The following is a 72089-nucleotide window of genomic DNA, read 5'->3' as shown; positions in this document are numbered from 1 at the left end:
CAGTCTCTCGTAAGTATCAGAAAAGTAAATTTACAAATATCATAAGAGTTAAATGTACTTGAACATGTGCTACCTAGATAAATGTATTACTTTGACTATATTTAATTTAGATATCACAAATGGGCTCAGATTCCATACATAGGAGTGTGTGTGAACTGTCTATAATAGTATCATTAAATGCGGATGAAGTTTATGTAAACGGACACACAGCCCTTTGTCCTCCAGGTCTCCTGGAATAATCATTCTCTATAATCCATTTCTCAAATATCTATATATTTTTTTCTGTCTGTTTGTCTATCTGTTGGTCAGGTGATCAGTGGGTCTGATGGTTTGTCTGTCAGAAAGTGGCTGGCATCTTATGGCTGGGGTCAAGTATAAATTAATCGGTTTTCTTTTAAATATAGGATTTATTAACCCCTAATGCTGTAGGGCATACTATGCCGCTACAACTTTAATGTTAATAGAGCGGCATAGTATGCCCTAACGATTGTGCCCTGCAAGAAGACTAGATAGTTTCCTTTTGAGATGATCCCAATCAGGAGGGACAGCCTAACAACCCAGGTAGACCTCCTCCGGCAAATCCGGCCTATCCAGACTATGTGATCTCGATGACATTGCGATTACATGACCTGATCGTCAATTTAAATTATCATGCAGATCCCCCAAAATATAAATAAAGAAAAAATAAATCATTATAACAAAACAATTATGCAATTATATTATACAATTTAAGTGTATTTTGATATATGTGTTAAGGCTTTTGCCTGGAATTGTGGGAGGGGCTTAGTTGCCTTTTTAAAGGGACTCCATACCTTTCCCTATGCCATTCCTCGGCTAGCGATTTGCATGTGGCTACTTCCGGTCACATGCAAGTCGCCATCTTGCAAACTTAGATACTGATGTAACCGGTTGCATTCCCATGGTGTCATCACGGTTTAGGTCTATCTCACTGCTTAAACCCTTTCGCACACATCCTTTCGTATGTTATTTCGTTATAATGTTTAATACATTGTAGGACCCCTGGCTAAGCCTAGTCCCTATGGTAAGAAGTACCTTCTCACCGTTGTGGACTACGCTACGCGCTATCCAGAGGCGGTGGTGTTGACGAACACCCAGGCTGATACGGTTGTGGATACTCTGGCAAGAGTCTTCTCTAGAGTGCGGTTTCCCCGGGAGATAATCTCAGACCAGGGTACCCAGTTCACGGCGGAAGTCACGCACCAACTATGGAAGCTATGCGGGATAAAGCTCCCCGTACCACCCACAGACCAATGGTCTCTGTGAGCAGTTTAATGAAACGCTGAAGCAAATGTTTTGGACTTTTGCTACTGCTTTCCGAGACTGGGAGAGGTTCCTGCCACACCTCCTCTTTGCATATAGAGAGGTGCCACAGGAATTCACGATGTTTTCTCCCTTGGAGCTCTTGTATGAGAGAAGGGTGCGAGGCCCCTGGATCTCATTCAAGAGCAATGGGAGGGGGAGATCCATATGTGCTGGAACTAAGGAATTGGATGGAACAGATGACCCAGATGGTTCACGAGAACCTGTTGGCAGCTCAAAGGAAACAGCGCGTTTGGTATAAAAAAGTTGCCGAACTCTTAGGTTGCATGTCGGCCAGAAGGTGATGGTCCTCAAACCTGTCATTATTCAAACTGGTTCATGCCCTTTCTCCTGATTGGCCGGTGCAAGATAAAGGGTTCTGCCACAAACCCTTCCCTGAGCGCTGATTGGTCACTGTGTGGTTTAGGCGCGAAATTAGAATCCATCAGCCGAAACCAAATGATTCTGTGGAGCTTTTTTTTCGAGTATGTACAGAGCCTCAAGCCCAGACTTTGTATAACGATTTTTCAGGCTCTGTACATCCGATAGCTCCGCTATTTACAGGGATCATAGCTGGGACCAGGAGCTATTTGGGGATGTGTTATTGTATTGTGTGTATTATTGTGGTTTTGGTGTATTCGGTTCCTGTGTCCGAGAGCTACCATTATCTCCCAGACAGCGATGCCTGGGCGGGCTTATGTTTCATGTTACTTTGAATGGAGACCCCCTGCTGGTGTCTGTGCATAAATACCGTGTATCTTGCCTGAAATAAACAGCTCTATTTCACTCTTCACTAAGTCTCAACTAGTGTTTGGGTGATACCACGACTGCAAGTGACTATAATCACCGGCTAGCAGCTGTAATCACTCTAGGGCTGGGCACAACTAGGAAGGGGCGACTACAGGCGGTAGTAACACATCCTCGAGAGGGTATACTGCCACATCTTCCAATACACTTGTTAGCTTGATTGCAATTCTACTGAACTTGTCTGTCCACTTTTATGGTCTATGGCAATACTGTCTATGTTGATACTGATTCGAATTACTTAAAGGACCACTATAGTGCCAGGAAAACAAACTCATTTTCCTGGCACTATAGTATTAATAGGTCCCCCCCACCCTCATGACCCCCCTCCCGCTGGGCTGAAATGGGAGGAAGGAGTTAATCTTACCTTTCTCCAGCGCCGGACTCCCTCGGCGCTGGGGATTCTCCTCCTCCTTCCGACGTCATTGGCTGAATGCGCATGCGTGGCAAGAGCCGCGCGCGCATTCAGTCAGTCCATAGGAAAGCATTTCTCAATGCTTCCCTATGGACGCTGGCGCTTTCTCAATGTGAAAATCAATGAGACAGCCACTAGAGGCTGGATTAACCCATATGTAAACATATGAAACTGCTATGTTTACAGCAGGCAGGGTTAACCCTAGATGCTTATAGTGGTCCTTTAAACAATTTTGGTTTTCTCCAACATTGCTACTTTTCCGGTTCTCCACCTATTCTACTCATAGATAAGTTGGTTATCAACTTGACCCTCGCTGTGTTCACCACTTATCTATGTTCATCACTTATCTGTCTCTTTGCTATCCCATTAATTTTCAGGCAACATCGGCTTATGTATCCGTCAATCACCTACCAACAAGGGTGTTTATGTGACAGGTCTTCAAGTCACATACTTTCAAGAGGTTCATCATTATTAGAATTTTAATATATGTCTCAATGCTAATAGTGTAAGTTCCACGTTATATGCCGTTAATCATATTCATGCAACTTGGTTTAGTCTAATTGCTTATACTAATCTTTTTGTTCTACAGTGTTACCCCAGTCAGCTACTGGATTAACCCCTCAATTGTTTGCAATGTACAGGGAGTGCAGAATTATTAGGCAAGTTGTATTTTTGAGGATTCATTTTATTATTGAACAACAACCATGTTCTCAATGAACCCAAAAAAACTCATTAATATCAAAGCTGAATATTTTTGGAAGTAGTTTTTAGTTTGTTTTTAGTTTTAGCTATTTTAGGGGGATATCTGTGTGTGCAGGTGACTATTACTGTGCATAATTATTAGGCAACTTAACAAAAAACAAATATATACCCATTTCAATTATTTATTTTTACCAGTGAAACCAATATAACATCTCAACATTCACAAATATACAATTCTGACATTCAAAAACAAAACAAAAACAAATCAGTGACCAATATAGCCACCTTTCTTTGCAAGGACACTCAAAAGCCTGCCATCCATGGATTCTGTCAGTGTTTTGATCTGTTCACCCTCAACATTGCGTGCAGAAGCAACCACAGCCTCCCAGACACTGTTCAGAGAGGTGTACTGTTTTCCCTCCTTGTAAATCTCACATTTGATGATGGACCACAGGTTCTCAATGGGGTTCAGATCAGGTGAACAAGGAGGCCATGTCATTAGAGTATAGTGCTGCCCTTTAGTAGAGAGCAAGAGCCAGGTATTTGAGGTAAAGGTTAGTCTGGGAGGGTATAAAGAGAAAATAGAAGGAGACCAAGGAAAGAGCTTTGGCGGACTCCAACCGAGACAGGACGAGGGGGGACGTATCATTAGAAAAGGAGACACTGAATGAGCATTGGGAGAGATAAGAGAAAAACTATGAGAGGACAGAGTCACAGAGACCGAGTGATTGAAGAGTTTGAAGAAGGAGAGCATGATCAACGGTTTCAGCAGAGAGGTCAAGAAGAATTAGTATAGAGTTGTGGCCTTTGGATTTAGCTGCAATTAGGTAATTAGTAATTTTGATAAGAGCAGTCTCAGTAGAGTGGAGAAAGCGGAAGCCAGATTGTCGAGGGTCAAGGAGAGAGTTGGAATTGTGGAAGTGAGACACAAGGGCAAAGACAAGTCTTTCCAGAAGCTTTGAAGACAAAGGGAGAAGGGATATGGGACGATAGTTAGAGGGGGAGGACGGGTCAAGAGAGGTTTTTTTCAGGATAGGTTCTACAGTGGCATGTTTAAGGTCAGTAGGGATAATGCTAGAAGAGAGAGAGAGAGCAGTTGAAGATGTGTGTTAAGGAAGGCACAAGACAAGGGGAGAGAGATCTGATAAGGTGAGATGGGACAGTGGGCAATTGGTGGGGAGAGAGGAAAGGAGAAGCACAGGCACCTCTTGTTTAGTAGGAAAGGTATGATCTACATCATGTGGTTGAGAAAAATGCCATATATAATTTAATTTTAAGTGTATTTTGATATTAATATATATATATTATATCAAAATACACTTAAAATTTAATTATATATGGCATCTGGCACTTATAGTATCGCCGTCTTTTAGTGCCCCTGGTGCATAACACTGAGCCAGAATATAATAACTTGGGTTCTTGAAATGCAAATCTTCAATCTTTATTTTTCAAATGCTTAACTCTGTCAACGTTTCAGTTCGATGCTGGACTTTGTTTAAGACCGGCAAACAAGTCAGCCCTGGATACTGCACCCATTTGGGAAATATTCCAATAGGTCATTCCAGGCCTGTAAAACATTGATATTGCAAGCCACCACCCAAACACTGCTGAGTTAGTATATTTCCTGCAAGAGTCTACTACACCACTACTGTAATACTCTTCCAACGCACTTCCCACTATGTTGACTTGGGGAACAATTGCCCCCTACGCCCCTTGCCAGCTCTCCTGTGCTGTTTATCTTTGTGTTTGTCTGTCTATTTACCTGTCTGTCTAGCCAATGATCTGCTCAAAATTTCTAGAAGTTGTTTTTTTTGTATGGCAAACGAAAAACATTTTATGTTGTCTGACAAACACACTTAATCATCAAAATGCATTAGTTTATAATCCAAGTTAATAGCTGAGCTCTGTTTATGTGTTTGCCAAGTAATTACAGTGCAATCATTAGTCAAATATAAACATCAGAGCTAATGTTCTAAATCCAGTGTCATTGGCAATAACTACTAAATCTTTCCTAAGCTAAAAGTAATTCATTGGTTAATTAAGGGTATATGTTTAACCCATATTAATACCATACTCATATGTCTTCCAAAGTGGCACTCAAATTTGAAAAAATATATTTTTTTGTTTGAAAAATGTGTTACTGGTTCTTATAATTGGGGGATAACATATCTAGTCTTCAGTTTGTGTGCCTGAAGTTTTCCTAACATTATTTTTCTAATTTATTGGGAGGACTCTGCTCTTGTGTGCGGAATATGTAAGTGTCTGACACAGAATTCCTTATCTACTATCTTTCAGTGTTATGTGAAAGCTCCAACTAACAGAACAAAGATATGATGACATATACCTGGTGCAGCTTGTCAATAATCCTTCATTTAGAACCACAAAGGACATGAAGGAAGAGGCTATTTTGTTATAAACCAGCACAGATATTGTCTCTCCTGGCTGAACAAAATGGGAACATCGTCCATGATACTTAAAGTGCCAAAGGGTAGCTTTTGCAATTCATATGCTAGTAATCTGCATTTGATATGTACCCTGAATAAGACCATGTGGCTCAAAATGACCTGACCCATTGCACACAGACCCCTGAGCCTCTTATGATGGATTCACTGTTCTCCATAGCCCACAGGATAGGTAGGAACCTGTTGTACTCATTTCTCTTCCAGCATATTTCTCTGTGGCCTAGCCTACTTGTAAAGATGGATTTTATATACTTGAAATGTCTATCTTTATAAATGCACATTGGAATGGTTGCGTATGTGTATGTGTATGTGTATGTGTATATGTATGTGTATGTGTATGTGTATCTTCTAAAGGCATGATATCAGAAATTTGGAATACATAATTAGATCCACCATAATTTGCATCTCCAGGTCCTTAATCCAGCACTTATAAGGCACTGCTATTTTTATTGGCACATACTTCTCACTACATTAATTTTGCCCTAAATAGTTAAAATAAAATATCAAATTAAATTCAGAGAGACTAAAATGATTTATTAAAAACATAGTAACATATTTTCTATGTTTACAGAGGTAGAGATATGTTTTATCTTTTTTTTTTTTTTTTTATTCTTTATTTTTATTCGTGCATGAGGTTAACATGTGAGTTAGCACTGCCACAATAGCTGGTGCACTCTAGTTCGTAAACACGCTTAGTTACATGACATTAATGACATTGCACTTTTTTAATAATTATACAAACAGGATAGTTTCTCACGCTTATAAAGACAAGTTAAAATAATAGTTTGATTCACAGATATGTGTCGCTTTTTGGTCACATTAAGATTAAGGGTCAAGCTGGGACATTGCATCACAGTGCAATAGTTGTACACTTTTAGCTTTGCGTTGGATTGTACTGTGTTATGCCCTTGGTACGATCTGTGCCGTGATTTGTGATCATGCCCCGTTATTCAAAAGAAATTTCAAGTACAAAGAGCTGTCTCATACGGTCAGTAGCATTAGGTTGGGTAAGGCCTATTGAGGGCTAAAGGGCTTAGATTTAGCCAAGGAAACTAGCTGGGTGCTTGACACCTGAAGACAAGCAGGCAAGATGGTCCGAGGTCTATACCCCCGAGGTCTATACCAGCCTTGTAATTTAGATGCTGTGCTAAGTATAGAAGTGGGCCAGCTGGGGTAGACTATACTCAGCCTGACCGGCGCTAACATAAGTCCTCCCAGCATTTATGGTAGGGTCACTTAATGTCATGGTTAATGAATGGCTGGGGGTTGAAAGCCTTCCGGGCTTAAGTTTGTAAAGTAAAGTTTTAACTACACCACATATGGAACTCAGGATAGTATCTGATTTTAAAGAAACTAAAGCAGCATAATATGTGACATTGCTTTTCCTGCTATATAGGATGAATAATGTATTTTAGACAAAAAAGTAAACCATTAGTATAATGCCTTGTATGAGCTGGTACGAGTTGCTATCTCAAGTTATGCTGGTCTCACATAAAATAAATGCAAAGGCAGAAACTCTGTAGGAATCATTGTGAAAGGAAATAATAACATGTTAAAGACTATTACTGTACACATTGCTAGCCTGTAAAATGTAGGTCCTATGTTATGAGGTATGGTGAGGGAGTCCAATTGTGGCGAGGTGTGCGCCTGGCAGGCTCCGGTCGTGTGCAGCTGCTCAGCCGGTCCCCTCCGAGTGCCTAGTACAGTCCCTGGGGATATTGGTAAGAGAGGGCCCAAAGCAAGGGTTACCATTCAGCCTGGTTTTGAGTGTTGCAGCGTGGCGATGGCAGACTTCTCAGGCGTCCCTGGAACCTACAGCAAATGTCCTCTTTTAGCTTAGTTACATTGCCCATGGGTTTCAGCTGCGGCATGAAGAGTGTATAGGTGCTGGTGCCCCTCATGGCTGGGCCGTCATCAGACGCTGCAGCCCTGTTGTAACGGTGTATCGGGCAGAAATATCTTATTAGAGTGTCACCTCTTGCCGGGTCGGCCCGCAGGTAAGTTCTTTTGAAGGAGGAGCGGTGTGGGCTGTTTCTGCGCCTCGTTGCCTGTTTTGGTGAGAGGCCTGTGGTGGATCCGGTATTGGCGCCATCACTTTTAACATCCGCCATCTTGACTGCCGCTTCCTGGTGTCGGAGCAGGGCGGCCCTGCTGCTGCGCCCTGGGTGTCAGGGGCAGGTGGGGGTATGGACCGGGATCACCCCCCCGGTCCAGAGGGGGGGGAACGGGTCCATTTCCCGACGGGTCTGGCCTTGGCTGAGTACCGATTGGCAGGATAGTGGGGCAGCGGCCGTCTGCCCCACTCACCGCCTGAGTAGGCCTCGTTTGCGCCAGTGAGGATTCTTCCTCCAGGGGACTGAAACCTGGCAGGCCAGCCTCACCCTGGGTCCGGTACTCTTCACCCGATGTGGTCCACCTCAGCTGGTCGGCTTTTTGTGCCAAAAGTCCAGTTTTCATGCTTATTTCTTTGGAAGTGTCAGGAGCTGTTCTGACATGTGACCATCTTGCCTGGCGGCCTGGCCCCGCCCCCATGTTTTATCTATTTTTAAGAAAAAATGTGAAGACCTTTAGAATATACAGAGCATATCACTAACTCTTTCATTACAAAGTACTTTTTTTTTTAAACCTAGGATTTATTGAAAACTGGCTGCTACATAACATATAGAATAAAAAAATGTTGTTCATCGATTACTGCAGTGATACAAAATAATAAAAATTATGTACAAGTAAGATAATCTGGCTACTTTACAGTCCAATGACCAACCCTTTTAATTTTTACATGATTACATGATTGGTTTGGTGTCATGGTCTGAGCATGCTCCTGTACCCTTGCTTTTAAAGAACCAGTACGATTACAGAAGCTACAGTCTGTGGAGGTTGAATGAGTCACTCTTGAGTGACCTGGAATTTATGTCCACACTTGAAAAAGAATTGGCTCATTACATTGAGCTTAATAAGGAATCTGGGTTGTCATCACAAACTCAATGGTTGGCATACAAACCTTTTATTCTGGGTTTATTAATCCAAAGAACAGGCATTCTCAAAAGAAGATTTCAAGAACAGTCACTGGAATTACATAAACAGTTGTATGACCTAAGCAGACGTAATCAATAATACCCATCTCTAAAATTGAAGGAGCAAAGTCCCCAATGGAAGATTAATGATGCCAACTTACATAAAGTAGGTTTTCAACTTACATAATTATAGGTTCAAAATTATGTTCTGGGAAACAGGTTGAAAGATAAGCAAGCCCATCTCCTTTCTCCCACAGGGCACAAAGTTACAACTCCATCGGACATTAGAAATACTTTTGCCCAATACTATATCCAATTATACAAACTGAACTTGGACCCATTCACATCGCAGCTGACTGAGGATATTAGATCATATAGAGTCTCTATCTGCACCTATCTGAAGTGATGAGATTCTTTGGGTCATTCAAGCCTTCCCATTGAGCAAACCTCAGGGAACCTTTGAAACATTTTGCAAATATTCAATTCCTGTGGGAGGTCTAGGACTACCACACATCCAAGTCTACTGTAGAGGGGCGATATTGGGGACTGTGATCACCAGGCATTCTAACATTTATGGGCCACAATAGGTGTACATTAGATAACAATCGGTCATTGCCAAAGGGGATCCAGTATCTATTTTGAGTGACTTGGAATGAGACCAGTCTTCCCAAACATGCTCCCATCTATGAAGCTACTCTTGCAACATTGGGATTTTACTCAGTTAAAGTTATTTTAATTACCCCCATGGCCCCTGGCAACTCCACTATACCCAGTGCATGTCAGCCTCTCTCATTCACATTAAATTATGTCCTTCCCTTTCCTGAATGCAGGGTCTGAAATATTGGCATATAAGCAGAAATACCATTTTGTCAAATGTGGTACACAAGAATAGATATGTAAAATGGTAAAATATCTTGCTCATGAGTGTTTGTTAGAAATCTGATTAGGTATGTTGCCCATCTGCACTGTTACAGTTGCACTAAACTCTACAGGGGTTTGCAAGATGCTGTAACGTCTTTCTTCTCCCTGATTGTTAAACTGCAAAGAAAATACTATAGTGTCAGGAATACAGACATTTCACTCTCCCCCTCCCCCCCCCCCCCCCCCCATGCAGCACTGGACTAGGAAGTATGACTGACTGCCACTAGAGGTGTTACCACCAACTTGAAGGGAGAGCGAAAGAGGAGGATCAGTATTAGGAGGAGGAAAGACAAGGAGCTCAGTTTTAGAGAGATTGAGTTTCAGAAAGCGGGAGGACATCCAGTCAGAGATAGGAGGAGAGATATATCAGGGTGTCATCAGCGTACAGGTGGTAGTGGAATCCAAGAGAGGTAATAAGTTTGCCAAGAGAGGCCGAATAAAGACAAAATAGAAGGGGACCAAGTACAGAGCCTTGGGGGACTCCAACTGAGACAGGACGAGGGGATGAGGTGTCATTAGAAAAGAAGACACTGAATGAGCGTTGGCAGAGATAAGAGGAAAACCACGAGAGGACAGATTCACAGAGAACGAGTGATTGAAGAGTTTGAAGAAGGAGAGCATGATCAACGGTGTCAAAGGCAGCAGAGAGGTCAAGAAGAATTAGTATGGAGTAGTGGCCTTTGGATTTAGCTGCAATTAGGTCTTTAGTAACTTTGATAAGAGCAGTGTCAGAAGAGTGGAGAGGGGGGAAGCCAGATTGAAGAGGGTCAAGGATAGAGTTGGAATTGAGGAAATGAGACACATGGGTAAAGACAAGTCTTTCCAGAAGCTTTGAGAAAAAAGGGAGCAGGGATATAGGACGATAGTTAGAGTGGGAGGATGGGTCAAGAGATGTTTTTTTCAGGATAGGTACTACAGTGGCATGTTTAAGATCAGCAGGGACAATGCCAGAAGAGAGAGAGCAGTTGAAGATGTGCGTTAAGGAAGGCACGAGACAAGTGGAGAGAGATCTGATAAGGTGAGATGGGACAGGATCGAGCGGGCAATTGGTGGGGCGAGAGGAAAATAGAAGCACAGTCACCTCTTGGTCAGTAGCTGGGGAGAACATCTCAAGGGTAGGAAAGGCATGATCTACGTGTGGTTGAGAAAGAGAACCGCAAAGTGGGGTGAATTCTTTCCTTAGCTGTTCAATCTTGTTGGTAAAGTAGCATGCAAAGCTATCGGCAGTAAGGTTAGTTTGGGGGGCGGCCACAGCAGGGCGAAGAAGAGAATTAAAGGTGTCAAAGAGACACCTGGGATTGCGGGAGCATGAACTAATGAGAGAGGAAAAGTAGGACTGTTTGGCGAGGGCAAGGGCTGTGCTGTATGAACACAATATGAATCTATAATGGAGGAAGTCTGACTGGGTGCAAGACTTCCTACAGGAGCGTTCAGCACAACGGGAGCATCTTTGCAGGTAGCGTGTTGATTTAGTATGCCACGGGGGCGTGTCCTCCTTGAGGTGCTTGTTTGGAGCGGTGCTGCAGCGTTCAAGGCAGAGGTGAGGGTAGTGTTATATGCAGAGATGGCCAGTGAAAGACAGGAGAGGGAAGGGATGGATAGCAGTTGTGAATCAATATCAGCTGACAGCTGCTGGAGATCAATAGAATTAAGGTTCCTCCTGAGTTGAGGGGGGTTAGGCTGAGGTTGTTGGGTGAGGAGGTACACGAGAGCAAACGATAAGAGGTGGTGATCAGAGAGAGGAATGGAGTGTTGCAGATATTAGATACTGAACATGCATAAGAGAAAATTAAGTCATGGGTATTGCCAGCTACATGGGTGGGAGAATTATCCCACAGTGATAGCCCGAGGGAGGAAGTGATTGCAAGTAGATGATACCTCTGCTTAGAAGATTCTGCAGGACTTGGTTGCTTGTGAGTGCTGGGTGTTAATGCTGTTTTAAGGGGCCCAGTCTCAGTATACAAACAGACTGATGACTACACTCTGAACTTAAATTCCAGACCTAATACAAATTTAAGTAAGGCTTCATGGGCTAAATTTTGATTTGCATTATTTGTAATAAACAATGAAGGTAGGAAAGTGTATACATGATTTTGGTAGTAAAATGGGTAACAAATAAAGATAAAGTACAACACTGAAATGTGGGTGCCTAAAGCCCAAACCAGACATATAAGAGAGATTTTAGTTTTTAGTTAAAGGACCACTCTAGTGCCAGGAAAGCATACTCGTTTTCCTGGCACTAGAGTGCCCTGAGGGTGCCCCCACCCTCAGGGACCCCCTCCCGCCCGGCTCTGGAAAGGGGAAAGGGGTAAAAACGTACCTTTTTCCAGCGCTGGGCGGAGAGCTCTCCTCCTCCGATCCTCCTCTTCTCCTCCCCGTCGGCTGAATGCGCACGCGCGGCAAGAGCTGCGCGCGCATTCAGCCGGTCACATAGGAAAGCATTCACAATGCTTTCCTATGGACGCTGGCGTGCTCTCACTGTGAAAATCACAGTGAGAAGCACGCAAGCGCCTCTAGCGGCTGTCAATGAGACAGCCACTAGAGGACATAGGGGGAAGGCTTAACCCATTCATAAACATAGCAGTTTCTCTGAAACTGCTATGTTTATGAAAAAATGGGTTAACCCTAGAAGGACCTGGCACCCAGACCACTTCATTAAGCTGAAGTGGTCTGGGTGCCTAGAGTGGTCCTTTAAGTTTACATCCAAGAACACACAATGATCTCATAGTAGAAAAGATGTCAAATCTCTGGTAATTTGAACTAACAGAAACTAGGGATATGTTCGTTTTATTTGGAACATTTTTCTATCCATACAATAATTTATTTACAATTTTCATGTGCTGTTGGTGATTCGTGTGCTTAAAATATTCTAAAATAAATATAGGTTGTCTCTTCTCAGCAGCTGTAATGCATCTGCAGCAGTCCTGAGGGCCTTCTACATCCCAATGGATGTTTGCCATGACTGCTTGGTGTCGTACAAGCCATTTAAGTAATCTGTTTTGGAGCAATGGATGGTGAGGGAAAATTAACTGAAAAATATAGTGCTAATGGCAGTGAAATGGAAGATAACTATATATATATATGTATAACTATATTGCATGTATTGCCTGAAGAATATGATTATGTTTTAAAGTCACATATTCTGTTTTATTCTTTATTCTTCATAATATTATATTCTCTCTATGAAGAAAAATAAATGTGAAATTTGATTTTTTATTTTTTATTTATTGAGTGTGCACTGCAATATTTATACAAAAGATGGTACATATTACAGGGGCGTACCTAGAGCATTTAGCACCAGGGGCGGGTCCTATTGAGACTCTGACAAACATTTTCTCTGAAACACCCATTTTGGCCTTCAGACAACCACCAAACCTCCAACAAAAATTAATCAACAGGAAGCTGCCCACTGATGGTAAGAATGAAGAAAACGGGACCAGTCAATGCAAAAAACCTTGACTCAAACTGTGTCAGCAGTGCACATATGCACAGACAAAACAGCCACACACAACAATAAAACCTACAGCATTAAAGGTTCAATCTCCTGCACATCCAGCAATGTGGTATACATGATTCAATGCACCAAATGCCACCTAGGATGCTACATTGGGGAAACCAACCAGCAATGAAATGGCAGAATGAATATGCACAGACACTCCATTAAACACCACAAAGAAGGATCGTACTGCACTCCTGTGGGACACCAATTCTCTGAGAAATTACATCTGTCCTCCTCTGAAGCTTGCCCCCCACCTCTCCCCCCCATGAGATTCTATACTGTGCACAGTGCACAGTGCCAAATACTGAATTCTTAAAATAATATTTTTGTAATGAACTATTAAAGTTTTTAAATTGGTAGTTTATCTGATTTTGTTGAATTGACGTTAACTTTGTGCCAGTCAGTCTATGTGTGAAGATGCTGTTTAACTAACATCTAATTTGTGACTGGCCCAAAGCAATCTAAAAACATTCTTCAAGGCATGGCCAAGCGTGTGTGCACAGAATATGAACACTTCTGTCTGTGGCTTGTCTGCAATATCTTGCTGAACCACAAGGGACTGTCTGCTCTCCTTCTACACGTTGCAAATGTATTAAGATTATATGAAACCTTAAGCCAATTAAGATGATCCTCATCCTTAATTAGCAACTTACTAATAAGCTGTAAGTCCAAATCATAAAATAACAGCTTTGAAGGTATATCCATGCCTGCCAGTGTCAGTTCAACTTCAATAGAAATTCATTTCTAATGGTACATGTGATCTGTTACTGAAAAGTACGCATTGACACTGGGACACATTGATATTGAGATAATGATAGTAAGAGAACAAGGACTAAAGGCAAGAAAATACAAAAAGGAAAGTGGTTAAACACCATAAATAAAGTGACCTTGTGTGATTACTAAACTGACATCCATGCTCATAAATGTGAGAAACAGTATTTATGAGAAAATAGAAAATTTGAGCAACACTATCGACACTATACCTAGGCATATGATCCTCAACTGGATTCTACTTTTACAGACTCTAGTCAGGGAGCTTCAGATCTGTACCTCCAGAGAGTTAATACCATATGTATTACTCTTGCAATCGTTGACATGGGTTACCATGGCAACACTCCAACAAACAGCGCACTACAAGTGGTCTGCACTTGCCAAAGGTGCAGACCAGAAGATGAACCCACTGGACCACCAGAGATCAGTATGCATCCCTCACCATTGGCGGATCCAGGGGGGGGGGGGCAACGGGGCAATTGCCCCCCCCCCCGAGAAAATATTGCTGCCCGAGGCTCTCCCCTGCCGGCCCATGCAGGGCTGGTGCTATCCAAGCATCAGCCCTGCTGATTGCCATCACGGACCGGAGGGGAGATCAGTGATCTTCCTCCCCGGCCCACAGGCAGATTGCTGGGCGGCCGGCAGGAGAGGGCGAGGTAGAGAGAACCCGGGGGAGCTCTTCTCTGCAGCTCCGCCGGGTTCTCCTCTCGCGAGCACGGAGCGTTACCATGGCAACGCTCCGTTCTCGCGAGAGTGAACTCTAACCTGAGCTGCAGGTTAGAGTTCACTCTCTCCACTAGAACCACCAGGGACTGGAAGAGAGCAATGTCTCCCCCTCCCTCAGCAAAGGTAAGAAGGGAGGGGGGACATTAGCTATAATTTGTTAGTTATTATTTAATAATAAAAAAAATAATATATTTAATCTGCCCCCCTATCACCTCACACAATGCACCACACACAGCCCCCCTCACATACACAGTCCCCCCTTACATACACAGCCCCCCCTTACATACACAGCCCCCCCTCACATACACAGTCCCCCCTTGCATACACAGTCCCCCCTTACATACACAGCCCCCACTTACATACACAGCCCCCCCTTACATACACAGCCCCCCTCACATACACAGCCCCCCCTCACATACACAGCCCCCCTCACATACACAGCCCCCTCACATACACAGCCCCCTCACATACGCAGCCCCCCTCACATACGCAGCCCCCCTTACATACACAGCTCCCCCTTACATACACAGCCCCCCCCTTACATACACAGCCCCCCTCACATACACAGCCCCCCCTCACATACACAGCCCCCCCTCACATACACAGCCCCCCCTTACACACACAGCCCCCCCTTACACACACAGCCCCCCCTTACACACACAGTCCCCCCTTACATACATAGCCCCCCCTTACATACATAGCCCCCCCTTTACATACATAGCCCCCCCCCCCTTACATACACAGCCCCCCCTTACATACACAGCCCCCCCTCACATACACAGTCCCCCCTTACATACACAGTCCCCCCTCATATACACAGCCCTCCTTACATACACAGTCCCCCTTACATACACAGTCCCCCTTACATACACAGTCCCCCTTACATACACAGCCCCCCCTTACATACACAGCCCCCCCTTACACACACAGCCCCCCTTACACACACAGCCCCCCTTACACACAGACCCCCCTTACATACACAGCCCCCCCTTACACACAGCCCCCCCTTACACACACAGCCCCCCTTACACACACAGCCCCCCTTACATACACAGCCCCCCCTTACATACACAGCCCCCCCTTACATACACAGCCCTCCTTACACACACAGCCCCCCTTACACACACAGCCCCCCCTTACACACACAGCCTCCCCTTACACACACTGCCCCAATACACACACTGCCCCCTTATACACACTGCCCCAATACAAACACAGACCCCCATACATACACACACACACACACAGCACCACTCACACACAAACACACTGCTCCCAATATACAAATTGCTACCCCATACATACACTGCACCCCTCTCACACACGCACTACCCCTCCATACACATACTGCGACCCTCACATACACTGCACCACTCACACACACACACACACACACACACACACACTACAGCCACTATCCCAGCAGACCCTGGGTAAGTTATCAAACGTTTTTTTTTAAACGGTTTGACTACTTACTCTGGGAGGGCACCACAGCAAATCCTGGCACCAAAACCACTACAGAGAGCTGTAGTGGTTATTGTGCCTGGATTGTTTCTTAAAATGATCTGCCAGTGCCCCTCCCGAGATTAGCTTCTGGATCCGCCACTGTCCCTCACTGGCCCATTGTAAGCAAGAGGGAAGCATGAATGCTCAATCTATTTATATAAGTTTACGGGAAAATTGTCCAAATATAAATGTGTCAGTGGTTCAAAATATAAACCATGTCTTCAAATCCACCATATACACTGACAGAAAGGGTCATTCATGTTCATTACTGAAGTTTCACGGTAATTTAACTTCCCCAAATCTCCTCTTGATGTACCTTATCTATTGTGCAGGCAGTGTACTGTGAATAGAAACATAAATTCAATACAATAATTACAATAATCACTATTATCAGTAAGTGCGGAGTACTTAGGGACAAATTATGGACAGATTTTAGTTGCCAGACTGGGGATTTGGAGGAAACGATAGCCACCGTGTGTTTAGGGACCCTTGGGATATGTTGTCTCTAGAACGCTTATTTTATTTAACTCTCCACGCTGTAGCCCATGGGGTGAGGAGCGAGGAGAGGCTATTCGCCTCTCCAGGTATTTTGGAGATCTCTCGAAATCACGTTTTATTTTTTACTTATTTAATGGAGAGAACTGATTGGGTCTTTTGTGTGTCTTGTAGACCTTAGTTTATATTAGTTTTCTTTTATTGTTTTAGTTTTGATAGCTTTAAACAGCAACAAAGTTTTGATGTTTGTAGATAAAATCCACAGGCTTATGCCTTTTTTTTCCCCCTAGTGCCATGTTTTTGTTGCACTTACACTATCACCAGGGCCAGATTAAGAGCCCAGTGGGCCTGGTGCTGACAATTATGACGGGCCTAATTACAGAATCATATCGACCAAAAACAGTAAAACAGTTATACCTCCCAAGAGTCATGTATCTGATGGAGATGGTGGTGGAGAGAAAGAAAAAAGCAGCTATAAGAAAACACATACCCTATGCTAATCTCTCACTAATTGATGTTTTCATCTTTCAAGTAAATCCATAACCCCTAACAGCAGTGCCCAGTCAAGCAGGAAGTCAATGGGCACAGTAAAAGGGTGTGCCACTGACACAAATCACGTAACCTGCCAAAAGGGGCGAACATGCCCAAAAAGAGGACATGTATGCCCAAAGAATTAGAAGGCCAGCCTGGCATGAATGCATGTCAGACTGCCTGCCAATCCTGCAGCTGGCCAACTAAGGGCATACTATGCAGGCAGCACCCTGAGCTTGGCATAAATGCATCTAATGATGTGCTCGCTCAACGCTTTCTAAGGACTGTCCTCTAGCACTCGCTGGTCCACTTGTCTCCTTACCTTCTTACTAGCAGGCAGAAGTTCCTGGTATTTAGTCTGGGACAGAGAAAAGCTGTATGTAGTGAGTGTAGAAGAAAGGGAACATTCCATAGTGTTAGAGAGACTGATGTAGAATTATTAAAAATCTTTATTGTACTTGTATTGAATTATTGTACTAACTCCATTTTAACTTCATACTGTGACAAATCCTCCATTTTGTCCTCCTAACCTGACTTCTTCATTCCTCCATTTTGTCCTCATAACCTAACTTCTTCATTTTAAAACTACATTACATGACAGAATTTCCCAGCCCATCTAACAATGGACAAAGACTGTATTTTCTATAAAGACATGACTAACTCAGGAACTGCTGACTTTCCCCTAACTCGCAACATAGTATAATTTGAAGGCCATGAGAACACAGTAGTAATGAAATGTTCTATTCATAAGAGACCTTGCACCTGGCCACGAGATCTGAGATCACTGACCGTGTAAAATGACGCTCCAGACCCCCTTGTCCCCACCCGTGTCCAAGAGAATACCACCACTTAGTTTTGAGCCAATTAATTATATTGATAGGTGGACACTAATTCAGACACTTAACAATTAACCCAATTAATGATGTTTATTCACTAAAATATTGATAATTAATGATGACGTAAAATGCCTCTTAAAAGGGCCTGCGCGCCCGCTTTGCTTCACTTGCCAATAAATTTTCTTTTAACCTGAACTCCGTGTGTCAGACTTAATTACTTCAGCGTATATACGCAATTCAATTTTCTTAATTTGGACAGGAACAGATAGACATTTAAACATTTTGGTTTACTGCTAAAAAGTACCATAACAAGACCAAAGTCAGCATTACCTTAAAGGATCACTATAGGGTCAGGAACACAAACATGAATTCATGACCCTATAGTGTAAACACCAACATCTAGCCCCACTGGGCCCCTGTCATGCCTTAACTATGGTATCCTCTTACTTCCTGGTTCCACGGAGCCTAGCCACACCCCTTTATGACACGGTCTCCTTATTTAATCCGACCGCACCAGCTGATCGACGCTGGATTATTGAACTATGTTCCGTACTCACGAACCGGCTACAACATCGTTGTGAAAGCCCTCTGTTACCGGACCGGACTAGAAGACTTCAAGTTCCCTTCACCTCTCCTCATCCACGACTAAAAGCTGAACTCTCTCCATTCAGGATAACCGCCTCTGAGGAGATCTCGGGAACCAGTGTTCTATGTGCCGGAAGCTAAGTAAAACCTCTGTGATAAGCGTTGCATCTCAAAGCTGTTAATTCCTGTCTCTAAAGTCCTTCGATAAAACAAACCCGTTACTTTCAACTCATACTTTATATCAGTTAGCTGCATCTGTCTTGCTTCAGTTAAGGCCTATGGAACAGCTATTGTAACTTCTTATCACCTAATTCATTAACACTACTAAGAGACTCTTTCTGATTCAGTGTCTGCTAATTACTACCGTTTACTACTTAAAGCTACAGTGCCTGTAATTGTGGACTTCAGTTATCGTTTACTACTTAAAGCTACAGTGCCTGTAATTGTGGACTTCATTTATCGTTTACTACTTAAAGCTACAGTGCCTATAATTGTGGACTTCAGTTATCGTTTACTACTTAAAGCTACAGTGCCTATAATTGTGGACTTCAGTTATCGTTTACTACTTAAAGCTACAGTGCCTATAATTGTGGACTTCAGTTATCGTTTACTAATTAAAGCTACAGTACCTGTAAATTGGAATTAAAGTCAATACCTTTTACTTTTTATAATAAATATTCAAACTATAAGAAATCTGCAGTTGTGTTCCTTCATAACAAATGTTTAGACGTGACAGCCCCTCATGTCTCCATAAATATAGCAAAATCTTACTATATTCAAGCCTGAAGCTGTAACTCTGCATGCTGTTAGACTCAGAAAAAAAGCAGTCTGCTGACATCATTAGAAGTGGTGGCCTGATCCAATCACAGTGCTTCCCCATAGGATTGGCTGAGACTGACAAAGAGGCAGGTCAGAGCCAGCATGATTCAAACACAGCCCTGGCCAATCAGCATTTCCTTAGAGAGTTGAATTGAATTAATGAATCTCTATGAGGAAAGTTCAGTGTCTGCATGCAGAGGGAGGAGACACTAAATGTTTGGATGCATTTTAGGCAGCCATGACCCAGGAAGGACCCCAACAGCCATCCGAGGAGTGGCCAGTGAAGTTATCACTAGGCTGTAATGTAAACACTGCATTTTCTCTGAAAAGACAGCGTTTACAGCAAAAAGCCTGAAGGTAATGATTCTACTCACCAGAACAAATTCAATAAGCTGCAGTTGTTCTGGTGACTATAGTGTCCCTTTAACTATATTCATTGTCAGCCAGTCTACACAAGTTTTGTTCCCATACATCCCTCTTAAGTTTCCATACTTAAGTAAGAGTATGTGAAAAGTAGTTAGGGTTGCCACCTTTCTTGGAAAAACATACTGGCCTTACTAATTTGCTTAATAAAATATGTATGGGTGACATCACATGATGTAAATCACAAGGAGTGACATAAGAGAAAATGCTGTAAAATCACCAAAAAACTACTTAGTTTGATTCTGCTGTATAGATGGATTCCTCCCAGTGCCCCCCCCCCCCATGTCTCCTATTGCCCTCATGACTCAGTGCCCCCATGTGTCGATTACTCCAGGTCTCAGCGTTCCTATGTATCAGTGTCTCAGTGCCCCATGTCTCCCAGTGTCTGCCAGTGTCCCCTAGTGTCGTGTCCCCAGGTCTCCCAGTGATTCTATGTATCACAGTGTCTCAATGCCCCATGTCTCCCTGTGTCCCCATGTATCCCAGGGTCCCCATGTCACTAGGACACTAGGGAGACCTGGGGACACGGGGAGACCTAGGGACATGGAGACACCAGTGACACTGGGAGACTAGGGGACTCTGGCTGGGACACATGGGGACACTGGTAAAATAGGGGACACTTGAAGACATGGGGACACAGACACTAGAGACACTGGCTGGGGGACATGGGGACATTGAGACATGGGGCACTGGGAGACATGGGGACACTGAGACACCAGGGCCACAGACACTAGGGACACTAGCTTGGAGACATGGGGACATTGTGACACTTGAGGCACTGAGAGACATGGAGGCACTAGGAGACATGGGGACAGTGAGACACTGGCAGACTGGGGGCACTGAGACACCAGGGACACTAGCTTGGAGACATTGAGACACTTGAGGCACTGGGAGACATGGAGGCACAAGGAGACATGGGGACAGTGAGACACTGGCAGACTGGGGTCACTGGGAGACTGGGGTCACTGGGAGACTGGGGTCACTGGGAGACTAGGGGTCACTGGGAGACTAGGGACACTGTGTCCCCATGTGTCTGTGTCATAATGTCTCCCAATGTCCCTTAGTGTCTCAGTGTCTGCCATAATGTCTCCCAGTGTCCCTTAGTGCCTCAGTGTATGTCTCCTTGCAGCCTTTCCCCCATCCCTTACTTCCCTGAGCTGTAGGCTGTCTCTGCAGGGTGGGAGTTGCTGTCTGGACTCTCTGTAGCTGCACCCCTGCAGATCAGTGATTAGAGAGAGGCAGGGAGGGATATGCTGGAACTTCCTATCGCTTCCTGTCTCCACATACAGCGACCCCTACTGGCCAGTGCTGGTATTGCAGAGTAATCTCTTGTTTATACTGAGAAAAATACCAGCATTTGTATTGCCAGTATCACGGCGATATTGGCACCAGCCAGGCAGCCTCAAATAATGGCTGTGCCAATAAAATAAAAGAAAGGTGGAATCCCTAAGAGTAGTGTGTGTGTGAAAAAAAAAATGTAAAAAAAAAAATTTTTTTTTTTTTTTTTTTTTTAAATCAATGGGCCTATTCCATGGGCCTGGGCCTGGAGCTGCAGCTCCATCAGCCCCTATGTTAATCCGGCCCTGACTATCACTGTTGTGATTAGTTATGTTGGGAATCCAGCCTCCCACAACAATACATATCACGGGGAATTTTAACTGACTTACAACATACCCTTTACACAATGTAGTAAACCGACCTACATATATGATATCCATGTGGATTTAATAAATAAATCCACTGTACAGTTTCCTAAATAAGAGAGACATTGAATTTGCACCCACAATTTGTAGGGATATACAATTTAACATATTTTATGTCTTTTTAATCCTTCCATATCATTAGGATATTCCACGTGATCGTAATAATAGTGGGCTTTAACACCGTGGGGATGGCATGGAACATCCCTTCATTTTAGTGTGAGCCGGGTTAAATGTTTTAGCTGGGGTCATATAGTTGCCCCTGACTGACGGGCTGTATGTTACACCCAAAATGAGCACTGAATATAACCCATTAAATCTATTGAAATCATCACTACTGAATTGGCATTATGAGCCTGACCCCAATCTGAGAGAGACCTCCTAGGTCTGAAATGACCGTGATAGTTTCTCCCTGCGTCCCTCTTTTCCCAGGACACCAGGACATTTCTCGGTGGGTCGGTCTTGTCCTGGGCCGGTAGTTCCTTTTACTGCGCTAGGTGAGTGACTCCTCTGACTCTCCCTAGTGCAGCACTGTGTTGTATGCATATATGTGCCTAAATGTTTGTCCGATATTTTGTGTGTTTGACAGAGTGTGTGCACCTGTGTATGTGTGTTTATGCATGTCTGACTGTGTGTCTGTTTAACAGTTTGTGTGTCTGCAACAGACTGTGTTTGTCTAACTGTGTCTGTTTCTGACTGTGCATCTGACAATGAGTGTGTGCATATGTCCACGTATACCTGACAGTGAAAATCTATGTATATACGTCAGAGAGTTGTGTGTTTAATATTGTGTATCTGTGTATGTGTGTGTGACCATATGTTTGTGTGCCTGACATTGTGGGTATTGTGCATTTGTATCTGGCAGTGTGTATATTTGTGAGGGAGGGATAATTTATTTTAAGTGGCTTCAATAATTCTGATGGTGGCTCTGGTCAAAAGAGCAATATATTCATCATTATAAATAAGGATAACTGGCTCTACGGCTATGTACCAATATACCCATGATCATTCATCAAACTTTACTTTGTGAGCAAAACAGCATTGGCATGTAAATGACATGCAGTATATCTATGCAGATAATTGTCTCAGTTTTTGTGGTGCATCAGTGAGAGTTTTTGATAGTTATCTGACATACTAGTTGATTAAAGTACATGAAAACACAGCTGTCTGAGTTGGATGGGGAACAGTGCTATGTGAGCAAATGCTTCTCAAACAACTGCTACCTTCAATCTGACGTTTACAGTGTGAGAAGACAATGAGCCCCCATGCAATTAAACTACATGGATGACAAATAAGAGGGTTTGGTATAAAGAGTAACGGCTCCTACAGATCCTGTATATGTGTTCTTGAAGCTGTCTGAAAATGCTTTGAAGTTCCTTTGACTGTTTGTAATTGAACAGTTATTCTTATTGTCTTTTTTCTATATTTGTTTGGATGGAGTATAGTCTTAGTCTATTTATAAAATTATCAGATGAGATAATACAACTTTAATATCGCTGATAGTGTTCTTTTAAGCAATATCATTTGCATGCTCTCAAAGCTTGCACTGTAGCCTTCATTGATTTTCTATTTTTCCTTTCTCATTCAGAGTCAAGGACGGAACGCTTCTGTTTATTTATTTTTAACAAATGCTTTACTGTCCCCTGGTGGTAAACTCGGAAAATAGAATTTGCTTTAATTTGTTAAGTAAAGGTGAAATAATTAACAAAGTTATTTGCTAAAGTAATTTCAATTTTAAAGTGAATTTTACACTTCAGGTCCTAAGTTCCAAGTGGTACTTCTCAATGTCTAGAAGTATCAGGCATAGGAAATACACAGAGACAAAATAGTCCCTACTTTGTCTCAGTATATCTCTTGACTGAATTGGAATTTCGTTGAAATTTCATCATGGTCAAAATGAGTATTTCTTAAAGAGTCTATCTGTATTTCAGGGGGTGGGGGTGGGTGACAGTGCTGCTTAAAGATATGCCGGTGATGCATAGCAGTAATTTTTCTAAACTTCAAGGAACACTGTAGCATTAAGAATACATATTTGTATTCCTAATGCTACAGTCCCGTTGCCCCTTATCAATTTGCCCTCCCATTTATATATATATATATATATATATATATAAAAAAAAAATAATAATAATAAAAAATTAACAATTGACTTGTCATTGTCCAGCGCCGAGTCTCCCTCAGTAGTGCCGTGACCATCTCCTTGGGTTGCGTCATCCTAGAGACGTGTCTTCAAGATGATGGGCCTATCCAATGCTCCTCATGGAGGAACATTGGGGAATGAAAGTGCATGTGCGGTACCTGGCACAATACACCTACAATTCCTTTTAAGGGAATCTTTTTACTCAATGATTGGCCGACCATAACAGCACTTTGCATGCTAGTCTGACGTCACCGCATGTTACGGTATGAAGTAATCTTCCCGGCTCTCATACCCAGAGGGTTTGGAGGCATGCCTTTGAGCACTCTCCTGATGAAAGGTTTGCTGTTAAAACTGAAATGTTGACTAGTTTATTTGAGCATTTAAAATTTAAGTTTAAATTGCTTTTGCTGGTAAAGGCCTGAGAGTTTTATCCATATACTCTTCTCAGTATATCTTTGTATATCATTTATATATAATTACGGTAAGTGATTTGATTAAATATATGTTGGGGGATACTATTCCTACAATCTAATTTAGCTAATTTCAATCAATATGAATGGTTTGTGCCAGATGACATGACATAGATGGAAGCCATTCCTTCTTGCCTTTGAACACATAATAAGTGTACTTGTTTGATAGGGAAAGCAATTTATCCTATATAATATCAATAGACAAAAGTTCCATACGGCTAAATGTACTTAAAAGTATAATTTCTATTTCAGATCCAATCTGATCGGGGGAACTGCCTGACAACCCAGGCAGTGTAATAGGGACCATGGGATCGGATTGGTTTTGATTGGCTATATGGGAACTGCCTAGGTTTTCAGGTAGTCTCCCCGATAGGATCTGACGAGGAGGGTAAGTACCCTGGCTGTATGATCGTTTGGATGTGCCATGCCGCCCTAAAGCTCTCCTTTTGTAGGACGAGATAGAATGGCCTAGTTTCGGGAAAGGGTTAAAGGAAGGGAACTGATCTATTACTGGACAAAATCATTATTTATGTGAACATATGATCCCTTATTTTAGAGCATTGACAGTGAAATGTCCATTTAATCTCTGTTTATATTAGTTTAAAGGGGAACTGTCATTTTCCATTATTTTTTATTCTATGTTTACTTATGCCTATATCTTACCTCCTACTCCTACTCCTCCTACTTACCCCCTCCTGCTAGGGCCAACCTGTGTGTAATTCAAGTTCAATTAACAGAGCAGGAGAAAAAAACAACTGATCAAGTAAACACATTGAGCTGCTGCATCCGATTGAAACCATTTTTTTTTTATGCAGGCTGTATGAGTTGCCACCAGGGGAGAAGTGGTTAGGGCTGCATAAACGAAAACAAAAGAGATTTAACTCATAAATGATAAAGAATTGAGCATTGATACTACATGGGCATGATCTATATACCAAAAGTGCTTCATTAACGGTTTACTCCAACTACCATAACCACTTCTGCTTTTAGTGCATTAGCTTATCTTGTGGTTTCTCCTATTGAGGAGAATAGCCTTTGGTTAAAGGGATGTTTGCAATATAACCAATCATGTAAATGTTTATGGGTTAAGAGGATCTCCTTGCTTAACCCCTTAAGGACCAAACATCTGGAATAAAAGGGAATCATGACATGTCACACATGTCATGTGTCCTTAAGGGGTTAATAAGCAATGCTAAGATCACGGGTTTATCTAATGTTTAGTGTGTACCAAAATTTAGTTCACCCTTTACAATTTTTTCTGATAATGCATTATGTCTATGTACTCAGATGCACAAAAAGAAATATACATTTGCTTCCTTGATGTTTTCATTGATGAGTTGCCTCATTGCTGCTATAAGCAGCTGTCTTCTGGGAAACAGGAACTACTTTGTAGCATAACACGGGGAAAAGGCATACATTATTATTTTGTTTTGTGCTTCCCTTTAACTCCATGGGAGTAACAGTGTGGCCAAGTTGAACTCAGCAGAGTTAGTAAAAAGTACTAAGTATATGGAGAGAATACTGTGAGAACACAGAGAGCTAAGGTAATCTCCCTGCATGCTCTTGCCCAGATTTACTCTCCTCGCTGACCCGAAACCAGTGTCAAAAAGGTGGAAAATCAAGCCCTGTGTACGCTTTTAGATATCTCAGCCACTGTTAGTGCTCAATTATTAAAAAAGATCACTGTGCCTATTCCATAACCCTCAATTGAAGAAAAATCGAATTTAATGGATGGCACTACTACAATCACATAATAATATATAATTAATTCTGAGAATAACCTACTGTGAAATGCTGAATAAATGGGTGGCATTTTACCTTCAGGGTACGATGGGGAAGCCTCCCTCATACTGTAATGGTCAGCTATTACTCTCAGCTGATCACTGGGAAGTGGGAGTTATAGTTACGGCTCTTCTAGGCTAAGTATTGCAGTTTGTGTGTTAATATCACTACAATACAGGTGTGACATAAACAGAAATGTAAGCAAACACTCTGTGCACCATGACAACTTCATCATAATGAGGTTGTTATGGCGCCAGGAGGTCCCTGGTGCTGGCTTACCTTTAGGGGTTGAGCCATTCATGAATTATTTAACCCCGAATTCTGTGCTCCAGTGCCAGATCGTTTTGCTCCCTTGTCTTTCCACTTTTTGAAATTCTTCAGAACGGAAGGCTCATGCAGCATTGGGCAGGAGCTTCACCAATTGGCTTAGAAAGACCCTTTCAAGATTTAGTTTTTATTTCAAAACAGCAGATAGAGGGAGGGTCGGGGAAGGCTCTGTGTTCCTCCCGTGAGCAGGCTGGTCAGAGCGTTGCTGCCTGTTATCATGGCAACGCTCCGATACAGTGCTGTGCTCGCAGGAGGACAGGAGAGTCAACATACAGCCGTAGAAGCTGCAGGCTAAAGTGAACATGCCACCACTGGACCACCAGAGCTTGCAGCATTATGTCCCCTCTCTCTGGTAAAAGGTAAGAAGAAGGGAGGGGGAGACATTAAGATAGATTTTCACATCTCACCCACCTCCACACACAGCATAGACCCAATGCACCCTTCACACACACACACACACTACACCACACTACACCCCTCACACACACACACACTACACTCCTCACACACTACACCCGGGGCCGGATTTAGATGAAAAGAGGCCCTAGGCTATTCCACTTATGAGGCCCTTTCACCTCCCATTTTTAAGTTTGTAAATTACATGAGAGACAATAAAATACATCATTACTGTGATATATATCAATATGTTAAATTAAACATGTTGTGATTGGTACTAACCTTTATAAATAATGTGGCACGGATAATACATTAAAAAAAAGTCGAGATGAGGAGAGGGGGCGGTAATTGTGAGAAGGAGGGGGTGATGAGGAGAGGGGGGTGATTGTGAGAGGGGGTTATTGTGAGAGGGAGGGGGTGATGAGGCGAGGGGGGTGATTGTGAGAGGGAGGGGGGTGATTGTGAGAGGGGGGTGATTGTGGAGGGGGGTGATTATGAGAGGGAGGGGGGTGATGAGGAGAGGGGGGGTGATTGTGAGAGGAAAAGGGGTGATGTGGAGAGGGGGGGTGACTAAAAAAATTACCTTAAATCCCTGGTGGTCCAGTGGGGGCTGCCTGGTGGTCCGGTGGGGTCCCTGGGGGTCCCTGGTGGTCCGGTCATTTCCGGTCTGCAGCTCCGCAGAGCTGCAGACCATGGATCTCGCGAGACCCAATCAACGCTCTGATTGGGCAGTGCACGCGAGATCCATGGTCTGCAGCTCTGCACATTGCGGATCGCGGCAGGAGGGACATTGCAGTCTGCCCCGGGCACCCCCCTAGTAAGTGGCACTCGGGGCAGACCGCCCCCCCCACCCCCCCTTAGTACGCCTCTGGTCATATCATATGCGTAGAATTTCTCCTTATTTTCGGTTCAGTGTTTTAGTGTTCACTGTTTTAGAATAGTGTAATTTTAATTTTGCTAACACTTTGAATGTAGGCCCCTCTTGATCTTGAGGCCCTAGGCTGAAGCCTAGTTAGCCTATAGGAAAATCCAGCCCTGACTACACCCCTCACACAAACACACACTACACCCCTCACACACACACACACACTACACCACTCACACACACACACACACTACACCCTTCTCTCACACACACACAGCACCTGTATAACACACAGCACCTCACAGACACACATAAAAAAAATAGAATAGAAAATAGAAAGTACATATTTACATAAGTACATATTTAAAAATATTTTTTTAAAAAACTACATAACTACATAAGTACATATTTAAAAAAAAACTACATTCTGAAAAAAAAGAAAAAATTGCACTTGCGCTATAAAATTAGTTACTGCGGCACTGGTAGGCGGTAAGGAAATGTTACCATAAACAAAGATACAAAATTGGACGGTAGGTATTAAAAGGTTGACTACCTCTGATCTATACTGTGCTTACTAAATTGTAGGTCAACATGTATGCTACATTTTTACAAATTAAGCAGCACATAGATAATGAGTAATTGCATATGAGGCTGCAAATTAATGTCATGAAAAGTGAAAACAGCACTTTTTGAAATATTATAAGTCTTCTGATCTAAGTAACCATCTGCAAATTTTTGCAAGAGCTATAGAACTAATTGTCTGAGAGTGACAATCAGTTTGTGGCGTTGCTGTGCAGAGGAACTGCTTTTATATAAACCACAGGTTCTCAATTCCTGTCTTCAAATTACCTTTAGTTGCGTAGTTTTATTTCAGGATAGCTCAAGAAAGGCACAAACAGATCAATGAATTAGTCATTATGGCCAATCCAAGAAAGGAGAGCTTAAAAATAAATATAATTAGGGGTGCTTGAAGTCAAGAACTGGAAACTGGTTATATAAATAACATCTAAAAATATATATATATATCCGTATTTTATTGCAGCATCTATTTTCTCCATGTCTCTTGACTCTATGTGACATTTTTTATGAATTTATGTTATTTTGCAATGGCCCCGCTCAGCAAGTCTCTAATCGCATTACTCATCATCCAGCCAAGATATAGCTGCTGACGTGTCTTCAGCAAAATAAGAACTTTTAGAACTTTTCAGATGAATTTGGAAATGTAAAGAAAATAAATTGGTTAAAAATAGACAAAGATCAAAAGAAAGTGAAGTCAAAAGAAATACTGCAAATAAAATACTGTCTCATTACAGTAAATAATGGGGAAAAAACATGACTTTCCAAAGATAATAATTCTTCAGAAACTATACTGGTTGTAGAGCACAGATGGAAAAAGATTGTTGTATTTGCTTTAAATATAAGCAAAAAGTAAGTTAGATAAATCAAATCGTTTGTGGGTGATTTTCTTTAGCGACACAAGTTGTGTACACATTATTATAGTTAAAAAAACTTTTTAAAAAGTGCTTATTTTACAGTGATTCATAGGTGTGTGCAGTGCATTTCTTGAGGGTGACCCTTTCCCTCTGCACCTTAATGATGACCTATGCTGACAACTCAGGAAACAGACATACAACCTACATATGCTGATCTTTGATCTCCTTACCAGCCCGAGAGGGCTTACGGTAAGGCTGGCTCTGCATGGGCCGGCAGGGGAGATGAAAGGATCTCCCCTGCCGGCTTTGGTTCACACATTTTAGGACATTGAATCACTTCATTGGCAATATGTTTCAGAATCCCTCGACAAACGTTTGTTGCCTTTTTTTCGTTGTACTGCTTTGTAAACATTTCCCAAACTTGGTTTAAGTATGTGAATCGCGTATTTGGTGGAAACTGGAAATGTGACCACAGACTATCGGAGTGTCATATGGTAGTTTTCCAGCTAGTCCGTAACTGGAACTAGCTACCAAACCACTTCTGACAAAAATAGCACAATTGTATGGCAGACAACACTTGCTCATCAACTTTCACTTCCTGACCTGACTGTTCTAACTTTCACTTCCTCAATCTCAGTCAATACATGCACAACATATATTAACAAAAATCAAGACACCAAAGTGGCATAAAAATCTCTCTGCAAAAAAACAACAACATAAAGATCATCAGCTCAAAAGTAAATTAGACTCCTGAAAAAGCAGGAATAATAGTCACACAAGATTGATTTCTTAATGGGAACTCATTAGCACACATATTTTGAAAATCAATTTATTAGAGTGAAAATACACACATGAGGTTATCCTCTAAAGTGCGAAGTGTCAGGAATTCAATTTGAATTTCTTATTTTGAGATAAAATTGCCTAATGGGAAAATGTTTCAAGTCGGCTATATTTTAAATCTATTTTGTCATAAAATGTGAATTCTACTTTAAAATCCTGAGCTTTCACTCATTGGTGTACAAACCTGACAAAGTTAACAGATGTTTTCACTGATAATGGTCACTGTGATAAAGGTACTTTTAGCACCGGACTCTGAGACTCTGGTCTCCTGAGGGAATGAGATTCTGGTGTTGAGTGGTTGTATTTAGAGTTGGTGGATAAGCATCTTAGTTGTCAAGAACATTATTTGTAGTGAAAGACAATTCTTTTAGACAACAGTAACCTCACAAACATAAAACTTTAACAAGCAGAAGACCATTCTACAGTATCATATTCAGGAAGGAGGAAGTATTTACAGACTGTCTGAGATCTTCATTGGTTAGCTGGAACCGACGTGGAACAGCAGGTATGAGATGAAGAACTTGGAATAGACAGTTTATACTTGGAGTATGAATACTCTGTAGGTTACGATCAGGTCCACTGCTGTCTACATACCTACTCCTAGCCTCTAAGTTCCAGGCTTGAGTCCATAAAATCCAAACAACACTTTAATAAATCTCTCAACAATGTTTAACCATGAAGGAGACACTGGTATTTTCTCTCATTTATTAATATATCCAGGAGTATAGATGTTATGCTTATAAAACTTAATGTAACTTTCACCAACCTCTATTGAATGAAGGCTGCAATGACCTTGCAAGGAATAGAAATCGCAAACTTTAGGTTGGTAGGAAGCTTTATAATGTACATAAAACATGTAATTTACATAACTCTTTGAGAAGAATCATAAATCCATGCTCCTCAAACATTCAGCTGAATTTTATTAGTTTTGCTAAGATTCAGATTTACATAGTAAATGTACATATATAGAAACATGTATATGCTCTAGTCTGGTTTTAAGGTTGTATATGGTGCAAAAAATTCATTCCACGTGCCCTGTAATATGCCTGAGATATTCTCCTTTGGTTGCAGAGCCAGCTGGAAATATGGCCTGACAAAAGTCACATATCTGTGAGCTGAGACCGATATCAGAACTTGTATCAAGATGGCAGCCAAGCTGGCATTCTTCAGAGAGACAGACAGGAGTCCAAGATGACTATGGGAAGAATGAAAGTGATTATTAGCATGTTAGCTTTATCTGTTTGAGTAAATAGATTCTAATCATAGAGAAGCAAAGGTACATTGTGTATACTAAAACATATAATTAAAAAAAAGCTAAATTAAACAAGATAAGAGCAACTTTACAACTTATTGACATGGGTAAACTCTTTAGTGAAAAAGCACAGAGGATAAATGGAATATCTTCAAGCAAATACTACAAATGCACACTTCTCAGTATATATTTTACCATTGGAAAACAAATATAAAGTAAGAAAATTTAAACCAATGTTTCTTAGTAGGAAGGTAAGCAAAGCAATTAAATATAAGAAAATTTAATTTAAAGCATTTAAATCCTATAAATAAGAGGCAGCTTATAAAAGATATAAGGAAGCCTGTGATGTCTGTAAAAAGGTGATTAGATAGTTTAAACTGGAATATGAAAAAGCGATAGCCAAAGAGAGCAAGACCAACCCCACAAAGTTTTGTTAAGTACACTCCATTTAAAAAAATGCAAAAGTGTAGGCACACTGAAATCAGAGAAGAGTTTGTTAGTTAATGAAGATCAGGAAAAGGCAGAAATTTTAAACAATTATTTCCCTTCAGTATACATCAAGGAGAATACTATATCACAAGATATGCAAATAATTACTTTAAAAAAACCTGCAGAAAAATAGTGATTTTTCAAGACAAAGTGTTGCAGCACTAACGAAAGCTAATGCAAACAAAGCCCCATCACCAGATGGTATTCACTCACAAGTATTTAAGGAGCTAAGTATGAAAATATGCAAATCTAATCTGTTTTTAGTCTTTCAGGATTATTTCAGGAATTGTACTGGAGGATTGTAAAATGGCGGATGTGATATTCCTATATTCAAAAAAAAGGATCAAAACCCTTGTCTGGATATTATAGATGTGTAAGCTTAACTTCTGTGGATGGTATTTCTAGGACTATTAAGGGATGATGTTCAGGAATTCATTGGGAAGAACAATGTCACTAGCAAAAAACATTTTTTTTTTAATGAAAAATAGATCATGTTAAGCTAACTTTATTACATTCTACAAAAAAGTAAGTAGAAGAATAGATCAGGGTATTGCAGTGGATTTGATCTACTTGAAATTTGCCAAGGCAATCAATACGGTTCCACACAATAAGTTAGTGACCGAACTAAAAGAAAGGCTACAAAATAATAAGAGGAATGGAAGATTTAAAAAACAGCACCTCAGAGAGGATTTGATAGCATTATTAAAATATATTCTGGGCCAATACAAACTAGGTATGTGCATGGGCAAAAGATCTGGTTTGGTTCGGCACTTCCGAAATTCCATACTTTGGCAATTCAGGACATCAGCAATTTGGGACTTTGGCAATTTGACATTTCAGTTTGGCACTTCCAAAATTTGGGACTTTGGTTCGGTACTTCCGAAATTCGGGACTTCGCCAATTCGGGATATTGGCACTTTGGGACTTTGGCAATTCCACAACGTAGGGGTAGGGTTAGATTCCTGTCATCATTCCCGTAATTTTCGCTCCCTCTCTTGTTTTGGCACTTTTCAGAAATCTGAAGCACTTTGGCACTTCCGAAATTCGTCACTTCGACAATTCAGTTTGGTTTGGCACTTCCGAAATGCAGCACTTCTGTAATTCGGACATTCGGAAGCATTCGAATGTCCGAATTGCCGAAAATCGTTTGAATTTACATTCGGAGCTAAACTAATTGCACATGTCTAATACAAACCATTGTCTTAAAATCTATTCATAAACAGGAGTATAAATAAGGCATGAGCTCACCCATTTAGACTGGAGAAAGAAATTCTGGTGTAACAAGGTTAATTTATAAAGTGCCAATTTCTATTGAAATCTGTACTTTTTGTAAAATGGAAAAAAGAGGAAACAGTTTTCACATATAAAGCACTTAAGCAAGCTAAAGCAGAAATTTGTGTTATGCTTTTTAAACTGTGCCACTCACAGAAGGGGAAGTGAAAAGGAGATTGAACCTTAATTATATTATCTGTTAAAACAAACAATGACATGTCAAATCTGTTATGTTCTGTTAAGGAGTGATATATTCTACATGTATGTATTACTGAACATTTATGGATTTCCCATTATTTATTTATTTGTTTATTACTTATAAATATTTCTAAAGCACCAACAGATTCCGCAGCGCTATACAATTATAATATAATACAATATACACAGGCAAATACATCTATACCAAGTTCCCTTTTGTTGATTTGACATTCTCTGCCAAACTGTTACAAAACAGGCTTTGATCACAGTGATTACATACAAACACAACATAACTCCCTCATAGATCATAAACAATTTCAGGGTGCTTTATTGTGATTGAATTGAAGTACATCAAGCCAAACAAAAAATAATATCAGATCAGCCATATGATTTGGTGGCATATACCTTCAACTCTCTCCTTCTCCCTGCTGAAGCCAACCACCAAACTAACCTTTACTGACTAGATTAAACAGTTAAGGAAAGAGTTCTCCCCACCTTGCTCTTCTCTCTCAACCGCACCTGGATCGTACCTTATCTACCCTTCAGGCCTTCTCACCGGCTACTGTACAGGAGGTGGCTGCGCTTCTCCTCTCGTCCCACCACTTGTCCGCTTGATCCCATCCCTTCTCATCTTTAAGCTCTTTCTCCCCTTGTCTTGTACCATTTCTAACGCACATCTTCAACTGCTCTCTTTCTTCTGGTGCACCCCTTAAACATGCTACTGTCGTACCAATCCTAAAAAAGTCATCTATTGATTCATCTTCTACTTCCAACTATCACCCCATATCCCTGCTTCCTTTTTCCTCAAAGCTTTTAGGAAGACTTGTCTTTACTCACTTGGCTTGCTTCCTCAACTCCAACTCTTTCCTTTACCCTCTTCAATCTGGCTTCCGCCCCCTCCACTCTATTGAGACTGCTCTGCTTAAAGTTACAAATTATCTAATCACAGCTAAATCCAAAGGCCACTACTCCATACTAATTCTTCTTGAACTCTCTGCTGCCTTCAACAATGTTGATCATGCCCTCCTTTTTCAAACTCTTCAATCCCTCTGTGTCTGCGGCACTATCCTCTTGTGGTTCTTATCCTATCTCTCCCAACATTCGTTCAGTGTATCTGTGTCCAATGACACTTCTTCCCCTCATCCTGTCTCAGTTAGAGTCCCCCAAGGCTCTGTTCTTGGTCCCCTTCTCTTATCTCTGTATACTGCCTCTCTTGGCAAACTCATTAATTCCTTTGGCTTCCACTACCACCTGTACACCGATGACAACCAGGTCTGTGTCTCCTCCCCTGATCTCTTCCCTGCTGTCCTACAACGTGTCACTGCTTGCCTTTCTTCAATCTCTGACTGGATGTACTCCCGCTTTCTGAAACCCAATCTCTCTAAAACAAAGTTTCTTATTTTCCTCCTTATAATTCGTATCCTCCTCTTTAACTTTCCCTGCTAGTCGATGGTACCTGCAACAGCCCGTCCTTGCAAGCTCGCTATCTTGGTGTTATCTTTGATCATGGATTCACCTTTGTGCCTCATATCCAGCATGTTGCTAAAACCTGTCAATTCCACCTTAAAAACATTGCACACATCTGCCCCTTTTTTATGCAAGATACTGCCAAGGAGCTTGTTCATGCTCTGGTAATTTCTCACTTGGATTACTGTAATTGTTTTTTAACTGGTCTCGCCAGAAGCTGTATTGCCCCCCTACAATCTGTAATGAATGCTGCTGCCAGGCCAATCTCTCATACCTCGCTTCTCTGCCGATGCTTACACTGTCTTTCTGTATCCTATAGGTGTCAATTCAAAATACTAACCCTTACCTATAAAGCTCTTAACAAATCTAGTCTCTGTTACATTTATTCACTGATTCATAGGTATGCCCCTTCTCAGTCTCTCCCCTCTGCCGATGACCACCTCCTGTCCATTTCTCGCACCCTCATTGCTAAATCACACTTGTAGGACATTTCATGGGCAGTTCCTTTTCTTTGGACTCTCCTTTAGTCTTCAATCATTTACGAAATCCATCATAACCCATCTGTTTAGAAATGCTTATTACCTCACAGAGTAACTTATATGTCACAAATCTGTCTCTTGCTCTCTCATAAAGAGCCACACTCCACTCTCACCTCCAGTTCTGTTACCTTCCCACCTTGTTTGTTTATTGTCCCCCTTGATACCCTCCCTATTGTGTCCTTATACTCCACCTTTCTAGACTGTAAGTTCATCTGAGCAGGATCCTCATCTACCTGTTCCTATATCATTTTGTAATTCTCCCTCTTATTGTTAAATTTCCACCTTCCATAATATCCTAAAGCACTGCAGAATAAGTTGGTTCTATATAAATACAAATAATAATAATAATAATATAAAAGATTTATTGGTCTAGATCAATTTGTCTACTAATTTTTAAAGGGAAATGCATAACTTTGAGACAACAGTCTCCTTTAATATCTCTAGCTTTGATTGAGACAGTTGCCTCACTCTAGAGGTTGGAAAAAAACAGGTAAATATGATTTTTTTTCCATATTTGCCTGCTTCTTCTTTCTTACGCTTTCCATACCCATTCCAGGGAGAGCACTTATCTAACCAATCAGTGTCCTACAGGGGAGGGCTGGCAGCCTTAGGCCTGGGGGGCAAAACCAGTCAAGTGGCCCATTGCGCCACCAAATCAGTTCACCATCCATGCCCACCTTTTTCTGGTTTTATAACGGATATTGATGTTATGCTAATCAGTAGCTCTATGCCATACCCGCTCCTTCACGGCTCTGACTTTCAATGTTGTCAGAGCACAGGCTGAGAATCTCTGAGCCTGTGCTCTGACTCACTAAATTAGCGCCGGAACCACGAGGGAGAGGATATGATCTGACTCAGGGCCGTCTTTAATATGAATAGGACCCTGGGCAAAGAATTTTGTTGGGCCCCCACGGCCCTGCGACCCTCTCAATCCACCAACCCCCCAATTACGCCCAACCCCCAATCACACTGACATATTGACACATACAAACACACGGACAGACATATTAAAACATTCACAGATACATACTGACACACACATACACTGACACACAAATATATACTGGCAGACATATTGACACACATTCAGATACACTGACACACACACACACAGACACACAGACGCACATACATACACACACAGACACATACACTGACACACATACAGACACATACACTGACAGACGTATTGACACACACACACAGACATGCTGATACACACACGCATACTGACATACACACAGACACAGTGACACACACAGGCATACTGACATACACACAGACATACTGACACACACAGACAGTCATACTAACACACACACATACACAGACACATACACTGACAGAAATACTGACACACACACATATAGACATACTGACACACACACAGACAGAAATACTGACACACACACAGTCATACTGACACACACACAGACATACTGACACACACACAGACAGAAATGCTGACACACGCACACAGACATGCTGACACACACTGACAGAAGTATTGACACACACACACACACACAGGCATGCTGACACACACAGGCATACTGACACACACACAGACAGACATACTGACACACACACAGACAGACATACTGACACACACACAGACAGAAATACTGACACACACACACAGACACACACACACAGACATACTGACACACACACACACAGACATACTGACACACACACACAGACATACTGACACACACACTGACAGAAGTATTCACACACACACACAGACACACACACACACACAGACATACTGACACACACACATACTGACAGAAGTATTGACACACACACAGACATACTGACACACACAGACATACTGATATACACACACAGATACACTGAAACACAGACAGACATACACACACAAACATACTGACATACATTTAGCCACCCTCCAACCACCCTTACCTTTTCTGGAGGGTGGTTTCCCTGGAGAACAGTGGCAGGCTGAGGCAGTTGGGAGTTCTCCTCTTAAACTCCCCTCCTCCCTGCCTTTCTCCTCCTGTGCGGCTCTGATCTCCGGTGGGAGGAAGTGACGCGCGGCACTCACTTCCTCCCAGCCGGCTGACGAACAGGAAGGGGCCCGGTCACGCTGTTTAAGCGTAACAGCGCCCGACTGGGCCCCTGCTGGCACATGTCCACCGGGTGGCCCTTAGTGCATGGGCCACCCGGGGGCCCTCTTTAGCATGCGGGATGGTGCGGCTCTGTGCAGCCGCACCACCGGGTCCAAGGGGGGCTGCCCAAATCGCGGGGCCCACGGAGCAGCTGCTCTGGGCCCCCCAGGAGCAACTGGGCCCGGGGCAGCTGCCCCGTTTGCCCCGCGCTAAAGACGGCCCTGATCTGACTGCACCTACTGCTGGTGCGCACCAGTGGACCACCAGCGAATCGTTTAAATTAAATATGCTGGTGTACCCAACTTGTGAGCTGTGTTGGCCGCCGGGCGCCTCTGTTGTCATGGCACCCTGCGTGACCGCACAGCTTGCCCACCCCAACGGCTGGCCCTGCTGACACACACTGATGTTAATACTTAGACATCCCTCAATATTAATACAGAGATGAGAGTAAACACCAATAAACTGTGGAAACAGAGCTGATCCCCCCCAAATTTATAAAGGTTTGCTTAGAGGATTTATTCAAGATTAAATCATGCCTCCTCCTCTCTCCCCCATGCGCTGCTCTGTAGGCTGGGAGGAAGTCAAGAGTAATCACAGTCTCCCAGCACAACGCCACCTGTGGCTGCATGGGGAACAGCTGTTTAATGTAATGCTTGCAGGACGGCCAGCTGCCGCAGAACCTCTTTGTTTCCGTCTCTGCAAAGGGCTCCAGGCACTGCTTGTTGTGAGTGTGAGCCACTGTAAATTAGGGGCAGAGGGCACTTGCACTGCGGTCAAGACGGGTCTGGGCAGGAGGAGAGTGCAGTGCAATCAGTGCACTACCCTCCTGTGGGTCACCAGTAGACTGGTGCACCTGCCCAGGATCAGAGCCGGTGCAAGGATTTTTGCCGCCCTAGACAAAATATAAATTTGCCGCCCCCCCCCCATGTGACATCACAATGCCCCTGCCATATGAACTAACGCCAGTGCTGCACACAGTGTGTGTTTACATTAAAAAGCCTGCAGGGACCAGCTATAGACACCAGAACCACTTCATTAAGCTATAGTGTCCCTTTAATGTGAGGTAAATTATAGATTAGTGTCACTAATAATATACTAGATTGCCTACTTACAATTAGATGAGGATGATGATTTGGCTCCACTGGTCTGGTGTAGAACAGGACCTCTGGAGGCTGTTTGCAACTGTGGTCACAAAATTCAACGTTCTGGGAGAATTGGAAGCAGCTCCATTTTTGGGGGGCCTCTTACACAGCTCAAGGTCTGGGCCCCAGTGCCTGACGGTGAGTATGCCCATAAGGCCCACTCATAAGTCCACTTACATGTTCCACCCACCCATGAGCTCGCTCACAGGGAGTGGAGTGTGTAGGGGATGTGTTATGTGTTATCTAATATGTGTGCTTATGGTATGTAGTGTATAGGGATACCAGTTTGTGCAGGTGATGCAGTGTGTTTGTGTGTAGTGGAAGCAGTGTGTATTTGTGTATAAGGGATATATTATGTGTTTCTGGTTGTGTGTGAGGGATGCATTGTGTGAATCTGTGTTTGTATGCTTAAGGGATGCAAGGTGTGTGTCTGTATGTGTGTGCATTGAGTGTAAGAGATGCATTGTGTTTCTGTGTGTATGTAAGAAAAACAGTGTGTGTGTTTGCATGTGTGTGTAAGGGTTTGCATTGTATGTTTCTGTGTATGTGTGCAAATGATGCATTGTCTTTGTGTGTAAGGGTTGCATTGTGTGTGTGTGTGATGGATGCATTGTGTGTTTATCTGTGTGTAAGGGAAGCATGTTCTGTTTCTGTGTATGTATAGGGATGCATTGTGTGTGTGTGTGTGTGTGCACGTAGTGTTAAAGAGCTCCCTGTCTTGCCCCCTGTCCTATAGAGCTGCCCCTTCTGTCCCTTAGAGCTCTCCCCTGCCCCCTAGTGGTCTCTCCTCTCCCCCACCCTCCCCTAGCGGTCTCTTCTCACACTCACCCACCCTCCCTGTGCTCTTCTCATCCCCCCTCCACCCTCCCTGTGTTCTTCTCACTCCTCCCTCTGTGTGTTCTCACCCCCCCTGTGTTCTTCTTACCCCCCCTCCTCCCTGTGTTCTTCTTACTCCCCCCTTGTTCTTCTTACCCCCTTCTTCGTATTACTCCCCCTTCTTCTTACCCCCTTCTTCTTCTTAACCCTCCTACTTCTTCTTACCCCCTCTTCTTCTTCTTACCCCTCCTTCTTCTTCTTGCCCCTTCCTTCTTCTTCTTACCCCATTCTTCTTCTTACCCCCTTCTTCTTCTTACCCCCTTCTTCTTCTTACCCCCCCTTCTTCTTCTTACCCCCCTTCTTCTTCTTACTCCCCCCTCTTCTTCTTACCCCCCTCTTCTTCTTACCCCCTTCTTCTAATTACTCCCCACTCTTGTTCTTACTCCCCCTTCTTCTTAACCCCCTCTTATTATCCCCCCTCCCCTCTTCTTACTCCCTCTCTTCCCTCTTCTTACTCCCTCTCTTCCCTCTTCTTACTCCCCCCCTCCCCTCTTACTCCCCCCTCTTCTTACTCCCCCCTCCCCTCTTCTTACTCCCCCCTCCTTCTTACTCTCCCCCCTCCCCTCTTCTTACTCTCCCCCCTTCCCTCTTCTTACTCTCCCCCCTCCCCTCTTCTTACTCTCCCCCCTCCCCTCTTCTTACTCTCTCCCCCCTCCCCTCTTCTTACTCTCCCCCCCTCCCCTCTTCTTACTCTACCCCCTTCCCCTCTTCTTACTCTACCCCCTCCCCGCTTCTTACTCTACCCCCTCCCCTCTTCTTACTCTCCCCCCTCCCCTCTTCTTACTCTCCCCCCTCCCCTCTTCTTACTCTCCCCCCCTCCCCTCTTCTTACTCTCCCCCCTCCCCTCTTCTTACTCTCCCCCCTCCCCTCTTCTTACTCTTCCCCCCTCTTCTTACTCTCCCCCCTCCCCTCTTCTTACTCTCCCCCCCTCCCCTCTTCTTACTCTCCCCCCTCCCCTCTTCTTACTCTCTACCCCCTCCCCTCTTCTTACTCTCCCCCCTCCCCTCTTCTTACTCTCTCCCCCTCCCCTCTTTTTACTCTCCCCCCCTCCCCTCTTCTTACTCTCCCCCTCCCCTCTTCTTACTCTCTCCCCCCTCCCCTCTTCTTACTCTCCCCCCTCCCCTCTTCTTACTCTCCCCCCCTCCCCTCCCCTTACTCTCTCCCTCCTCCCCTCTTCTTACTCCCCCCCTCCCCTCTTCTTACTCACCCCCCTCCCCTCTTCTTACTCACCCCCCCCCCTTCTTACCCCCTCCCCTGTAGGTGGCCGAGCTGCACTCCGTCCGCGGTGCCCGGCCGGAGTGATAGGAAGGTGCTCAGTGTGCACCTTCCTGTCAGTCCGGCCGGGTACAGGAAACAGAAACTCCTGTTCCGCGCGGAACAGGAGTTTCTGTTTCCTGTACCCGGCCGGACTGACAGGAAGTGCACACTCAGTGTGCACCTTCCTATCACTCCGGCCGGGCACCGCGGACGGAGTGCAGCTCGGCCACCTACAGGGGAGGGGAGGGGAGGGGAGGGAGGGAGGGAAAAGCTGCTGCAGCCGTCTGAGCGCTCTTTACAGAGTGCTCGGCGGCTGCAGCATTTAAAGGGCCGGCCCGCCGCGGCCGGTCCTAAAGGAATTTCGGGCGGCCTGGGGGGCAATTGCCTCCCTGCCCCCCGGCCCAGCCCGCCCCTGGTGTCCTATCCTTAGGAATGCTGCAAATTGTGTCATAGTGCTTGGGCATATCTTACACAAATGCAGTTGGAAGATCTCTTCACCTAATAGTGGATCAGTGTGATTAATGCAGAGCATGAAGAATGAGGAGCTTGCTGCTGCTACACAATTATGTATTGTTTATATCATTAGTGGATGGGTCTGGACTAGATTAGTGGGATGGTAAGAGAGAACGGGGTTGCTGAATACAATTCCCTAGCTTAAAAGGCATGCCTAACAATGCTACCTGACAAAGTTTACAGTACGTTTCAAAATGTTTATTCCATACTTTTAAAGATTTTGTTTGTTTGTTTGTATATTTGTTTAAAAGTGTTTGCTTACTGGTTTTTAAAAGAAAATGTCAAGTGATGTTCCTTTAACCCCTTAAGGACACATGACATGTGTGACATGTCATGATTCCCTTTTATTCCAGAAGTTTGGTCCTTAAGGGGTTAAGGTGCTCCCCGACTTTATGACTTTCCTATTTTGAAAGTCAATTTTCACCACGTGATGAGGATATGTGTGTATCGTTTGACAATGCTCGAATATCAGGATGATCATAAGAATAACTTATTGTACAGTTTAAAAAAATAGAGAGCTTCTAGCTCTCATTGCTGAAAAGAATGGTAAGGAGGTCTTCCAGCGGGCCACAGATACTTACACCAGGGCATTCCTGAACCATAACCTCTAAAGTGCGCTATTGTTAGCTAGCATACAGATTAGATACAGAAAGAAATTGTTTCTTGAGATAAGCAGATACCGTACGGATAGTACTACATAAAGCAGGAAGGTACTAGACCAGAATCGCACAGATCGGCGATTCAGCCGAAATTCTAAACTCCGATATGATACATGGATGAATCACAAAACAAACTAAATGGTCAATGAACTAAACCAGTTTGTTTGTATAATACTTAAAAAATAAAGGCTTTGGAACACAATTGTAGAATCCTAAATAATATGGTATGTCACTTTATGAAACAATTTAAGAGAGGAGCTTACTTGCTTAATGGTTAATCCAAAAATAAATATAACATTCTTTCTCAGCAAGAGAACTTAAGCGGTTAATCCAGATGAAGTAGAACTATTCTTGATTCTAGATGTTGCTGAAAACATATTGGGGAGTTTTGTCAGTAACACATAACAGGAACTGAGAATCCATGCCTAAAGTACAATGTGTGTGAAAAATAACACAAAAAAATGACATCCCAAAAGTTTGACAAAGGCTGGTGGTAGAATTAGTGCATGGAAAGTGTTAAAATACCACCATTTGAAATACCCTAGGGTGTCTACTTGTCAAAAAGATATGGTTTGATGGGGGTAAATTACATTGGCCGGCTTCAAAAATGTCCCAAATGGGACATGGGTGCCTGATGACCAAATTGGAAAACTGGAATGCACGCCCTCCAAATAAGGTATTTTAGTCCCCAGAGAACCCGACACACCTATACATGGGTGGTATCACTGTACTCAGGAGATGTTGCTGAACACATATTGGGGTGTTCTTTGGCAATAACCCTTAAAGTTTTCAGTACATCTATTCTTAAATTGCTATGTGTGTCAAAAAAATCACCAATTATAATTTATTTTTTAATTTGGCATAGATTGGTAAAATGGTTGCATAAAAAGAGCACAAAAAGAGTCAAAATACCCGAAGTTTAATACATTAGGTTGTCTTCTTATAAAAAATATATACATGTGAAGGGTTATTCAGGTATTGCTGACAGATATCAGTGTTACAATGTAACTTGCGTTAATTTTGAAAAAAATGGTTTGGAAATGGCAAAGTGCTACTTGTACTTATAGCCCTATAACTTTCCAAAAAAAGCTAAGAACATGTCAACATTGGGTATTTCTAAACTCAGGACAAAATTCAGAAACTATTTAGCGTGGGTGTTTTTTGGAAGTTGTAGATGCATAACAGATTTTGAGGGTCAAAGTTCAAAAAAGTATGTATTTTAAAAAAAAATCATCATATTTTATAAAAATGTTATAGTAAATTATATGATATGATGAAAATAATGGTATCGTTCGAAAGACCATTTAATAACGAGAAAAACGGTATATAATATGTGTGGGTACAGTAAATGAGTAAGAGGAAAATTACAGCTAAACACAAACACTGCAGAAATGTAAAAAGAGACCTGGTCCTTAACGGTAAGAAAATTGAAAAACAGTCTGGTCCTTAAGGCGTTAAATTACAGTGGAAGAAACCTATATCTCAAATTCAAGGTTTTGTTTTGGTTCAGATTGTGGACGATTACCTCCATCCTTAAGGTGTTAATGAGTTCATGATGTTTGTATTTATCACTGCAGAGATCCAGAGACATTATCTTGGGTGGAGAAGACCACTCTTTGTAAAATCTGTCTTCAGGGTCCTGATCAAAGAGTTTACTTTTGGTGGGCCTCTAGATTTTGCACACTCTATTTCTCCCTTGCCTTTTTCTGATGTCTCATTATGGCCCACTAGCTTGCTTTTGCATATTAATGTAATTTTTGCTCTGACATTGTATGACTACCTTTCTGGCTAATTTGACCATGACTTGTATTGGGGTCATAGTTATTTTCCATTCTCTGACATTGGCTTGTTTCTTGACTATACTGACCATTTTTGGGGTTCTTTATTTCTTTATCTCTATGCTAGCCACACTAATGGTATATATTGCTCCTTCTTTCATGGCCAATACATATATTATGTGAAAATTGATTACCATTTTAGCATACAGCATTACACAAATGTTTGAAGTTGAGGATGTAGGGATATGTGAAAAAGCATCTCCCTAGTTTTGCTCTAATTATGTGAGCGGTGTAGGTCATGTAACTGACAAAACATGATGAAATATATTTTGGGTGTTCAGACCGCGCTATCTTGAAAGAATACTTAAAGGACCACTCTAGGCACCCAGTCCACTTCAGCTTAATGAAGTGGTCTGGGTGCCAGGTCCAGCTAGGGTTAACTAATTTTTTTATAAACATAGCAGTTTCAGAGAAACTGCTATGTTTATCAATTAGTTAAGCCTTCCCCTATTTCCTCTAGTGGCTGTCTCACTGACAGCCGCTAGAGGCGCTTGCGTGCTTCTCACTGTGAAAATCACAGTGAGAGCACGCAAGCGTCCATAGGAAAGCATTATGAATGCTTTCCTATGTGACCGGCTGAATGCGCGCGCAGCTCTTGCCGCGCGTGCGCATTCAGCCGACGGGGAGGAACGGAGGCGGAGAGGAGGAGGAGAGCTCCCCGCCCAGCGCTGGAAAAAGGTAAGTTTTAACCCTTTTCCCCTTTCCAGAGCCGGGCGGGAGTGGGTCCCTGAGGGTGGGGGCACCCTCAGGGCACTCTAGTGCCAGGAAAACGAGTATGCTTTCCTGGCACTAGAGTGGTCCTTTAATCCTTGAATTTGCAGTAGAACAGTTGTTATTATTGCTATAGTTTTGATGTTTTCCAAGAACTAGGTGGGTTAGAGTTTAATGTGAAATTTCGAGGATCAAGAACACCAGTAGTGAATCTCAGTAAGTTAAAACTTTTAAAATACTCTATAGAAAGGACATACTGATAGAGGGCCGAAACACACATTTTTGGGAATCAGAGGTATGGAGATAATTCATAGAAAGTGGATTGCTGAAGTGCAGCTTAAGTATTTAAGTACCTTGCAAATCACATTTACTTGGCCTATTTCTGTCAAGAATGATCTGCGTGGAATTAATTTGTCCATGTGTCACCAGATTAAGAAATTAGTGTTTCCCTCTAGTCATTTTTGCTAATTATTTCAACAAAATATTTCTTAATTTAAGGTTTCTTAGAAAAAAAACGCTTTCAAAATTTGGTCTCCAAAATTCAAGTAGAGAATATGAGAGAAAAATGTATAATATTTTTTTCTAAAATTAATAGGAAAGAGGAAAAATGTCTATGTCTGTTTTCCCGATTGGCTGAAATGTGTGATAAATAATTCAGTGCACCACCCATTTTTATTTTACAGTGCTGAAACGTCACAGTTTCTTCATCACCGACTAGAAACTACCAGTTGAGTTATTCACTAAAGTGAGAATTCAAAGAGAATATCAAATGTAACGCCAAAATATCAGAACCTGAACATTTATCCATGTCAGCTATGCTGCCAGTTCATCTACTTTGACCTTACATTTGAAATTCACTTTGCATTCACTTTGGATTCTCACTGTAGTGACTAAGCCTGTAAGTGTTAATATTCACTATATAATGATTTGAACCGAGTCAAAAAATGACTCAATATTAAATTCAAAGTAGTAAAGTAGGAATATCATCTCCGTCTATTGTAAATTTATGTAAAATGTTGCTATTATGCCCTATATGTCATTGTTCACTACATTCACTGATAGGATTGTGAATATGTTCTCTGAAGTTCAGACTACATTTAAAGGGATACTATGGTACCAGGAATACAAAGCTGTATTCCTGGCACTATAGCTCCCCCTGTCTCCCCCTCCCTTGCACCACCCCACCCTGGTAAATAAAGGGATAAAAACATTTCATTTATTTACCTGATCCCAGCGCCGATGTCTAACGTCCCGTGACAAGCTGGCGCTAATGCGCATGCATGGCAAATGCGCGGATTATACCTTCCCAAAGGATAGCATTGAATCAATGCTTTCCTATGAGGAAAACAATTTGACGCTGGGTGTCCTCATGCAGAATGCAGAATGTGAGGATGTGAGGACGTCCAGCAAAGGTCTGTTTCAATTCAGGAAGCCCTCTAGTGCCACTGGAAGCAGACTTAGTGCTGCAATGTAAACATTGCAGATTCTCTGGAACTACAATGTTTTACATTGCAGCACTAAGTGCAAAAGGGACACTGCACCCAGAGCACTTCAATAAACTGAAGTGGTCTGGGTGCCTACAGTGTCCCTTTAATTTGTTACTAAAAAACTTTAAAAAAAAAAAACACAAAGTCACTTTTTCACATTCATTACTGTGACAAACTCCCCTTCCCATGTCAGTTTGCCACGAGCTCCTGGAGGAGCCTGCTTGCCAGCCTCCGGCCCACAGACTATGGGCCTTGCAGGAAAACCTGTAAAAGACTACCGAACTTGACCGACCGTTAGCACTGATTTCATTAAACTGTTTTGGGCATAGGACCATGTGCACGGTCGGTTATGACTTGCATGAACATTTTTCACCCCTGAACCGGGTTAATCATTGGGTGATTTTTGGATATGTTGGTCACCCAGATCGGGGCTATCAGGGGATGGAACTTTTGTGGGGGTTTTTATTTGTTTAAAATATATTTTTGGGGTTTTGTAAATTGTATGTTTTTCTGTGCCTGGAGATAATTGAGTTAGTTTAGTTCCTGACTCAATTATCTCTCAGGCACAGAGGAAGAGTTTGTAACTTGTAACTAGTCCCCTCTTAGGTCCAGGAGAGGGATTATCCTGTTTGTGTGGGAGTGTCAGTGGTGTGCTTAACTGTGTCTGAAATTGTCTGAAATTGTATAAAAGCAGGCCACCTGGTCAGATTAAAACATTCCAGCTTGTACTCCCAGAACTATGTGTCGTCTGGTTACTGGGAGGAGAAAAGGCTATTCTTTAATCACTGTTCCAGTGTGGAGGATTCAAAGGGGAAAGTCATTGTAAGGACCAGAGCTCCCAGGACTGAGTGTCGTCCAGTGCCTGGGGCTGTGTAGACGAATGCCCCATTCGGCTCGAGGAGGGAGCGGTTCCAGGACCCCATTCAAGCCACGGCGACGGTGGGCAGAAGTGCTGCGGTTTGTCCCTGTTCCAGCTAGGAAGCGGTCCTTTGGTGGAGGTACCCAGTCGAGGTACTGGGAGCTCCGTTATAATTACCATACCCTTTTTTTTTTAACACATTAAGCTGCACAAGTGTATTCACTTAATGTACTCTAAATAATTACATGAAAACTGATAGAAATCCCAATTACAAATAATTTGTAAAATCTGTCTTCAGTATCAAAATCATTAACTGACAAATACAGATTAAACTGTATCTAATGCCTTATTTCTGTCTTTTTTGTTGTTGTTTGTAATAGCACTATTAGTTTAAAGTCTGATTCAATTGTTTTAATTTTATCATTATATATATACATGATACCAATAAAAAGGGTATAATTGCATACTGCAACACTCTGGTATTTTGGCATCTAATTATATATATATATATATATATATATATATATATATGTCACACATATATATATATATATATATATATATATATATATATATATATATATATAGGTATTCAAACTGTGCAGCCTGCAAATAATGCTGACACCTAATAAAGGGTAAAACTAAACATTTTTTCCTATTTATGAACATTAAAAATCTCTTTCAAGCATAATGCTAAGATATACAAGATAAATAGAAAGTCACAAAAAAACACAAAAAAGAACCTGGAATAAATACACCAAAAGGCAGGCTGCACATAGATGGGGGTACTTCCTTAATATTACTTTAGATTTTTTCCATTTCATTAATCAAATGTTTTTTTACAAAAACTGCTATAAGGATGATTGTCTAAAACCAGACTCCACTCCCCTACAAACATCCCTATTTCTCTGCCACTTTAACTGTTTGTATTTATTTTACATTATTATTATGATTATTATTTGTGAAGAGCCAACAAATTCCGTTGCGCTGTACAATGGGTGAACTTACAGACATGTCATTGCAACAAGATGTGCTGAATGCACAGGAACAGAGGGTGTTGAGAGCCATGTTCAAATGAGCTTCCATTCTAGATGGAGTGGGGTAAGGTGGCACAAGAGGTAAGGGTAGGATGTATTACATATACTTGAAAAAAGTAGGTTACTGGAATAGTTTACAGTGAAGGTTTAGTTTATTGGATAACACAGTTGTAGGAGAGGAAGCAGGATGGGTTACCAAGATGCATGGAGGGGAAGCTAGTGACAAAGAAAATTAGTATTTAATGATCTTTTGAAGGAACTTAGACTAGGTGGTGAGTGGGGTGGTGAGAGGTGAGAGCAGAGAAGGGAGTCCATAGGAACAGTGCAGCCCAAGAGAAATCCTGAATGTGGGCATCAGAGGTGCGAGTATGATAGCAGCAGATGCAGAGCGTATAGATAGCAGCAGATGCTGGCTATGTTTTTGAGATATAAAGTGGCAGGATTTGGCAAGTGACTGGACTTGAGGGGTGAAGGAGAGATTGGAGTCAAAGAGAACACCTAGGCAGCGAGCCTGTGAGGTAGATATGATGGTAGTGCCATTGACTTGGAGGTAGTAGCAACACATGAGGGAGGAAAGATGAGAAGCTCTGTTTCGGACAGGTTAAGTTTAGGAAAAGGATCAGTCATCCAGTTGGAAATGCAGTCAGAGACACAAATCAGAGGGACAACAAGAGAACAGGAGAGGACAAATAGATTTGCATGTCATCCGCAGAAATTATTTTGGAAGCCAAAAGAGCTGATGAGTTTACCAAGAAGCGACCACTGGATTTAGCAGCAATTAAATCACTTTTGTCATGGCAGTTTTGGCAGAGTGACGGGCGTGTAAATCCAGACTGAAGCTTGTTGAGCAGAGAGTTGAATTCAAGGAAGTCTGTTAATCTAGCGTACACAACTCTCTTAAGGATCTTGGAGGCAAACGGTAGTAGCGAGATAGGGCAGTCGTTTGTTAGGGAGTTATGGTCAAGGTTTGGCATTTTTAGAATTGGGGTTATGGTTGTGTGCTTAAAGCGTGAAGGAAATACGCCAGAAGAGAGGGAGAGATTGAATATTTTAGTAAGAGGAATCAAGCAGAGGGTGTGCTGGGTTGGGGCAAGTATTTACAGTTCTCTATCTCTCACTCTCATTATTTATTTGTATTACTATTTATTTATTTCACATCCTAGTGGCCTTACCTCTTCTATGGGCAATATGTGATTCTACATGTATTAGACGTTCTCTGTAAATTCAGAGATTCATTCAGGTTATTTGTTATCCATAGTCATAGAGCCTCCAGTATTCTATGAATGCTCCATATATAGTTTGCTTTAGACATGTATTGATTATGTAGAGAAACACAAGATACATTTTATTTTGGTCCTATGTATTGATGTGTAATCACAACTTACTACAGAAGGAGAAACATAACCATTACATACAGAATAAACTATGTAAATTAATTTACAGAAGAACAATAAATGTATCCATACCTGAGCTGGTCCTCTAATTCCAATTGGATGCTTGTTCTCTGGTTCTGTGCATTCTCCAAATGAAATATCCTTTGACTGGAGGTAACATAGATCTTCATAGAAGTTTGAGAGATTGAAGGTCTGATCTGCTTTTGGTGGAATTAAAAAATCAAGACCACCTGCTACAGAATCACCAATTAGTTTGTCTCCACTGCCATTTGCATTCTGAAATTGCGGTGTGTAGTTTTTGATAAATAATTCAATGTCAGTGGTGCTGCTCCTTTTATCAGTGTTGTGTTGTGATTTGGAAGAGCCTACAGCAAATTCTACTTTTTCATTTTCGCTGGCTAGGAAACTGTACTGTTCTGTGTTTGGAGGGAAGTGAACATCAAAATCTAACAAGACGCTGGGATCTTCTTCAGGCTCTTTGGAAGTATTAGGAATCTCATCAGTTTTTGGTTTTGAAGACTCTACATAGGGATTTTCAATTCCGTGTAGCCGGAAAAAAGGACTCTCTGTGCAAGCTGGGTCTCCTAGATCACTGCACTGGACTGGCTTAGAAAAAGGCATTTCTGTAGGAAGAAATTTCAGAGTACAAAACTGATATTACATAAATTTAAACTAGATATCTGCAAGGAGTGAAGAATATAACAAAGAATTAAAGGAAAACTGTCACTTCCAGGGATTTTTAAAAAAAAATACAATTCATGTAGAAATTCACAACTTGGTGCCTCCATCTTAGTGACTTGTCACCAGTTGTCACCAAAAGGTCTGTCCTTTGCACCTGGCAGTCATCATCAGGCCCGGACTGGCCATCGGGCCGAGTCCGACAGGGGAGATCAGTGTATCTCCCCTGCTGGCCCATGCAGAACCAGCGCTATCAGAGTGTCGGCCCTGCTGTGTGCCTTCATGGGCCCACAGGCACTGAGATGCATCCGGGGGAGGGAGGGAGAGAGGAAAATACACATATATAAGTTTTTTATTCTTACCCCACAGCACCCCAAACATCACACTACACCCCAAACACCACACTGCATCCCTCACACACACACACACTACACCCCAAACACCACACTGTATCCCTCACACCACGCTGCATCCCTCACACACACACACTACACCCCAAACACCAGAGAGCACCCCAAATACACAGTACACCACACACATACACACTCTGCACCCAAAACACCACAGAGCACCTCAAACACCACACAGCACCCCAAATACCACAGAGCACCCCAAACACACAGTGCACCCCAAACACACAGTGCACCCCAAACACACACACACTGCTCCCCAAACACCACACAGCACCCCAAACACACAGTGCACCCTTCACACACATACTGCAACCCTCACTCACACACACACACACACCCTGCACCCCTCACACACAGTGCACCCTCCACACATACAGTGCATCCTTCACACACTCAGTGCAACCTTCACACACAGTGCACCCACACACACACTTCTCGCACACACACTGCACCCCTCACACACACTGCACCCTTCACACACACACTGCATCCTTCACACACACACACATACACACACACACACACACACACTACACACCCTGCACCCCTAACACACAGTGCACCCTTCACACCCAGTGCATCCCTTACACCCAATGCATCCCTTACACACATTACATTCTAGACACACACAACATCCCTTATACACACACCCTAGATCCCGTACATAACTATGGATCTTCTACACAAACACACACACACACACTAAATCTCCTACGCACACTCTGGGTTCTCCACACACACTAGAACCCCTACGCACACAATAGATCACCTATAGGCACACACTGCACCACTTACACACACTTTATTAATGACATACACACTTCCCTCCCTTCCTTATCTCTCCCCCACATCTCTCGCTCCCTTCCATATCTCTCCCCCACATCTCTCCCTCCCTTCCATATCGCTCCCCCACATCTCTCCCTTCCTTCCATATCGCTCCCCACATCTCTCCCTCCTTTCCATATCTCTCCCCCACATCTCTCCCTCCCTTCCATATCGCTCCCCCACATCTCTCCCTCCCTTACATATCGCTCCCCCACATCTCTCCCTCCCTTCCATATCGCTCCCCCACATCTCTCCCTCCCTTACATATCGCTCCCCCACATCTCTCCCTCCCTTACATATCTCTCCCCTTCTATAGTTCCCCCCCACATATCTCCCTCCCTTCCATATCTCTCCCCCCACATCTCTCCCTCCCTTCCATATCTCTCCCTCCACATCTCTCCCTCTCCTCCATATTTCTCCCCCCACATCTCTCCCTCCCTTCCATATCTCTCCCTCCACATCTCTCCCTCTCTTCCATATTTCTCCCCCACATCTCTGTCTCCCTTCCATATCTCTCCCCCTACATCTATCCCCGCTTCCATATCTCTCTCCCATGTCTCCATCCGTTCCATATCTCTCCCCCTACCCATTCCATCCAAATCTACCTCCCTAACCCTTCATTTCTAATTCATATCTCCCTACCTCCTTCCATTCCTATCTCTCCCACCCATGTCTCCCTCCTAACCCTTCCATTCATACCTACCTCCTCTTGCTCTGACAGGCAGCTGTTTCTCTCGCAGGCTCTGCTCTTCCCTATTGATAGATGGCCCCCCTCCCTGCTGTTTCTCACCTAAAATAGCAGGAGAGGGGGACCTCTCAGTCTCTGGTGGTGTGCAGTGTCAGACTGAGCGCCGGGTAGTCACGTGACACCCGGTGCTCCTACGCAGAACAGGAGAGGGGTGGTGCCCCACACATACAAGCTGATTAAATGAATGATTAGTGGCTTCTAGCAGAGAAATGTGTTCCTCTATATGCTGGTAACCATAAACAATCTTAAAGAATAAATAAGAGGTATTATGTTAGGCATTATGGAATAAATTTGATTCTGCAATATATATATATATATAAAATAAAAAATTTATACTTGATTCTGAAAGTGAAGGAAATAATTCCAAGAAATATTTACTCTCAGTGTTACGGTTCATTGACAATATCTGCTGAAGGCTTAATTTTACTTACCACTTGCAATTCCCTTTTTTGATAGCAATTTCTCAATCAGTTCGGCCTGCTTTTTACATACAGATTGTAATACCTGAAATTCTTGATAAAGTGATATGAATGCATCTTCCATTTCCCGGCATACCTAATTGAAAAATACATAAATTTATAAAACCACAAATAATGTATGCGATTAAATCATGCCTATTTTCTTAACAGCAGCACTTTTAACTTTCATTCATTGATAATTTTCAGGCTATTAAACTGACGTGTAATTTGCTCATAAACATATTCAACATTTCATAGCTGGAAACATTCAACTAGATTTCAGTTTTTTACTTAGTGATTATGTTATCTGACATTTTTATTGCTTTCCAGATAATGCAATCACAGTTTTAGGTTGGTTTGGAGAGTGCAAAAAATATTATGGCAAAATATTTAATGTTGTATATGTTACAGAACACAAAGCTTATCACCAATTTACTCAATTAAACTAGAAAGATTTATTGTGTCTTTGCATGTTATTATTATTATTATCGGCATTTATCTATCGCCATCTTACTTCGTAGCGCTTTACAATATTATAATGGAAGAAATTTTACTATAAATTAAACAATTTAAAAATGTTACAGGGACTACAGGTTGATGAGGTTGAGCAATAACAATAAATCTCTGAGTTTTAAGAGAAAGACCAGCTACGAAAATCTGAAAATAAATGTCAAAATACTATATAAAATAGTAACAGTTCAATGGTAATGCAATTGTATTTTTGCTTCTGTGTTTAAATGTCTGAAATATGACAATGTGAAAGGTACATATAGACTCTGAAAGTGATGATCCCCCCAATCTATCTGTAAAGGGTTAACAAGTAAATAAAACGGCAATAGAAAAGGGCTTCTTAATCAAACATCTAGGTAATTTTTCTGATCTTCATAGAGATCATAGAAGCAAGAACTTGTGAATGTGAATTATTCATGAATAAACAGTGAAATACATGTAGTGACATGTATACATTTAAACACAGCATGATTAATGCACTTTGTTTAAAAAAAATTTTCAGATCCTATTTTTTTTTTTTAAAAGATCTATAGGGAAATCACATTAAAACTACATGCCGGTATGTATTTTAGCTTGATACATATTTTGTATAAATAGCTGTAGCCTTCTTAGACCAGGCACAAAAGGCAGCGTATAACTACCAGTGACAAAGGTATGCATTCCATTTTCAAGACTACAAAGTGCATAAGTGTTAATAGGACACGTTTAAAAGAATTGACCCCTTCAACTATTACACTTTATATTAATACAAAATATTATTTTCCACCTTATGAATGAAAGATTGTTTTTTTAATATACTGTCACACATACAAGCTGATTAAATGAATACTCTAAAAACCTTAAGCACTTTAGCTTGCTGAAGATCTTTATATGTGAAGAGTGTATCCCCTTTTTTTTCCATTCTACAAAACGTATGGATTTCAATAGAAATTGGTACTTTTATAAATTAACTTTGTTACACCCCCCTGGCTGTTAATCAGACAGTTTGTCCTGTTACTTCCTGGTTGCTTAACTCAGTGGAGCTAAACTCAAAAGGCAGAAATTGCCAGGAGCCCCTGACATGTAAAGGTTTCTCATTTAGTTGCATCGGGAAGTCTGTGATTATATCTATATAAAAAATTCATGTTTGCAGTAATTATGTATATATTCCTTTTTATGTAATATCTATTCCAATCTAATCTATTTTTATGTGGTGTTAGGATGGGCATATTGATTTATACTTTATTTTTTATTATTTTGATTTTTGGGTTGTTAATGGTTAGGGAGCTGGTTATTCCCTTATCCAGTTTGGGTTTAACATGAGGGTTGGGACAGCAGCATGATACACCCATGAAGAAGTTTGTGATATCGAAAAAAGCATGGTGGTGGCTTTCTGAGACTCAAGTGTGGATCTGCTCAGACACCAGATATGTATTCCATTTGTGCTAACTAAACTTTTAAAAGTTAACGTTTTATGATAAATGTTATTATTTTTCCACTGAGTATTGCTTCTCACTTTTTATTTTGTGTCTGTTTGTGTGAGGTTCTTGCCCCCATCATTCTCCACTAATATCAAGGATGGAAATGAGCCTATTAGTATTTCTCCCACTAGTCTTACAGGTCTGCAGAGGTTGATTTGTGTTCTAGGATTCCTGGGATCTGGATCCTTTCAGACATCAAACGTTACAGCATAACAGCTCACATTCGCCAGGATACAGTTAAGAAAACTGATCCTAGATTCATTAATTATCTCTGCACACAGCAGAATTGGCATTGGCTTATGGCAAACTTCTATACTAATGGATTACTGGGAATAATAGCGTCGGGGAGTAGAACTGCTCATGTTTAGCCATTGTTTCCACAGGATGAGTAGAACCTCTTCAAGTACTGCTAGTGATTCCATACAATCCGCTGGTAAATGGTCTGTAATCATTGTGCTTGTTGACTTTCCTGGAGATACTTATGTTGCTATCATCCTCAAACAGTCATCCCAGAGCAAGGCCTCCGATGCTGGCACACCTATTGGATCTTGGCTACTGGGTCATTAAATACACTGATTCACTCGTGAGGTTAGTATGTCTAAGTGGCATTTTATATAAATGATTTATATATATTGCTTTGCAAATGTCGAACATGATCTCACCATCTTACAGGTGATGCCGATAATGGATTGCACTCACAGTATGACTACAGTTCTTATAGAAATTATCTTTTGGCTACAAATTTGGGTATTAGTCATACTGGTGGTGCTCTACAATAAAACTTCAATACAGTGTGATCAATCATCACGGCACTATTGCTGTTTACTCATTGGGACAAAGGATTCTATGTTCACCTTATTGCACGCCCGTAGACAGAGAAGTGTGAGAGGTCTATAGATTGATAACAAGTCTATCCACAAATACTTTACTCAAAATGTCAAACATTTATGAAAATGTGTTTCTTATTTAAAATATTTAATTGGAAAAATTTATCTTGGCATGAAATATTATTTTTTTCCAAGTACCATAACTAAATAATTTATATGCAAAGCTCTGAATCCTTTGATCATTTGATAATATGACAGATTACACTTATCAGTCAAAAAACAGCTTTTGACTTTTGAAGTAATTCATTTTCCACAACTTAATTTTTTTCCTGTGCATCTTTTCTGCCACTTTCTCAACAAGACTTCAATTTTAGAGGTGTGCTGACTCAAGCAGGCCTTTTAGCTAAACATGAGTATTTAATTCTCTTGGGTTCTGCAAGTGGCTTGACTCTTTCGCATATCCCTATCCTTAACCCCTTAAGGACACATGACGTGTGACATGTCATGATTCCCTTTTATTACAGAAGTTTGGTCCTTAAGGGGTTAAAGGGTTTATCTTTATATGATAATCCATCCGTTTCCTCTATTTGTTGTTGTTTTCTAAATCCATAGAGTGCAACAGATTTACTATATTTGTTTCAATTCGATATTAAGCGTGTCCTCATTTCAGCTGCTATTCATAATCCTGACTTTGATTTGCTATATACTGATACTGTATATCTCGATATTTATGAGACTGGTGAGAATTCTGACTCAGTGTGCATGCTTGAAGATTTATTTCATCCTTTTCAAGGTCCCTTTAAACCTAGCCATCTGTAAGAACTGGTGATATATCTCTCATTTTTTTTTTCATTACTCCTCTGATCTATATTGCATGGTTGGGGTTTAGTATTCAGACCTTTATTAAAGCTATTGCGGAAACCCAGCAGAGGAATAAAAATGATGACATGTCAAAGATAATGTAAGATTGTGTTCCATACATAATCAACCTGCAAATGTACTGTATGTAATAATAAAATCACCAGATAATTACACATCTCTTATTTACATAGCAGCGTTATGATATACCAAAAACATAAAAAGAATGACTTCCTAAGAAGACACAGGCAGTTCTTTTTAGTTTAACAAGCAGAAATAATCTGCAAAAATGACATGGAGAGAAAGGTGGCCTGTTTTACTCTTTTACCTCATGTTGTCTAGAATATGATTACAGTGAGCAACTGGTGTTGCAGTTGAAGTGGCTTGTGCACTGGTTGATGTTGAGGTGGGTATTAGCATTGGTACAGAGGTCTTGTAACTGACCAACCAATCTGTTTTATTCAAATATGCCATTCTGTTTCTGTAGCAGATAGAATGTGTCCCATAATTGTGGACATGTTAGTGAGTCAGTCATTAAATATGTCTTTTGTTTTTATTCATATTTTGTTAGCAATCTATTTTTCTATGGTAAACATTTTGCTCTGTTTATGTGTCCATCTTTGGATATGCAGGTACTAGGAATCTCTTAGAATGTGGTGAACATTGTTGAAACAACAGTGGTTGCTAAGGATGCAAGTATGACCGGGCCCCAAAGTGCTACTTGGCTGGCCTTCTTATGGTTCCCCACGATGCAGGGAGCAATGCGGTAAGGAAGAGTAGGTACCGGTTTAACCAGACAGCAAGTGCTTACTCTGTCAAAATATACTGTGCCTGGAGGGGGAACTGACACACTCAGCAGCCACACACATATCACTCAGGTGTACTGCTTAAGGGGTGCAAGGAGAGGTGATAATGGGGACCTTCTTTGATACTTGATTCTTGCACCAAGGCCCTGGGATTCCTAGTTATACCTCCTCTTTATACCTCATATCTAGTTTGTTGCTACATCCTGAAGATTCTAGCTTAAAAACATTGTCTGCCCGTTGCGTATGCAAGATACTGCTTAGGAGTTTGTTCATGCTCTAGTAATTTCTAGTTGATTAGTGTAATTCTCTTTAAATTGGTCTCCCCATAAACTGAACTGCTGTACTACAGTCTGTAATGAATGCTGCAACCAGGCTGATTTTGCCCTCCAGTCACTCCTCTCACACCTCACCACTCTGCAGATCCTTACAATGGCTTCCTGTGCACTATAGGTGTAAATTTAAAATACGAACCCTTACCTATAAAGCGCTAAACAACTCTAGCCCCTATTACATTTCTTCACTGATTCATAGGAATGTCCCTTTTAGGTATCTGCTCTGCCGGTGTACTTCTTCGGTCTGCTGCTCGCACCCTTACTGCTAACCGGTGCTTGCAGGCAGGGTCAGACTGACCATTTGGGCATATCGGTCATAAACTCAGGGCCCGTGGCAGTCAGGGGCCTGGAGCAGCTATGGCCGGGCTAGGGAGATCAGAAGATCTCCACAACCAGCTCAGGGTAAAGTTATGCAGCAATGTGTGAGACAGGCGGGAAGCTCTACTTGCTTATTCAGTGCCCTGGTGGGAGAGCTCTATGTTAGATAAGAGGAGAGAAAATTCCCTCCTCCCTCAGCCCCTCCCCTCTGTGGGGTTAAAAAAAAACGTATAACTCGGCCCCCAGCTTCAGCCAGCCAATCATGCTGAAAGGGACAGCCTAAGTTCCATGCAAAAGGTGAGTGACAGTGTGATATTGTGTACTAGTGCGCTTGAATGTGTTTAGTGAGCTTGTGTGTATGTGAGTGAGCTTGTGTGTATGTGTGTCAGTGAGCTTGTGTGTGTCAGTGAGCTTGTGTGTGTTTAGTGAGCTTGTGTGTGTAGTAAGCTTGTATTTAATGAATTTGTGTGTGTGTCAGTGGGCTTTTGTGTGTGTCAGTGAGCTTGTGTTTAATGAGCTTGTGTGTGTCAGTGAGCTTGTGTGTGTGTGTAGCGTGCTTGTTTGTGTGTCAGTAAGCTTGTGTGTATCTCAGTGAGCTTGTGTTTGTGTGATATTGAGCTTTCTGTATCAAGTTGTATGTAGTGAGCTTGTGTGTGTGTGTGTGTCAGTGAGCTGTCTATAGTGACCTGTGTGGGTTTATGTGTAGTTAGATGTTTGTAGTGAGCTTGTATATGTCAATGTGATTTCTGTAGTGAGCTTGGTATATGTGTTTAGTGAGCATTGTGTAGTGATTTGTCTACAGTGAGCTTGAATGTCCGTGGGTGAGCTTGTATGTAGTGAGCTTTCTGTAGTAAGCTGTGTGTAGTGATTTTTCAGTAGTGAACTTGTGTGTCTGTGAGTGAGCTTGTGAATGTGTCAGTGAGCTTGTCTGTAATGACATTGTGTGCATGTCAGTAAGCTGTTTGTGGTGAGCTGTGATCTTGTATCAGTAAGCTTTGTAGTGAGCTTTCTGTAGTGAGATATGTGTAGTGTGCTTGTCTCTGTGCAAGAACCAACAGTGTGATCACAAATAAATAATATATATATATATATATATATATATATATATATATATATATATATATAATAAAATGTGTGTATAAGGGACCCAAGAGGTCATTTTGCCCATGGGCCCAGAAGGCTGTCAGTCTGTCCCTGCTTACAGGACTTCTTGCAGGTGGCTCCTTTCCTTTGGAACAGCCTGCCTACCCCCAACAGACTCTCCCATAGTCTTCAATCATTTAAGAAATCTCTTAAAACCCACCTCTTCAGAAAAGCTTGTGGCCTTGCAGAGTAACTTCTATTTTACATTTCTGTCTCTGGCTGTCTATTAAGTTTTAACTCACCATCATATTTAGTAAGCGGCCAACCAGCCTTCTTTTTTAACACTATTTTTATTTAGTATATATACAATTTTTATCTGTTTCGTTTTGATGTATTTTCCCTGCATGTAGCAGACAATAAATCCATGTCATTTTGCACTTATATTTGATAGCACTTTATTATGAATAAGGTTGCAGCAAGTGACATCAAGTTCTTTTTAATAGATGAGGAATACAGTTTCTCTAAGTGTTAACCATCTGCACTACTATTGTATATTTTTTTCTTTTTTATATATTACTACATCGTTTGGAGGAACCTGCATACCAGTATAAAGTCTGTATTGTACTTTATTTTTATTTATTTTTTCCTCATCCTCTCTATACTTGGTGTTTTTTCTTTGCTCCACTCATCACTACACACTATTTCTTATTGGTAACACTTGGGAATTATACCAGAGTGTGAAGCAATTTCAAACACCCTATATCCTATTTAAGCACCCAGTCTTTGTTTTATTTCTCTGTCTATTAAAGGGCCGCACTCCACTGTCACCTTCCAGTCCTGCTACTTTCCCTCCTTGTTATTTGTTCTATTTCAATCCGGGTCATGTTGTGTTTTTATACCCCACCTCCTCTAAACTGTAAGTTTGTTTGAGCAGGGTCCTCATCAGCCTTTTGTTCCTGTAACATTTTGCAATTGTCTCATTTATTCAGAAAACATTATCAACAACAACATTTCAGACATTATTAAATAAACCCTTTGTCAATATCATCAAATATAGTTATCCATCTAAAGCAGAGGTGGGGAACCTTTGGCCCTCCAGATGTTTTGGACTACATTTCCCATAATGCTTGCAGAGCATCAAGGGAGATGTAGTCCAAAACATCTAGAGGGCCAAAGGTTCCCAACCCCTGATCTAAAGAATGCCTCAATATTGAATAATTTCTCACTATTTTTCTGCCATGTTCCAAGACAAGAAAGTGGTAATTTATACATGACTGAAAAAATATAAAATTTGCCATGACTGGTAAACTTCAGAATATTATCAAGTAAATAATTTTTTTGTAATAAATTTATTTCACAATGTCTTGTTTACTGTAATTACTAATAGTAAGTAAGAGGCAATATTAAAAGATAATAAACAAACATAACTAATATTATTATTAATCACGTTTTCGTTCTACAAAAGTCCAAATGGAATGTGAGGTTAGTTAAACAAACTCTTAAAGTTGGCAGGTCAATAAAATTTACAGGGTTATTCACTAAAGACAGAATTCAAAGTTAGTTCAAGTAAATTTAAAATTAAAGGTCCAAACTGGAAAACTTCTGTCATCAGATAGGCTTTGTGATGGACCGCCTGGACCCCCGACCAGGTGCCTCTGTCAGTCGATGCTCCTAGTGTTTGCCGAGGACTTCAAGCGCCACACCAGACACCACCAGCACTATAGATCCCATGTTCTGTGTTACAACTTGGCTGGGAACTCGTCGTCCTCCACCCACCCTGGACCCAAGACCAGGCTCCAGCTTCCAGTGGGTGAACCTCTCCTACTCCAGAGAGCGTAGCAGGAACAGCTCTTAAAAGAGCTAGTGATTATAATCCCAGGGGAGTATAGAGATATAGCAATCCCCAAGGTAGATACAGCCGTTTCCCCCACACATGAGATGATACTCTATGTTTTTTTTTTTTAATTCTTTATTTTTCTGTGCATGAGATAGTATAACAAGCTTATATGCCATGCCCCAACAGCAGTAGCATGTTTCAACATATACAGAGTAGAACAGTTGTGGCATATAAAATAAATGCACATTTTTTTTTTTTATATGTTGGTTATCAAGAGAGAACAAGCTTAGTATGAGTATTTTAGTATGCGTTCATTGCAGTAACGTCTAACTGACATTTAGCTTAAATGCAGGTACATGGTTAAGAAACAAATAATAAAAATGAACTGAATCTCAGCCTGCGTGCCACAAGGATGAATGAAAGTTATTAAGCATTTACATACATGCATATTATACCATGTCGAGATGGCCAGGCATTGTACATCACTTTAAGACATGGCTTGCTAAGGACTTGCATCATTACAGGCTGTAATAATAGGCTAATAAAGACGTAGTTGAGTACAAGCTGATATTACCTCTGGGAGACCGGGCCCTGTTACAGAAATTATTGGGGCACTTTCGCTAAACAAATTAAGCTAAAACAAATTAAACTGAAAAACAACATAAAATGATGTGGCTGGCAGAGGCTTTCTGGCTGAGTCAAGTTAAGCTGAGGGCACAACATTTGGTAGGTGTCTAACAGTTCACATCCGTGTAATTTTATTTTAATAGAGACATCAGGCCACAGTTCTATTCTGTCAGGTGGCTGGCAAGAGTAGAATGTCTAAGGACAGAACTGTGGGAGACAAGATGATCACCTCAAGGCCCTTGCGGCCGAATTCCAGTTTGGTTAGTGAGGTCAGTTCATCAGTGGTGCTGGAGCTCGCCTGTGTAGTCCCCAAATTCTGCAGGTTTATTTCCGCGGGCCACATAGGCAAAACAACCATGTAAGTCTCTGCTCTGCCAGTTTCCTCTGTGTGCTTCCCAATCTACCGCTGCATGCCGGCTGTCAGGTGTGTATGACGGTGTTTTCGGCAGGGCTGTGCGGCTCTTTACGTTGGAGACCAGTTCTCTGCTTGGCTGAAAGGTAAGGTTTTGCTGGCTCATTGTGCCCTCTTCGCTCCGCCGGCTTCTGGCCTGCTGAGGTGCTGCAATGCTGTCAGGCCGGTACGTGAGTAAAGAATATCCCCTCCCTCTGCCATTAGCGCACATGGCGCCCACCATTTTGTATGAGGTGCAGAGGTCGCCGATCCGGGTGGTCTCGTTTCTGGGCCTTAACTATGTTATAACGGTCGATGTCCCAGGGCAAGGACCGGGATCACCCCCCCGGTCCAGAGGGGGGGAACAGGGCCGGTTCCGCTCTGCTCTGGGCCTGCAGGTCAGGCACTGTTAGGCAGGATAGTGGGGCAGCGGCCGTCCGCCCCACTCACCGCCGGAGTAGGCCCCATCTGGGGCTTCAAAGATTCCTCCTCCAGGGGACTGTAGCTCAAGGAGCCAGCCTCTCCCCAGATCCAGTGCCTCCTTTGGGCCGCTGGTCTTGCTGTCGGTCAGCTTTAAGTTAAAATTTGTTGTTTTAGGGGCTTAAAATTCAGAAAATTGCAGGAGCTGTTCATGCTTGTGACCGTCCAGCTCGGCGGTCCGGCCCCGCCCCCGAGATGATACTCTATGTTGAGGGTATGCAGGAACTCAATTTTAATAGTGCCACACTGGCCCTTCATGATAATCCCCAAGCAAGGTGTACGCCCACATGGACCTTGTTGGGGACAGCGACACAAATTTACAAACCAATGATAACACGTTTACAATGTATGACACTCCCTCATACAATACAATAAGCCTTCCCCTTTAATTAGGAGATAATAGCATCAAGCACTATACTAAATGGAATTATCTCCAAACACAAAAAACACACATTTCTAAAAAGTCCCAAAAAGTACCCTAAAACACATAGTATCCCCACAAATCTTTCATCCCTGATAGCCCTGATCTGGGTGACCAACATATCCCAAAATCACCCAGATCAGTTCAGGGGTTCAGAAATTTTAGGGAAGTCATATTTTTTACTGACCGCAGGCATGATCCCATAGCTGAAAATAGTTCCATAGAATCGTGGCTAAGTGCCGCTGGAGGACCGACCGGGATCCATGAGGTTTTCATGCCGAAAATAGTTCCAGGGCATTCGCGGCTAAGTCCCCATGAAGTCTATTTGCGGTTTTGGTCCATCTGAACAAGATGGCTGCCACCTCATGGTCGAATGGCACTTTAAATGGCTTCGGGAGTTCGAGAGTTCAAAGTGCCACTTTGAAAGTTCGAACAGTTCCTGGTATAAGTCCACTCGGGCACAAACAGCGTTTTTAAACAAAGTATATTACGGGACCCATAGTCACAGGGTAGGAGGCTGTGACAGAGCTGCAGACAGCCATTCCGTCCATGTGGTCACAAGGACCACGCTATCACATGGCCCGGGAGGGCCAAATCTGCCGGAGGGGGACTGCCTGGGCTTCCAAGCTGTCCCCAGGATTGCGACCACCTGCAGGCACCCGGTAAGTTCAAAGGATGGTGGGGATGTTCCTTGATGCCTTGCAGTGTTAGGGACCACCCCGCCAGGACAGCATAGATCACCCACCGTCCTTAGGGGATTTAATATGAAAGTCACTTTAAATTCCTGGCACTTCTCACTTCAGTGGCTGACTCTGCTTGAGACCATTCAGATCTAGTTTTTACATTAATCTTCATGAACACCTCTCTACTATTTTACATTAAGAGCTGAAATTCCAATATTGACCCATCACCAATCATGGGGAACTGGGACTTTCTGGAATTTACACCTTTAAATAACATTGATAATCACTGAAAATCATCTAGAACTTGTATTAACCATATTTTGGTTAGATGTTCTGTTTTCTTATAAATGTATATTAACGATTTAGCGAGTTAGGTTCACAATCCAGTTCAGACAAGACAAAGTCAGGACACACAATGCAAACGAGAAGGGGAAATAAGACATTGTTTCATTTCTCCTCTTCTCTTAATGCTTTCTGTATACTGACTGCCAGCGCCAGGTGCATAGGACAGAGCTTGCAACACTGATTGAGCCAAGATGGTGGGATTCTACATTTTATTTTATTCTGCACAACTTGCAAGTACATATTTGTTAAATATGACGATAGGTAAACATAATAAAATGTTACATAAAGAAACATAAAGAAAAAGTTACAGTTCCCCTTTAAATCATGTCCTCACGTTCTGCTGTGGGTGACTTTCTGTCTTCCTTCCTAGCACCCAGATACAAGTTTGGAAGCCAAAAAAATCAATCAGTTTCATACGACATTGCATATATATTTTTGAAAATCCTTGTAGACTTAAATGAATTTGCTGCTCAAACTCAGCCAGTTGCAAATGTACACCATTAAAAATACAATATATTATAAAGGGAGGGCTTTAATCTCACATAGCCTCTGCATAAGCATTTACTGGCAATTTCACAAATCTTTTACCATAAATTCTGAGTAATTTTAATTGTTATTGTCATGTCTTTTGTGTATATATATATGTTCCCGGATGGGGAATTCCATGGCAAACCTTTGATACACTGTCAAAGCCCTATCAAAGATATAAATATATAGATAGATAGATATAGCGAGATATGTATGCATGTGCATATTTACATATATGTTTAGGTATACATTCACACACACAGTATATAGTTTAATACTGAATACTTACAGTTTAAGTGTCCTGTTTCCTCCGAATGCATCAGCGTGTATAAATAATGTGTTAGGGGAAGTTCCTAGCTTTTATAATTTTGAAATTGAAACTTGTGCGTTGAAGAAAACAGGAAATGACAATTGTAGTTGAAAGGACCCTTTACTTTTATATTTTAGTTTATATATTAATAATCTTCATAAACATAATTTGGTGTGTCAATGTAGTTTGTTTGCATTGTGTGTTACATTGTGCGGATTGTAACCTCTTAAGGATCAGGCAAGTTTTGACCAAAACAAAACCTACAATTGGAGCTATATGTCTGTTCAACCATAATTTACCACTTATTACAGATTATTTTATTCAGTAAAAATAGGGCTTTCATTTCACATTAAATATTTATTTATGGAGCACAATTTAATATGAATAACATCTAAACAAATGTATGAAATTAAGAAATGTATTTTCCAACTTCTGCATGGCATTTAAACTGCGAATGTTATACTAGCGTTAGCTTTTACTGCAATAAAACCTACATATTTGTATGTTGTGATGTCCCACTGGTACAATGATGCCCGCCCCCGTACAGGTGTTATGTTGTTTTGGAAAGTTACAAGGTCAAAAAAAGCACTTGCCCATTTCAGTTTTTGCACATTGAAATTTGCCAGACTGGTTTTCTGGGCCTATGTTTAAGACCATATGGCAGCCAAGGAATGAAAATCACCCCCGTCATGGCATACCATTTGCAAAAGTAGACAATCCAGGGTATTCAAAATGGGGTATTTCCAGTCTTTTGTAGTAACTGCTTATTCACAAACCCACATCGTGATTGCCTGGGTTGTCAGGCAGTCTCACGATCAGGATCGCCGCAGAAGGTAAGTATCTGGACTGAAGGAAACAGCTGATCGATAGGGAGTGCTATGCTGCTCTAACAGCGTTAAAGCCCTGCTTTTGCAGGGCGGTACAGTATGCCATAACAGCGTTAAAGGGCTAAGCTGGGTCATGGTTCCATTAATGTTGGTACAGTAGAAACATTGTTTATGTGACTGTACCTCACAAAAGATTAAATTGAAAGAGTTGTATATATGCTCATCTTGAACTTTATTCTAACTTCTGTGAGCTTTTACCAGACCATAATGTGGCTGAAACCTATCTTGTTATAAAAAAATAAAACACAGTCTACTTAAAGGGCACTCTGAGTACTAAAATTATTTTAGCTTAAAGGGACACCAATACTAGTTTAATGCATTTAATAGGCTTTGGTCTCATTAATATGCTGTAATTATCTTTTTTAGATTCTTTATTTTTGATGTGCTGAGTAAGTACATCAAGAACATATCAAGCAATATAGGTTCAGCAATAAAGAGTCATAGCTAGCAAACTAAATATATGTAAGAAACAGCATACATTTTAAATTTTTTAATAACTTTTTTCCCCATTATAACGTTATTACTTATTACTCTAGTAGTATGTATATATATATATATATATAAGTTTTTTTTTTGTTTTTTTTTACTTCTGACACTTTATCTAAACAATTCGTCATCAAAACTAAAATTTTTTTTTTTAATTCTTTATTTTTCTTGTGCAGGTGATTACATAGTGTAGTCATACGCCACAACAGCGTGCATTTGTATTGAAACATAGGATAAACAGTGACATGAAAGGTTTTGCACAGTTTTGTTGTAAAAGAAACATAAATAGAACAGGCAAATATGTCTAGTCGAGTGTAGATTATTTGCTTTAACAGCAATGGGTTATTATCAATCGCATCTTCGTCGTCAGGATGCCACAACAGCATGTTCAGACAGGTACATGTAGTTTAGGTAGTGGCATGTATTTTTTATATACTTGAGTTTGCATGCATTATATTACTAGACGGCCTGTACCGCCACACTAACTGATACAGACGTAAGGTGTGTGTTTTAAAGAATAACGTGGCAGGTAGAGTCCGGCACTTCTCTGGAAGTAGTATAACCTGGCTAGTGTTGCCCTGGTTTTGGGCAATAGGTGTGCCTGGCAACGGAGTCTCCAGGGGCTCAAGGCTGCACTAGCAGGTGGTTGTGGCATGAACGTTGCGTGTGAGACACATGTAAGGGGGTCTCAGTGAGTTCCCTCTTGTGAGTAAGTAGGCTTGTGTGTTAAAGTCCCTACATGTGTGAGTAGAGAGATCCCCTTCCTGGGTCGAGGTGGAGGTGAGGTGGCTTTTTTTGGTTTAGAGAGGGGGGGGTGGAGTCTCTATTGTAGTTCTCGGTCTGGTCCACTAGTATTGCGGGTATCTTGTGGGTCTAATTGGTGGGTCCAAAATGGGCACGACCGTGTATAGCATGTTTCGCGTGGCGGAGGGGCGTATTGTAACTATAGTGGTGAGGTGCATCAAAAACAATCAACAGTAAAAAATATATTAACATAACATTTTGCAGTATCTTAGGTCTAAGTACAGGATCTAGTGGACCTGTTATGTAGTAAAGAGTCCAGCTACTCGAGCTATGTTCTTCAGGTATCTCCTCCGGCATGCAGTTTGCGTTGCGCCGAGCGAGGGGTGAACTCCTGGATGGTGGAGGGGTACCCGCCAGACCCGTTGTGGCCGATCTCACTGGTCCGTGCAGGCTCAGGCGTTGCATATGCTGGTCCAGCTCCTGGAGAGTCGTTGCCCTATATGTCTCACCTTGATGGGTGAATGATATGGCTCTCCGGAAGCCCCAACGGTAAGGAATGTCCTTGGCCCTTAATGTCTGCAATAGTGGCTGTAGGGTCTTGCGCCATGTGATGGTGCCTCTGGTGAGGTCTGGGTATAGAGATAGGGTAGACCCCTCAAACACCAGGGGAGTGTGTCCTCGGGCAGCCGCCCGGATCGAGATCTTGTCCTGTAGCGATTGAAACCTGATTATCAGGTCTGCCGACGCCTCCGCTGGAGCGGTAGTTGGCTTCGCTAGTCGGAACATGCCCTCGGGCTTGATTGCCTTGGCCTGTTTTGGCAGCAGCAGGGTATTAAGCAGGCGTCTTATATAGTGTGGCAAGTCAGTTGGGCTCACCCCAACCGGTTGGGCTCGGTTGGGCTCACCGAGTCAATCTGAAATTACTCAATCCGTAATTTCAGATTGGTGCATCTCCTGCGTTCCTCCTGGGCTTCCATTCTGACCTCTGCGGCCCTTTGCCTTTGATGCAGCTCCGCCAGCGTGTGTTCCACAGCCGTGAGTCTGGTGTCCTGTGTTTCTGTCTTTACCTCCAGGAGGGTTATTTTTTGCACCGCTCCGTCTATGGCGTCTTTATAATGGGCCATATCTGCCGCTATATTCGCTCTCAGTTCCGAGAGCATATCTTTAAGTTGGGCAGCTGTGACCGGATCACTGGCAGCCGGAGGTCTGACTTTTGGCTCCAATGGCTGTATTTTCGAGGTCCCCACCTCAGGGGTGTAAGAGAGATCCTCAGAGGAGTATGAGGAACCTTCATCTCCCGACGCCATTTTGTCCCATGTTTGTCGTTGAGGGCCTCGCAGCATCTCACCGATATCGTGGCAAAAGGGGCCTCTATCCGCCCTCTGTTTTTTGTTTTTCCGACCCATCACACACTTAGGTAGGTATGTGATAATTTGGTCTATATAAGGGTTTTTAAATCAGGTTTCTTTTCACACCATGACTCTTTTGGTATGTGCTCCACACATAATACCAAATTTCAATAGCAAGCCAGTGACCAACCTCACTCTGATGAGTTGCATTAACAATGAAACAGCTGTCCTTGAGTGGTTTACTGGCTTTGCATCTCTTCCTGAGTTGTTTCTCAAAGCTGTTGTATACAGAAGACAAATACTCTAAGTAATTCATGCAGTGGCGTAGCTAGAGATTTTGCCGCCCGGGCGGACTCTGATTCTGCCGCCACCCTCTTAATACACAACAAAAATATTACAAAACATCAAGATGACATGCAGGGAAATAAATTAAAACAAAGTTTATTCATGAAGTAAAACTTGAATTCCAACATTCTACAATATTATTATATTTTACAATATTACCATTTTTAGTGTTTTTTAATCAAGAATGAAGTAACACAATACATCACAAAAACGTTTTTTTTTCCACTCTGGGTCCCTCTGAGGGCAGAGCTGCAGACAGCCATGTGATTGAGAGGCCCTTGCAATCACATGGCCCGGGAGGGCCGGACTGGCAGCAGGGAACTTTTCTACATTTCTCTGGCCAGCGGGACTAACAGTTGTTAGGGTGAACCATGCCTTCCTCACAGTGTTTAAGCCCATAATGTGCAGGGCGGCATAGTACGCCTTAATGGTGTTAAGGGGAGGCAAGAGGGAAGCAGGGACCCTACATGTATTTTTAACACTACAAGGGCAAGAATAGGTTTGTTCCTGACCCTATACTGTTCCTTTAATATATACACACACATGCACTCACTGACTCATACATGCACACACGGACTCTTACACACACATTCACACACATTCACTGACAGAAACACACATTCACTGACAGACAACCACACACATATTAACTGACATACGCACTCACTGACAGACATACACACACTCACTGACAGACAAACACACACACACACTGAAACAAACACATATTCACTGAAACAAACATACATACATACACATACTGACACTAACACACTGGGGCTCTTACACAAACTCACTAGCTTATATACACTTATTGTTTTTTATAATTTATTTATAACTTGTGACAGAACCATCTGTCTGTGGATTGTGTTTATTCTCCCTCCGTTCGTCTGTTTGTTCAGTTATTTCCTTGCCAATACAGTCCCCGTGTGTTCCCTTGTTATTTCCTGAAAGATGCACGAAGGCGTGACCACTGGGAAGCTGGCGTGTGCCGCCAATTGACCTCCCCGTAGCTAGCGTGTGCCGTCAATTGACCACCCAGTAGCTGCGGTTAACCACAGCTTAATTGACTGTTACCGGGTGGTCGCGGTTACACAGGGTGGCCGCACAGTGGCGGACACTTTTTCTCGCGAAAAAGTAGGCACGAATGAGCAAAGAGTGGCTGAGGGAGAGGGGTTGGGTGATGTATTTGTAGAGGAAGGAAAGAGATTAAAGATCTCTTGCCTGATTGTAGAAATCTTCTCAGTGAAGTGAGATGCAACATTTGTGGCAGACAAGGTGGTAGAGGGAGGGGGAGCAACAGGGCGAAGAAGAATATTAAAAGTGTGAAATAAGTGTTTGGGTTGACAGGACAGTGTACTTATGAGAGTGTTGAAGTAATTTACTTTTGCAGAGGAAAGAGCCAGGCTGTAGGAGCGCAGCATAAATTTATAATGGAGGAAGTCAAATGCAGAGTGAGACTTTCTACAGCAGCATTCAGCAGTTCTGGAACATTTTTGGAGGTAACGGGTCAGCTTGGTGTGCCAGGGTTGTAACTAGGGGCGCTTGGTGTGTTTAAGTGTAGGAGGTTCTAAGATGGCTAGTTGAGAGGAGAGAGTGGAGTTATAGAGTGATGTTGCAGAGTTAGGGCAAGTGAGATTTGAAATGGGTAAAAGAAGAGTTTGGAGGTTGGTGGAGAAATGCTGGAGATCAGGGCAGTGGATGTTTCGGCGAGATTGGATAGTTGAGGGTGGTGAAGTTTGGGTGCGGGGTATGCCAATGTCAAAGGTTAGCAAATGGTGGTCAGACAAAGGAAATGGAACAGGGGAGAGGTTAGAGGTCGTACAGAGATTGGTGAAAAGTCAAAAGATGTCCACATACATAAATGCATTGGCAACTGTTAAACATGGTGGAGAAACAGAAATGGTATGGGCAGCCCTCTAATAGGAGTCAGTGCTCCAATGATTGCTCTGCATGATTGAAAAATTCATAAAGACAGGACCAAGTGCACTCCATGAGGATATGCTGCTTGCTCATGTTAAGGAAGGATTAGTATTTTTTTGTCATACAAATTCTTGGTTTATTGCATGCACTTGGATATTTGAAGGAGGAAACTTATTATCTAGCCTCCTTGATAGCTAACTAGTGGACATCAGCATCCGGTATGATATCAAGTGCTAAGCAAATTCAAGAGCACTTTTAAAACTACCAGGGTAAAGTCAAATGCTACCACTGGTTGCCTTGGTTATCACTACATCTAAACATACAGAATATGCATCATTATGGGAATATATGGATAGTAGAGTGTGAAGTATATATATAAATGAGAGAGAGAGAAAAATTACACTTTTTGCTATTTATACCTTGATATTGAAAATTGTACTTTGTATTTTTGTTTTTCATTTGGAGATGGAATGTTGGCCCTGCAAACTACATGCACGTTTTATACTAGAGCTGGTTTAAGCTCTATTCAATGTGAGTAGGCCATCTGTGTTTCTTTTTATTCAAGCTTTTATCTCAGTTTACACATATTGCACTATTGGAGTTTTTTCCTCTCTCTTTTATGTTCCTGGATTCTGAACACTTGGATGGTACACTAACCTGAAGATACAGGCAAACCCTCACAGACTCATCCATACTATTGTATTTTATCTTGGACTTTTTGATTATTCTTTTTATATACATGATTTTATACTATCATAGGACAGTGTATATTCTGTTTCATTTAATTTGTTTTTTATTTCAGTAATTCTGATTTCCAACCCTTTGGCACACCCTATTGTTCAGTATTTCTATTATTCCTTTTGGGTTTCTAGGAGAGATCAACCCGTTTAGGTGTGCTGCCTTCCCTATATAAACTCAGTGCTATTCCACTACTTGTTTTCCTGTTTTCAAACTACAGGCAGCCTTTCCAATTTCTTGAGATGAATCACATTGTTGGAAATTTCTAAAATGTTTACAACACACACACACACACACATCTGGATAGTAACAATAAAACCATGTATAGCCTTGTATTACTTTTAGAATATCAGAAATATGATTACACTTAAAGACACAGAAAGTGATTGTCATGATTCTTGTTTATTGGCATATTACACGCTTGATGCACAAATCAAATTAAAGGGATTTTTTAAAATAAAATAAAACTTAAAGGAAGTACTATTTCTAGTCAGCAGGGGGAGCTAGCATTGTATAAAAGTGTCACCATGAAACCGTAGTTTCCAATTCATCAATACTCCAGTCATTCAGAGCAAACTAATTCCTCTCACAAATATTTCAAGCCTGAAGGTGGCACAATATTTTTTTTTTTAAATAGTATGTAAATGTTGATGTAAAAATGACTGAAGTTAGTATTAATGTTCTAACTGGTACACTTTATCTCTGCCCTCTAGCTAGAAAAAGTACATACAAGCTTTTAAATTCTACACAATCCTTTCATTCTTTTGTTTTTGCCTTTTTGACTGAACTGTAACGCCATATTCCAGAAAATTGACAGTTTGGAGAATAACAATTTGGAACAGTAATTCTCAGAGCTGTGCACCTTGAAACACACACTGTGTGAGAGAGCAATAACACGTTCAGTTAGCTTATGGCTTTGGCTATCTGAGTGACATTGGCGCTGGGATTGGTAAGTGAATAAAGATGTTTGAACCCACGAGGCAGAGGGGAGACAGAGGGAGCTATACTGTTAGGACTACAGGTTTGTATTCATTACACTATACAATCCCTTTAAACTATAAAGTGTGTATATTATGTACAGTGTGGCTGTGTTTGTGGGAATAAACCCAATAAAAAAATGTTTATTCTGCTCCTCTCTTTGAACGGGTTAATTTTAATTAACTTGTCCTGCCCAATTAACCTGTACAATGGTTAACAATTTGCGAGACCTCTTAGCTATAGAATTTATTTCAAAAAATTTATTTCAGAAAATTGGCTTTTTTACATGTAGAAAACCATAAAACTACTGAATAGCTATGGCATTGGGATTTCTTTGCTTTTTTTCCATGAAATACATTTGTCGAAGCTGAAGGCTATTTTTTCGTGACAGCCCTGTTGACTGACATCAGCTAGTAAATTGCATTTCGTTGTAAAAATGAGAATGCTTATATGACTAAATTTAGCAACTATTTTCTTAGGAAAATAGCAGTGTGTCTTGTCTGAAGGGTTTGTACATGACATCCTCTAACTTGTTTTGGAAATTAAAAAACAACTTCTAGGTCTGTGAGATACACACATCATGCCAATTATTCCATCTTTATCAAAGCTATAATAGAAGCAAAATTGGATACCTGGAAGTCTTTGGTGATTCAGCAGTATTTTAAAATAAAAACAGGTGTCTAGCAGACACGCAACAGGCATTCCAAGTAAATGATAGTGCGGAGAATTAGGACAATAGTGTTTGTATGTAATGTTTGTGTTTGCAAGGGTGCGCTTGCCTGTTTTGTTGGTGT

The 72089-nt window shown here is 41.8% G+C and overlaps 1 protein-coding gene across 1 annotated transcript; it reads right to left on the bottom strand.

Moving 5' to 3' along the window:
- Positions 1-30599: 30599 nt before the first annotated feature.
- Positions 30600-63865, bottom strand: LOC134596709 (TRAF family member-associated NF-kappa-B activator-like). The gene is made up of 4 exons (XM_063444786.1): positions 63825-63865; positions 52003-52126; positions 48980-49530; positions 30600-30977 (listed from the first exon to the last, which is right to left on the bottom strand). Exons 2-4 carry the CDS (start codon positions 52112-52114, stop codon positions 30804-30806), a joined length of 837 nt encoding a protein of 278 aa, XP_063300856.1. The 5' UTR covers positions 52115-52126; positions 63825-63865; the 3' UTR covers positions 30600-30803.
- Between the last annotated feature and the right edge of the window lie 8224 nt (positions 63866-72089).

The sequence above is a fragment of the Pelobates fuscus genome, chromosome 1 (genome assembly GCF_036172605.1).
Source record: "Pelobates fuscus isolate aPelFus1 chromosome 1, aPelFus1.pri, whole genome shotgun sequence".
Taxonomy (NCBI): domain Eukaryota; kingdom Metazoa; phylum Chordata; class Amphibia; order Anura; family Pelobatidae; genus Pelobates; species Pelobates fuscus.
The sequence above is the reverse complement of the archived record's forward strand: the minus strand, read 5'-3'. Positions and strand labels throughout refer to the sequence as shown.

Coding starts and splice junctions, on each gene's coding strand:
- LOC134596709 (XM_063444786.1), bottom strand. CDS start 52,114: ATGGAAGATGCATTCATATCACTTTATCAAGAATTTCAGGTATTACAA. Junction 49,531..52,002: donor AAAAAAGGGAATTGCAAGTG/GTAAGTAAAATT, acceptor TTCTTCCTACAG/AAATGCCTTTTTCTAAGCCA. Junction 30,978..48,979: donor GAATTAGAGGACCAGCTCAG/GTATGGATACAT, acceptor TTCTTCCCATAG/TCATCTTGGACTCCTGTCTG.